General features: G+C 45.0%; 1 long non-coding RNA gene across 4 annotated transcripts; it reads right to left on the reverse strand.

The window, feature by feature from the left end:
- Positions 1-14,094: 14,094 nt before the first annotated feature.
- On the reverse strand, positions 14,095-31,655 carry LOC110342408. 4 transcript variants are annotated; one of them, XR_002384467.2, is made up of 3 exons: positions 31,525-31,655; positions 24,947-25,145; positions 14,095-14,337 (listed from the first exon to the last, which is right to left on the reverse strand). It is a non-coding gene; the product is annotated as an uncharacterized LOC110342408 (long non-coding RNA). The 4 variants fall into 4 exon arrangements; XR_002384468.2 differs by lacking the exon at positions 31,525-31,655 and adding an exon at positions 31,410-31,519; XR_002384469.2 differs by lacking the exon at positions 31,525-31,655 and adding an exon at positions 26,313-26,425.
- Positions 31,656-72,089: the final 40,434 nt, after the last annotated feature.

Genomic DNA, 72,089 nt, shown 5'->3' on the forward strand with positions numbered 1-72,089 from the left:
CCATGGCCTAACCTTCAGAAACTGTGAGCAAGCCCCCAAGTAAACCCTTTCTTTAATATGTTGCCCTGCTTATGGTGTGTCTTCATAGCATTAGAAAAGTAACTAAGACAGAAGTTGGTTCCAGTGAGTAGGGCATTGCTGTGACAGGCATGACTAGTAGGGCTGAGAAGAATACAGACTGTAGAGGCCCCGCTCAAGAGATTGCCGAGGGGAACAGTATTAGCAACTGGGTTACAGATCATTCTTGAGATACTTTGGCAAAGAATGCAGCTGCCTTTTTGCCCTTGTCCTAAGAAATCTTCCTGAGTCTAAACTGAAGAGCTTTGCACTAATTTCACTGAAAGATGAGATTTCAAGACATCCTAGTATTGACTGTTTCGTGTGGCCATGCATGATCACTCTTACACAGATCTACAATGAAAAAGAGCAAGGAGGAAAAAAGCAATTACGAAAGCTACAGCTTGAGGTGAAAAAGGAGCACAAGGAAATTTAATGTTGGAGCTAATGCTTATGCTGAAAGAGATGAGGAGAGGCCTGAAGGGAGATGGAATGAAGAGGATGGTGTCCTCAAGGCAAGGCCCTAACGAGCTAACCCTGAAACTTGTGGGAAGGAAAGATCTGAAGGATTTCCTTTGCCTAAAAAGCAACTGCAAATATATGCAAACCATGCAAATGTACAGGAAGGGGGCGGGCTCCATACCGAGCAAGCATCCTAACTCAGCAGCGTTGGCCGCATGGTTCTGGCTTCAGAGTCCTGAAAGATAAAAAAGCAAAAGGGCTTGTGGAATCTTCCTCTGCAGTTAAGGGAAGCTGCTGAGGCCAGGCATGTGGCAGGGGAGCCCCTGCGTGGAGGCCCGGAGGAGCTGTGTGAAGCTGCGAAGGTGAAGCCTGGGCTGTATTGGAGACACGGAGATGGTGGAGATGCCAGAACCAAGGGATGCCTGCTGAGGAGAGCTGCTGACAGGTGTGAAGCCAGACCAAGAGAGACAAGTGTGCTGTCGTCTGAAAAGCTGGAAGGGTGAAACCAAATAAGCTCCTTGACATCAGACATAGAGTTTGGAGTTTGCCCTACTGGATTTTCCGAATTTCTGACTTGCTTTGACCCAGTCTTCCCTCACTATACTGAGATTCTTCCCTTTTGTAATGGTGATGTATGTTCTGTGCCACTGTATGTTGGGGATGTGTAATTTGCTATCTGATCTGATTTTACAGGGGGTCACAATTCAGAAGAGACTTTGGACTTTAAAACTGTCTGGAGACCGAAAGTCTACGAGGTTGGGTTGTGTTTTGCATTACGACAGGACCACAAGTCTGTGGGGGCCAGGAAGTGGAATGTGGAGGTTTGAATGAGCATGCCCCATAGGCTCATATGTTTGAAAGCTTGGCCCTTAGTTGGTGGAACTGCTTGGGAAGGATTGGGAAGTGTGGCCTTGTTAAAGGAGGCATGGACTTGTTGGAGGAGATACGCCACTGAGGGTGGGCTGTGGGTTTTCAAAAGCCCACACCATTTTGTTTGTCTCCCCTCTCTCTCTCTGTCTTAAGATTGTTGGCTCAACATGTAAACTCTCAGCTACTACTCCTCAAGTTCCATGCCCACCTGCCTGCTGCCATGATGGTCCCGGACTAACCCTCAGGAACTGTAAGCCGGCCCCTAATAAACTCTTTCTTTTATAAGCTGCCTTGGTCATATATCTTTTCGCAGAAATAGAAAAGGTAATTAAAAGAAAAACACAAAAGAAAGCAACCTTGAAGTCAAGGGCAGTGAGCGCATCGGTTTTACCTGGAATCTGGGTTGAAGTACTTTTAGGGCATTGGAGCCACGAGATAGACGCCACTGCTTCATCAACAGTCCCTAGATCTTGGATCAACCAATAGTTGCTATTGGGCCTTAAAACAGAACTGTATGTTACATGAGAACTGTCAAAGTCCAAAAGGCCATGTCTAAGAAGTTTTAAAATATGAAGTCCCTGTATGCCTTAGGCTAATAGGAAATTGTTGGTGGTGGGGATAACAATGAGGTTCTTTTAAATATATATGATGGTTGGAGCATCAGCTGTCCCCTCTGGAATCTTTACATCCTAAACTTGAGCATCTACTTGCAATCCTAATTTTAGAGAGATATTCTAGTCTCCTTTTGAACTATGATTTACTAATTGATACTATTATTTTAAAAAACGGCTTTGGGAACAATTGGAGGATTACTATGATTCTGAAAAATCTCTTTACCAACAGGACACTCAGGTTGCCTAAGAAGGCCTACAAGAAAACCCTCTTCCGAGTTTACATGTAAAAGACTTGGTGAATCTTTTGGTTTGGGTTCCTTAACCATCAGCTTACCACAGTTTTATTTGGAAAGGGGTCCTGGATTATAAACTAACTCAGACAATGAAGCCACAGCACCTAACAGGAATTATTATTTTTTTCTTTTTACCTGTCCCATCAAGAGTTGCTAGCATTAGCTATAGATACTTTAGCAAGGCTTCAGTAGAAAGTCTCCAAGAGCCACCACTGGAGCTAAGAGTCCCTCCCTTGGAGGTGTGACATGCTTGCTTTCAGGGTCTTGAGAGATCCCAACTCAACATTTTTAGACCCCTAGTGACTAGCCCATCACAGAGTGACTTGCCCTTCTGCCTTCTCCTGAGAAACCAGAGACCTCAAGATAAACTTAAAAGATAACCCTCCTTTATCCAGGAACTAGCTCACCACATTCCTGCTCAATTTTTAACTGTACAATGCCCAAAGGATGCTTGCTTGAGATAACCTTCCTGTTAAGACATAAGCTATCATTTAACTTCTCATCCTTTATGATGTTTGCCTAACTCCCCAATTTGGTTTCTCCCTTTTAAAAACCCCCCGACTGCAGCTACTAGGGGTCGAACTCCTCTGCCCCTGCGAGGGTCATGAGCTCGGCCCCAGTGCACTGGTTTCCCCAATAAACCTTGTGTGCTTGTAGCAAGAACGGTCTCTCTTGAATTATTGGGGCATTGGCTTATCCCGAGACTTGAGTGAGCATCTCCCCACTCTGGGCGTCTTTCAGTCTCATCTCTTTACAAGAGCTCCAAGTCCTGGATTTGTTTGTTTCTCAAGACCCTGCTGTGAACTGCTGGTGCGAGCCATTCTTTCACCACTGCTCTGGTTTTTTTTTTTTTTTGTTTGTTTGTTTTTTGTTTTTTTGTTTGTTTTTTTTCTTGGAGTTTCTCTGGGTAGACAGGAACTTGTTTTCTTGGGGAAATATATTATTCCTTAGCATTTAGGGTACAATTGGGCTTTTCCTATGCCTGTAATCATTTCCACTTTTTAAGCTACCTCTACTTTATCTCTGTGGTTAAAAACCGCAAAGGCCAAATTTAATAGTTGTTTTACAGATGTCTGGAATCCCATTACCTGTTTTTCTAGCTCTTTCCCAATGTTTGGAGCAGATTGAATGACAAACTAAGTAGCCAGCAAGATCTCACTTTCCTTAGAGCTGAGGTCAGTGTTTCTATATTCCCCTAACATCTTAGTAACACAGTCTAAAAATAGGGCCAGAGTCTCATCTTTATTTTAGATTGTTTCTACAATATTATAGTTTACTGTTACACTCATTGGCCTGTGAATTTTCCTGATTAAGTAACTATATTGCCGTGCAAAGTCAGACCATTGATTCCTGCTTGTTTTTAAAAATTCACGGCCAGATTTGGGACAGCAGGGGCCCCAGTAGTCTGCTCCTGTTCTCTAGTGAATCTCTGCCCACAAGGGCCCCAAATTCATCCCTTTTCTTTGAGAATGCAGCAAATAAAGTTATATGCAAATATGCCTGAGTTAGCTCAAAGGATATGCCCAAGGACTGAAATCCTCATCAGTATGCTCTTCAAAGTGTCCTGATTTCTGATGGTATGGAGTAAAGATTGACCCTGGCAAGAGAACAAGTTATATTAAAATCCTTCCCCATTTGCTACTCCCCAAAGTGGAAACATATTTGTTGATTAAGGGTAGTGGGGAGATAAGAAGTTTCACTCATAATTACTCCAAATAAGCTAAGGTTCTGTTTAAGTAGACTATAAAGGTGGAGGGATTTAAGGGATTGAAGGTTAAAGATATTGAGTCGGAGCTGTTGAGAAATTGGATCTGAAGCATCCCTGGATTCTGAATTATTGAATTGTTTTGCCCTGGATTTGACAATTCATTTTGATCCTTTGATGGCATTTAAGAATAGCCTCTCTTGATGGGATCTTAGTAATATTCACTCACACATGTCTAACCTGTGACCCATGGAGCCAAGAAGAGCTATTCATACGGCCATCCTAGTTTGCTTTCTATTGCTGTGATAATTGCCATGACCATAATCAACTTGGGGAAGAGAGGGCTTATTTGGCTAACAGATGAGAGTCCAGCATTGGGGGATATGAGGGTAGGGGTTCAAGGAGGGAGGCCTCAAAGCAGAGATCCTGGAGGAAGTCCGCTCACTGTCCTGCTGGACATGCCTTCTTCATTAGCCATCGGCCCGTGGGTGGCACCACCCACATAGATCATCAAACAAGAAACCGCCCTACAGAGTTGTCTATAGGGAAGCTGATAGAGGCATTTTTTGAGTTGAGACTCCCTCCTCCCAGATGACAAAAAACAAAACAAAGCACCATCTAACTGGTACAGTGGCCCAACACAAAACTCACAGACACAGACCCACCTAAAACACTAGGGTATTTTTCTTTCTTTTTTTGCGCGGGGGGGGGGGGAGTAAACATATTATGTGATTCTCAGCTGTGAACTCTGTAGATGATAAATAACGGTAGGCATCAATGTCAAGACTGAACACATCTAATAAGGGAAGTCATTCATTCCAGAGACATGTAATCTCACATTTTTGTGAATCCCAAGCCATTTGTGGTTCTGATATAATGTTATAGATATCTGAATATGAACCTTAAGATCCCTTACTTTTTTTTTTGCAAACCAAATCAAATTGCAAGATTGAAGTACAGTTAGAATGCCTTCAGTAGTACAGTTACAGTTATAATGCCTTTAGTAATACAGTTATAATGCCTTCAGTAATACAGTTATAATGCCTTCTATAATACAGTTATAATGCCTTCAGTAATACAGTTATAATGCCTTCTGTAATACAGTTATAATGCTTTCAGTAGTGCAGTTACAGTTAGAATGTCTTCAGTAGTGCAGTTAGAATACCTTCAGTAGGCTCAGTCTTTTAATTGTCTAAGCTATTCTGTGGTCAAACAGGATGCATGAATTCCAATTTTCCTTTCTTGGTGTCATTTTTTTAAGTGCCCTATTTATATAAGACACAATCTCAAGGCAAGTTCTTAGTTTAAATTTTTGGTTACCCATAGCATTGTCCCGTTTCACTTGTTATCTAAAAGAGAAGTAAAATATGGGGCACTCTTTGACTTTCCCTTCAAGTACAGTACTGGAAAACACTGGCCTGTCTTATCTTGCCATCTCTCAGGGGATGAGAGACCCCATGGCTCAGGTGGTCAATTATCCTGCAGGAATCCTGAGGGTCCCTCTCTGGGCATGCCACACTACATCTCTGATGGGGGAGGTCCTTCTGTGTATATGTTGTCTTATTGTTGATTAAATAAAGCACTTTTGGCCAATAGGGAAGCCAGATAGGTGGGACTAGGAGTCGAGGAGGATTCTGGGAAACAGAGGCACAGTCAGTCATGATGTAGGACGCAGGAGAAGTAAGAGGTCCCGACTCTTTCCTCAGGTAAGAGAAGACCACGTGGAAATATTCAGATTAGCAGTTATGGGTTAATAATTAAGTCAGAGCTAGCCAATAAGAAACCAAGCAAACAGCCAACAGATTCATAAGTAATACAGTGTCTTGTGTGTTGTTTGGGGGCAGAGATGGCTGCAGGACCCAGGTGAAAAGAGTACAAGTTGCATATCTCCTTACTATAATTTTACAGTTGTCCTAAAGGATGTGAACTCTTAAGCTGGGTATAGTAGCACATGCCTTTAATCTCAATAATAGGGAGGTAGAGGCAGGTAGGTCTCTGTGAGTTCTAGGCCAGCTGTGTCTACATGAGTTCCAAGACAGCCAAAGCTACGTAGAGAGAACCTGTTTCACACACCCACACCTCCTTCTGAAAAGTTAACAAGTTTATCGTGTAAATAAAAGGGATCATGTGCTTCAGATTTATTTGCGGAGGCTTGGAGAAGGGGACATCATCAGATAGGTTCCTTCACAAAGATTGCATGTGATTCTGTGGCCTTTTAAGTTGTGGTGTCCGGGTGCATCGTTAACACAGTGGCCAGTGTCTCTATCAGTCTTATAAGGTGCATGTCTCGAGGGATGCAACTTACAACCACATTTGAAATAAAGCAAGGTTTAAAAATTAGCCAACATCTAAACTTAAATTTAAAAAAATATGGCAGTGGAACCAGTATTTATCCCTAGTGCACAAAGGACTTTGGGAGCCCATTTGCCATGGAGGTATACTCTCTCAGCCTAGATACACAGGGGAGGGCCTAGGCCCAACCCCAAATGACTTGACAGACTTTGATGATCACCATGGAAGGCCTCACCCTCCCTGGGGAGTGGATGAGGGTTTGGTGGGGAACATGAGAGGAAGGGAGGGAGAAGGAACTGGGATTGATATATGTAAAATAAGATTGTCTCTAATTTAAATAAAATTTATTAAAAAGATGGTTTACTTATTTTTCTTCTCTTAAAAAAATCTCTTTGTAAACGAAACTGTAACATGGTTTTTTAGATTCATTATATTTAGATTGAGTAATGAAAGAGAGGAATGAAAATGTTAAGCTCAAAGCTACAAACATTCTGGTCCAAATTGTCGTTCCACTTTGGAGATGCCAGTAGGAGGATGTTCTTTGTATCTCTGTAGGTAATTTCAACTTTTATCAGTTGGGTTGAAGTTTCTGGCTTCCTATCATACTCCTGAGTGAGGGGCTCCTTTCTCCTTTCTCTTCCTGTGTCTCCTTAATTTTCCCTACTTGTCAAACCTGCCTCGCCTGAAAACTAAGCATGCCTTGTCACATAGTCTAGCAATTACACTTCTTTTTATTTATGCAAAGGGATTGACACCTCTATACAGCAATTAGCACATAGCACATAGATATTTCTAGAAGCCTTATTCATCAAGGTCAAAAACTGTAAGTAGCCAGGCAGTGGTGGCACACACCTTTAATCCCAGTACTCAGAGGCAGAGATAGGTGGATCTCTGTGAATTCCAGGACAACCTAGTCTACATAGTGAGTTCTAGGACAGCTGGAACTACATGGAGAAACCCTGTTTTCAAAAAAAACAACGAATCAAACAAACAAACCCGTAATCTACCAATATAGTTCTAGGTTGGTGAACAGATAAAAATTTCTGAATATCCTGACAAAGGGGCAATATTCAATACTTAAAAAAATAAGTTTTCAAACAATGGAAAGACATAGACGAAAGTAAAATTTACTAAGTGCAAGGAGCCAAAATTCCAACTGTATATTGTCTTAGTTAGGGTTTCTGTTGCTGCGAAGAGACACCATGACCACCACAACTCTTATAAAGGAAAACATTTAATTGGGCTTGGCTTACAGTTTCAGAGTTTCAGTCCCTGATCATCACAGCAGGAGACATGGCAGCATGCAGACAGACATGGTGCTGGAGAAGGAGCTGAGAGTCCTTCATCTTGATCCACAGGCAATAAATGCCACACTTGGCCTAGCTTGAGCATCTGAGACCTCAGAGTCCACCCCCACAGTGACACACTTCCTCCAACAAGGCCACACCTACTCCAACAAGGCCACACCTACTCCAACAAGGCCACACCTTCCCTATGACCAAGCATTCAAACACATGAGTCTATGGGGGCCGTTCCTATTCAAACCACCATGCATATCATCATCAGAAAGGTAAAAGAACGTGCGCAGTAAATAGATCAGTGGTTGCCAGGAAGAACAGAAGAGTGGCCAGGCAGAAATACCATCCTGTGAGACATTATGGTAGTTAGCACTACGAATGGCATTAGCCTTTTGTCAGACTGAATAGAATGTGTAATACAAGAGTGATCCCGAATGTAAACTGTGGGACTTGAGGTAACACATGTGCTGGTGTAGGCTCCCTGGCTGTAACAAATGTACCACTGTGTCACAGAACATCAATAGCAGGGCTGTGTCTGTGGGAGCAGAGGGTACACAGAAACTGTTTGTACTTTCAGCCTTGACACGCACCTGAAACACTCTTAGAACTAGATTTCACTAATTGAGATGTCTTTGATTGAAGTGTTAGAAATACAAACCTGTATTTTGCCAAATTAAAAACAATTATTTTTTGAATCGTGGTACAACTAATTAACTTTCAGGTAACATAATTTGACATGAGAACGTATAGTGTCTCCTACATTTATATTTAAACTAAATATAATTCAATAAAGTACTTATTATGGATTCTACTGCCAGTCACTTTGACAAGAACTATTGAGAAATATTAGTCTTAAAATACATAGTTCGGAGATGTTGGCTCATCTTTATTCATGAAATTATGTTCCCAGGAACAGTCGGGGCTCCATTTATGCAACTTATGCTGCCCTGCGTCTCATCCGCACATTTGCATCCCTTGGTCCCCTTCCTCAGCAGATGAAGAGCCCCGCACTATGGCGGGTGATCTGCAGTGCACACAATGTGCTTCAGATGTAAACTCAAAGTGCCTATGGTTTCCAATTATGAGGCTATTCTTAAACTGTCTAGGTAAGGATAATAGTTGTTCTACCAAACAAATATTCACAAAGAGAGATTAGCCAAAAAAGTTTCTGGATGAGGGTTACTAACTCAGAAATACTGTACCTATTTTTTTTCCCTCCCCAATCCCCTTTTATAGTCTGGGGAGTTCTGGGGATACCTTTCTGGAGGTTCCACTCTAGAAGAAAAAAATTTGCTTATTGAAACAGAACATCTATTGGACTACACCTTAAATGGGATTGAGTCCAACCAATGAATGAATAAACAAAATTAGATAGATAATAGATATAGATAATAGATTGAGGCAATGATGGAGATGATAGACAGATGGATAGATTGATAGATATGTATGCATACATACAGATACATTTATTGATAGAAAATAGATGACTGAGAGATAGATTAGATACATGATGGATGAATAAGTAACAGCAAGATGATAGATAGATATATAGATAGATAGATAAATAGATAGATAGATAGAGATATGGAGATATATATGGGGGGAGAGACAGACAGACAGACAGACAGATTAAAAACCTGGAGAGACTTTTCATGGAGTTCATGAGGCGATTCGGTGGAATCCCACTGCTCTGTTACAATAAAAGCCCCTTCAGGACGCCAAGCCTGTCCTTTTCATCCTACGATTATCTCAATCAAGTTGTTTTAAACACTAAACCTCTCCCCTTTCCGTGGGCTAGCTTAATCCACAGACATTAGCAGATGGCATAGCTTGCTGTGAGTCCCTGCCCCTTGGGGCTGAGCAGAGCTCTAGACCAAGGACCATCAAAGACCTGCCAGAGGCTTCTGGCTTAAGTGCTTCGGAATAACCCATCCCTGACATTTGGCAGGGCTCCAGGGCGTTTAGGGTCAAAGGAGGAATGCATAATGAAAAACTCATCTGCGGCCTGATGAGGAGACCCTTTCAATGAGAGCTTTTAATGGTTTCGCAAGAGGCCCGCAGTCATTTTCAACACAGGCTTCGAGGGCCATCAGGCAAATCAGCAAACGGCTCCCCCAACTCCCAGAAAACAGTGTGGAAACCCAGGCACCCGGGCCTGTCCAGAAAGCTTGGGTTCAAACCCAGGCACCCGGGCCTGTCCAGAAAGCTTGGGTTCAAACCCAGGCACCCCGGCCTGTCCAGAAAGCTTGGGTTCAAACGCAGGCACCCCGGCCTGTCCAGAAAGCTTGGGTTACAGAGCCCCGAGGAAAGTCGGATGCACTTAGTTACACACGTGCATCTCTGTTGTTTTCAGCGGGGACGGCTCTTTTGAGAGGCGGGCTAGAAAGAGACAACTGAGATGCGGAAAGGCAGAAGTCCCTTGCTGTGGACCTAGCTGGCCGTTAGAAACACGGCAGACACAGCTGCAGCTGCCACACGGATAGTGCTGTCTCCCTCACAAAGAACCGGGATGGGAAGACAGGCTATGGAGCCCGGGACCGCTCAGCGGCGAGCACTTACGGCTCTTGCAGAGGGCCTGGGTTAAGTTGCTGGCACGCATCTCAAAACCACCTGTAACTCCGGTGCCAGGGAAGCGGATGCCCTCTAGGGACTCAGTGAGCACGCCACACTTGTACACACACATTCACGTGTAAATTACCAAAACGAACCCTTAAATCAGCAAAAGAACAGCTGCAGCAAACTAGAGCCAGGCACAGTGGCACCCGCTTTTAATCCCAGCACTCAGGAGGCAGACACAAGAGGATCTCCGGGAGTTCGAGGCCAGCCCGGTCTACACAGTGAGTTCCGGGACAACTAGAGCAACAGGAGACCTTGCCTCCGGGTGGGAGTCGGGAGAACTATGCTTATTTTTAGCCAGACTATTTGTGGCTTTTGGGTTTGAATGTATTTCTCATCTCAAAATCTAAACAATGTACCTCATGAAAACACGCTATAACTTTATTTATGAAAGGAGCTGTGTGTGTACATGTGCGCCTATGACCTAGACTGTTGTGCAAGAACTCTACTAATAAGACAAATATCTAACCCAAATGGAAAATGTTAAGATAAAAAAAAAACCTAGTGAACCACTTTGTACTTGTTAATTTATAAACTTGAATTATTTCTTGGCCTTTGTTTAATCTTCAATCCTTGTTGTAAATTGCATCCGTTAAGCACTATAACACAGAAAGTCACAGAGTCTGTAAGTGGATGCTATGGAGACACCCAAGGGCAACCCCCTCTCTAAATCCCTGAGCTCAAATCTGAAGTGTGTACTCCCCCTTGCCTCTATTTAATAAACTCAGTATCTTTGCTTCAGACCGACTGGGTCTACAAATTCTTTCCTGAGGCCTAGTCAAGGATCCATCTTTACCTGAGTGGAAAGGAAACCTCCCCTGGCTGCTGGGAGTAGCACTGGGCTATGTCTCCCTGCCACTGCCAAATGTTGCTTGCATTTTTTAAATATTATTTTAAAATATTATGAGTCCTGAGTTGAATCTGAGTCCTGTCATTTATGCAGTGACTTGATGAGGGAGGTCCCAGAAACGTCCGCTGTGAATATACGCTTCTCTTATTGGTTGAGGAGTAAAGCTGTTTGGGCCAATGGACAGGCAGAATTTTGTTTGGCAGGAATCTGAACAAAGAGGAAGTGAAAGACAGACCAGTTGTCATGTACCATCCGTGGAGGCAGGTTCCCAGGGAATCACCTGGGTAATCCACAGCCATGTGCAGATACAGATTAGTAGCAACGGGCTAATAATTGAGAGAGAGCTAGCCAGTAAGAAGCCTGAGCCAATGGCCGGACAAGTATAAATATAGAGCAAGTCTCTGAGTGGTTATTTCATAAGCAGCTGTGGGACACAGTGGGTGGAGGAAAACCTGTCCAGTGGGGCCAAGATAGATGGAGAAAATCTTCTCTAGTGACTAGACAACTTTTGCTCAGTTTCTCTTAGTGTCTATTCTATCATCTCTGTGACAGAGTGATTGTACCTAACTCCTAAGTGTCATTCCAATTCAAATGAAGAGCATGGTCAGTACCTAAGGTGTTGACTATTTTATTCATGGGCACACTATAAGGAACAGTATGTATACATGGTGGATAGGTATATCATCTTCTACATACATATATGTATGAGCTAACACATCGGAACTGAAATTTTTACATATAGATTTCTAGTTTTCCTTGAAAACAAATCAGAGATCTAACAATGGTGGGCTCGTGGTGATGTTTTGTCTGCACTCTAACAAATAAAGCTTGCCTGAAGGTCAGAGGGTGGAGACAGCCACGAGTTAACTATAGAGGCCAGGCAGTGGTGGCACATGCCTTTAATCTCAGCTCTCGGGAGGTGAGAGCAGGAAGACCAGGAGTTCAAGGCCACACTGGGCTACATGAGATTTAACCAGTCTAAAATAGAAACAGAGCTCACACCTATGATTGCAGCGCTTGGGATCTTATGCCTTTAATCCTAGTCCTAGGGAGATGGTGACAGGAAGTGATACAGTTGGGTGGAGAGAAGAGTATAAGGAGGGAGGAGACAGGAGCTCACCCCTTTTTTGGTCTGAGGGTTTTGTAGAGGTAAGAACTTTAGTGGCTGGATGCTTTACTTCTCTGATCTTTCATCATTACCCCCTAATATCTGACTCCAGGTTCTCATTGTTAAGACCAATTAGAATTAATCTGGACTGATTCAGGGTGCGACTACCATCTGGGTTGGCAAGAACCACTGTCCTACCATTTCCTGGGCCACTCTGTCCCTTCAAGTTGTCTGGCTGAGTCATTTTCTCTCTGAGTTCCCCTACTGGTATCTTCCTCTCTGCCACAGAAGGCTTCAGAAGTACAGAAGCAAACTGACATTCAGTCAGACCGAGAGCGTGGAGGTGAGTCACACGGTGAGAAGCCTCCTTTGTCTCTCACCCAGCTGAAGAGTTGCCCTTGGAAGGGAACCATTCAGAGGACATGAATCGGTTCTTGAGATACTGAGTCTGTCTGTCTAGGCCTCAGCATGAAGGCAACCTGCCTTTCTCCACAGTTGCCCTTCCGGCCGAGCTGACTGTGCCGCCAGAGGCCCTCCTCAGGACTCCACAGCCGTGGAGCGCTGTTGCCTATGGCACTATTTCCGGTTGTCACAATGGTTGGGAGAGCACCACTTTCATTTGCTAAATAGAAGCAGGGAGCTGGACCCCTTGCAAAGTGAAGGAAGGAGGGACCACAGCTTTCACACTTCCTACTCCTGTTTTATTTATAACTACAATGTCATAACTACCAGAGGGATACTTATAACGCTCTTCATTCAAGACTGAACGGTTAGGCTTGCATACAACTTGTTTCCAAGTAGTTCAGAAAACACTGAATTTCCCAGGAGCTCAAGGCATGCTGTAAAAGAGGCATACTTTTTATATTCAGAAATTCACCAAGATTTGCTTTCCATTCCCAAACCTCCCGGAAGGCAGCATTGTTTAACGGAATGGGAGCAACAGTTTCTCAGTCTGCTGTGTCCTGTATGTTTCTTCGTATGATCACAAGTGTATGATTATTTCAGGAAATGAAAGCTAGGGGAGAGCTGAGCCGCTACTGAAAACCTACTACAGTTTTTCCATTGCTGCTGACTTTCGGCTGTTTCTGATTCTGTGTGAACTAGTCTTCAACTCTGCTAAGGGCAGACTCTTAATTATCGATGAGAAAATCGTCTGTCCGTACGGGCGTCCACTCTGTCCTGAGTAGAAGAGGCTCTATGGGCTTCTCCTCACCGCTGAAAATGCTAGCTTGTTTCCATCTCTGCACTCACGTAAGTATCCCTGGTCTGCGGAAGCGTGCGCTTCTCCGTTTCTCTCCTAGGTTTCTATAGCTGCCTGGTTGCCCATCATCAGTTAGTTATAACACGTGCATTTTCATGGCGGGGTGGGAGTCAAGCCTTTATCTTTAGAACAGCACCTTCAACACTAGTCTTGTCTAGTGTTCACTACTGTCACTCACAGCTACTGAGAACTGATTTCCTTTTAGTTCTCTTCTTAGAACAGGGTATTATGTATGTATGTATGTATGTATGGACTTAACGTGTATGGATTTTTGCCTTCATGCATGTCTGTGCCTGGTGCCTGTGGAGGCTAGCAGAAGGTCTGGATCTCCTGGAACCAGATTTCAGACAGTTGTGAGCTACCAATGGATGCCATTCTATGTCTCCAGCCCCACGATATTTCTTGCATGATGTGTGACATTTAAGTTTATGTCAGGATAGCAAAAGGGGTGTTTAAATATTTGCTATTAAAGAAGGCATGTGGACTGACAAATTCTATGAATAAACCCACCTAAGTAACAGATTATCAATCTGGGTCATTATTTTTCTCAGCTAGACAAGATAGTTCTGGAACTTCAAGCTACTTAAAGAAATCACACTGTTTTGGAAAACCTTCTCGGCCCTCTGAACTCCAGCATAGTTTATGTATAACAATAACAAAACATCACCTGTGATTCAATTATTTATGTTTAGTGTTGAGACTCTCAGACAGACTACACTGCCCGGCCTCCTTGATTCATACACTGTAGCCCAAGATAAGAAGGCCATCACATCCACGGATTCCTTTCCATACTCGAAACTTGAAGGCATGTCTTAGAAGCAGTTATCACAATCCACTCACATGCTCCACAACTTCTGGTAAGGCAGTTGCATCGCCAGATAGGATGAAGTTTCGGCTGAAATTTCTGGAAGCTTAAGAGAAAACAGTGACTTGGCTCAGCCATCATGACACCGTTTCCCTCTGGCTGCTGGCCCGGAATGTTCTCAGCTGATAATGATGAATGAAGGAAGAAAGACTCACTTCCAGTTGCGTATTACTAAAATATCCTCGTTTCAAGATAGCGTTTTTTCATTATATTTAATAAACACACCCCTCTACCTTAAAGGAAGCTCAGAAAAACTTGGCAAATAAAAATAAACTTTAGAAAAATTTATAAGCCTGGTTTATACATTGCTTTATTTAGAGGTTACTTCTCACACATTTTTTTTCTTACACCCACCAAAAGGAACATGCATAATAAATGAAACTAAGCTTGGCAGGAAATCCATCAATAAGGTTAATTTAAAATGTAGGCAGAAGAGCTAATCTCCATATGGCCATCGGGGTTGTTCTTATTTCAAAACCGATGACTTTCAAACAGCCCAGCCTGCCTCCCTGGGGCCTCTGAGAAGGAATGCCAGCCACCTGGGAAAGCACACCCCCACTCTGAGGAGACATCCTGGGAGAATTCAGTGTTAGGGTCTCTCACAGCCGGTTCAGCCACTCACAGGCTCCTAAACTTCTAGTAAGACAAAAGCTCCATGGCCCTCAGTTTCCTCGCCAGCAGAGTCAAAGGACGGCACGCAGAGTTGCATGGAGTTACACGCTGCGTATGTGGTGGACCTGGTGGCTAGTTCAGAAGAAACATTCGCAAGGAGTCTTCCTCTGTCCCACCCGACAGCTCCCAAATAACGACACACAGGATTCTTATTGATTACGAAAGCTCAGCCTTAGCTTTGGCTGGTCCCACTAGCTCTTATAACTTGAATTATCCCATTCATTTTACTAGACACGCTGTTGCGTGGCTCATGGCCTCATGAGCACGTACTGCCCAGGCTGCCTCCTCTGCATCTGGGTGTTGACTCCGCCTTTCTTCTTCCCAGAGTTCTCTCTGCCCAGAAGTCCCACCTACACATCCTGCCTAGCTATTGAGCTATCACACCAGTCGCAATCACAGCAATACGTTTTCACACGGTGTACAAATATCCCACAGCAACCGTTTAGCATCATACCCAGCATTTAAAGGCCTTTGCTAAATGTTGTAAGTCGGTGGCAGCAGGGGTACAACTCTTGGTGAGGTGCTGGGGGAGACACTACTTGCAGAGGAGAGGGCGAGATAAAGCCTGGGGGAAACTGTAAGCTTTGTTTCTTAATAGGGACAACATTTGGTTCTTCTCAAAGCTTGTGTGTTCTGTGCCTAGGTCCTCCAATCCCAGACTATACTGGGAAAGACTTTGATCCACCTTAGGAAACTGCTCCTTTCTGCTTTACTCCTTTGGCAGTTACAGAAAACGAGAATCTTGGGAAATATAGTTTTTAAAAGCTTTTGAGGTAAGATGCTAACATTTGTTTTCTAGTAGCTGGCAGTGGTCTACGTTACCATGGAGTTTTAGTCATCATATAACAAATTGTATCTGAAAGTGTTAGTTGAGTCCACAGCAATCTTTACATGATATTTGCCTAAAGTTACAGAATGAAGTAAATACAATTATAGATTCCCAGGCATAACATGATACCATTTTTTTACTGATATTTTTGAAGACAAAAATTACATACCAGGGGCCTATAGAGATGAGGACCAATCAAGTTTTAAATGTTATCTAATCATCTGAGGAAATGGAGCAAGACCAAAGAAGAAACCATCCCTCCTTTAAATGAGCTTTATGGACAGCTACTGGGCAGCTTGCATTATGTCTATAATAGGCAGGAAAGGGAAAGGTGAATAAGAGAGGAGGGAGAAGAGATGGGGGGAGGGAGGAAGAGAGGAGGAAATTCTCATCTTGCTTTCTCTCTCCTCTGTTTTCTTCTCTAAGGTCTCGTTAAACTTTAAAAGTCTCAAACTATGTGGGGAGATGAAGAGAGGAAGGGGGGAATAAAAGACAGAAGGGAGAGAGATAACTGTAAGAACACAAATGTCTTCAAGGATAAAATTTCAAAGTCAGTTTTTACATCATGTCCATCATTGGCACAGATTCACTCCAATTAACACTGCTATTCAAACTGATCTGAGAGCAAATATTGTACTCCAAATTATCCTTTAAGATGTAAATATATTCAGGTGAGGTTTCCCTTTAATCATGTCTGTATTTAATGATTTACTGTGTGGTAATCTCCAAAAGATATAGAGGGCCATATTAAACCAATCAGAATTTACATGCTCAGCATCTCCTACTCATTCCATCCAAACTCGCTAAAATCCTACTCAATATTTTGACTCCTTTCTTGACTATAGAGTTAAAAGCCTTGAGTTTTTAATTCAGACTGTACCACTTAGCTATGTTACCTCAAGCAAGCTAGTTACCATCTCTAAGTATTGATTTCCTAATCCTAAAAATGAAAAGATTTAAGTAAGGGCAGCTAGATAAGAAAAACAAATAAACCCACCTTCTGGTGCCCTGCACTGAGCCTCCTGAGGTCTGGGGACTGTGCAAGGGGAACCTGTGCCAGTGGACCAGCAGAATTTATCAATGTCCTGGCACTAGTCCTGCCTCCACCCATGGGAAGAGGAGAGCCATCGGAGTATGGAACCTGCTTGCACCCACCAGAAGAGAACCTTGGACCCATACCCACCAGAGAGGGAGAGATCCCACGGGCACCCACTGGAAGAAGGGATGGGTATGTAACAATATAAGAACATATTCAACAACAGAAAGATCAATATGACTCCACCAGAGTCTAGGAACTCCACACCAGCAAGACCTGAGCATCCCAACACAGATGAAGCAGAAGAGAATGACATTTAAAACAACTTATGAAGATAAAAGAGACCCTCAAAGAGGAAATGAGAAAATCTCTTTAAAAATGGAAAAAAAACCAAAATTCAAGAAATGCAGGAAAAGAAAAAAATTGCAAGAGATAAATCTCTTAAAGAAAGCAAGGAAAGCCAAGAAAAAAACAACCAAACAAGTTAAGGAAACAATTTAAAAATGCAAGGCTTAAAACCTGAAATAAAGACAATAAAAAAACAAAACAACAACTCCAAAAAAAACCCCACAGTCTGAGGGAATGCTGGAAATAGGAAAGCTGGGTAAAGATCAGGAGCTACAGATGCAAGCATAGCCAACAGAATACAAGAGAAAGAAGGAGAGACTTTCAGGTGTTGAAGATACACTAGGAGAAATAGATTCATCAACCAAAGAAAATCTTAAGTCCAACAAATCCCTAACACAAAGTATCCAGGAAATATGGGACACCATGAAAAAACCAAACCTAAGAATAACAGATATAGAAGAAGGTGAAGAAACCCACCTCAAAGGTGCAGAAAACATATTCAACAAAATCATAGAGGAACACTTTCCCAACCTAAAGAAAGACATGCCAATAAAATTACAAGACGCTTACACGACACCAAATAGAGTAGACCACAAAACAAGTCCCTCGCCACATAATAATCAAAACACCAAACTTACAGAATAAAGAAAGATTATTAAGAGCAGCAAAAGAAAATGGCCAAGTAACATATAAAGGCAAACCTATCAAAATTACACCTGAGTTCTCCATGGAAATTTTGAAAGCCAGAAGGTCCTAAATGAATATTCTACCAATAAAAAGAGACAACAGATGCCAGCCCAGACTACTATACCCAGCATAGTTTTCAATCACTATAGATGGAGAAAACATGACATTCCACGACAAAACTAGATTTAAACAATACATAACCACTGATCCATCCCTACAGAAATTTCTGGAAGGAAAGCTCCGACCTAAGGAAGTTAATTACACTCACAAAAACATAGGCAATAGATAATCCCACTTTATCAACAGTCAAAAGAAAAAAAAAAGACTGGAGTGAGGGAGTGGGAGGGGGGATTCACACACAGTACCACCACCACCACTACCACCAAATCCAAAACAAACAAGAATTAACAATCAAGGATCATTAACATCCTCAATATCAATGGTCTTAACTCACCTAAAAAAAGACACAGACCAGCAGAATGGATACGAAGACAAAATCCATCTTTCTACTGCATACAAGAAACACACCTCAACTTCAAAGACAGGCATTACCTCAGGGTTAAAGGTTGGGAAAAGATTTTCCAATCAAATGGACCTACCAAACAGGCTGGTGTAGCAATCTTAATGTCTAACAAATTAGATTTCAAACTAAAATCAAAAGAGATGAAGACGTTCATTTCTGAACATCTATGCCCCAAATATGAATGCACCCACATTTGTAAAAGACACGGGACTAAAGTACAAATCACACATAAAGCCTCACATACTTATAGTGGGAGACTTCAAAACCCCACTCTTACCACTAGACAGGACCATCAGACAGAAACTTAACAATGAAACAAAGGAACTAACAGAAGTTATAAGCCATTTGGGATTAACAGACATCTATAGAACATTCCATCCAAACACAAAAGAATATACCTTCTCATCGTCACATGCAACCCTCTCTAAAATAGATCACATACTGGGCAACTTAGTAAACCGCAACAAATACAAAAAAAAATGGAATAACCCCTGTATCCTATTGGCTTACCATGGTTTAAAGTTAGAGTTCAACAACAACACAAATTGCAGAAATCCTACAAGCTCATGGAAATTGAATAATGTACAACTGCACCATCCCTGGGTAAAGGAAGAAATAAAAAAAGAAGTTAAAGACTTCCTAGAATTCAATGAGAATGATGACACAACATACCAAACTTATGGGACACTTTGAAAGCAGTGCTAAGAGAAAAGTTCATGGTACTAAGTGCCCACATGAAGAATTGGAGATTAGTAACATTAGAGAATTAACAGCACAACTGAAAGCTCTAGAACAAAAACAACCAAACTCTCCCTGGAGGAGTAGATGCCAGGATATAATCAAATTAAGGGCTGAAATGAAAGTAGAAACAAAGAAAATAATACAAAGAATCAATGAAACAAAGAGTTGGTTCTTTGAGAAAATCAGAGACAAACCTTTATCTAAACAAACCAAAGGCAGAGAGAGAACATGCTAATTAACAAAATCAGAAATGAAAAAAGGGGACATAACAATTGAAACTAAGGAAATCCAGAGAATCTTCATGTCATACTTTGAAAATCTGTACTTCATAAAATTAAAAAATTTAAAAGAAATTGACAATTTTCTGGATAGATGCCAATTACCAAAATCAAATCAAGAATAGATAAGCATTTTAAATAGACCTATAACCTCTAATGAAATAGAAGCAGCCATCAAAAGTCTTCTATCCCCCCCCCCAAAAAAAGCCCAGGCCCAGATGGTTTCAGTGCAAAATTCCACCAGAAATGCAAAGAAGAGCTAATACCAGTACTCCCCAAACTATTCCACACAATAGAAGCAGAAGGGTAATTGTCAAACTCTTTTTACAAGGCTAAAATTACCTTGGTGCCCAAGCCACACAAAGACACAACTAAGAAAGAGAACTACAGACCAATATCCCTCATGAACATTGACGCAAAAATAATCAACAAAATACTGGCAAATCAATTCCAAGAATGCATCAGAAAAATCATTCACCATGATCAGGTAGGCTTCATATCCCAGGGATGCAGGTATGGTTCAACATATGAAGATCCATCAATGTAATCCACCATGTAAACAAGATGAAAAATAAAAACCTCATGATCATCTCACTAGATACTAAAATACCCTTTGACAAAATCCAAAACCCCTTCATGATAAAGATTCTGGAGAGATCAGAGATAACAGGAACGTACCTAAGTATAATAAAGGCAATATACAGCAAACCAACAGCCAAAATCAAACTAAATGGGGGAGAAACTCAATGCGATTCCTCTAAAATCAGGAACAAGACAAGACTGTCCACTCTCTATGCATATCTCTTCAATATTGTACTTGAAGTTCTAACTAGAACAATAAGACAACAAAAGGAGATCAAGGGGATACAAATTGGAAAAGAAGAAATCAAACTTTCACTATTTGCAGATGATATAATAGTTTACATAACTGATCCAAAAAACTCTACCAGGGAATTCCTACAGCTGATAAACACCTTCAGCAAAGTGGTAGGGTACAAGATTAACTTAAAAAAATCAGTAATATACAGATGATAAATGGACTGAGAACGAAATCAGAGAAACATTGCCCTTTACAATAGCCACAAAAAACATATAATATCTTGGGGTAAGGCCAACCAAATAAGTGAAAGACCTGTATAACAAGAGCTTTGAGTCTTTTAAAGAAAAATGGAAAGATCTTCTATGTTCTTGGATAGGTAGAATCAACATAGTAAAAATGGCAATCTTGTCAAAAGCAATCTACAGATTCAGTACAGTCCCCATCAAATCCTAGCACAATTCTTCACAGACCTTGAAAGAACAATACTCAACTTTATATGGAATTTCTGGAGGCATCACCATCCCTGACTTCAAGCTCTATTATAGAGGTATAGTCCTGAAAACGACTCAGTATTGGCACAAAAATAGACAGGTAGACCAATGGAATTGAATTGAAAACCCTGATATTAACCCACACACCTGCGAACACCTGCTTTTTGACAAAGAAGATAAAATTACACAATGGAAAAAGGAAAGTATCTTCAACCAATGGTGCTGGCATAATGGGATGCTGGCATGTAGAAGATTACAGATAGATCCATATCTATTGCCATGCAGAAAACTTAAGTACAAATGTATCAAAGACCTCAACATAAATCTAGTTACACTGACCATCTTAGAAGAGAAAGTGGGAGGTATCCTTGAACAAACTGGTATAGGAGATCACTTCATGAATATAACTTCACTAGCACAGACACTGAAATAGACAATTAATAAATGGGACCTCCTGAAACTGAGAAGCTTCTGTAAGGCAAAGGACACAGTCAACAAGACAAAATGGCAGCCCACAAGTGGGAAAAGATCTTCAACAACCCCACATCTGACAGAAGGATGATCTCCAAAATATACAAAGATCTCAAGAGTCTAGTCACCAAAACATCAATTAATTCAATTAAACGTGGGGTACAGAACTAAATAGAGAATTCTCAATAGAGGAGTCTAAAATGGCTGAGAGACACTTAAAGTGCTCAACATCTTTAGCCATCAGGGAAATGCAAATCAAAACAATTCTGAAATACCATCTTTCACCTCTCAGAATGGCTAAAATAAAAAACACCAATGACAGTTTATGCTGGAGAGGATGTGGAGAGAGGGGAACACTCCTCCACTGCTGGTGGGAGTGCCAACTTGTACAGCCACTTTGAAAATCAGTATGTCGGTTCCTCAGGAAAATGGGAATCAGTCTACCTCAAGATCCAGCAATTCCACTCTTGGGCACATACCCAAAGGATGCACATTCATATAACAAGGACATCTGTTCAACTATGTTCATAGCAGCATACTTCGTAATAGTCAGAACCTGAAAGCAACCAAGATGCCCCTCAACTGAAGAATGGATAAAGAAAATGTGGTACATTTACACAATGGAGTATTACTCAGCAGAAAAAAAACAACAATGGAATCTTGAAATTCACAGGCAAATGAATGGAACTAGAAGAAACCATGCTGAGTGAAGTAACCCAATCACAAAAAGACAAGCATTGTATGTACTCACTTATAAGTGAATATTAGACATAGAGGAAAGGATTACCAGTCTACAATTCATACCTCCAGAGAAGCTAGGAAACAAGGAGGACCCTAAGAGAGACATACATGTTCCCCTGGAGAAGGGGAAAGAGACAAGATCTCCTGAGCAAATTGGGAGTGTGGGGGGAGGGGAGAGGGAGTTAAGAGAAAGTAGGGGAGAAGAGGAGGGGGGAGGAAGACATGAGGGAGCAGGAAGATTGAGTTGGTGGAAGAATAGAGGAGAGCAAGAAAACAGATGCCATAATAGAGGAGCCATTATAGGTTTAAAGAGAAATCTGGCACTAGAGAAATGTCCAGAGATCCACATAGATGACCCCTATTTAAGATTCTAGGAAATAGTGGAGAGGCTATCTTAAATTCCCTTCCCGTATAATGAGATTGATGGTTACTTATATGCCATCCTAGAGCCTTCATCTAGTAGGTAATAGAAACAGAAGCAGACACCCACAGCTAAGCACTGAGCCAAATTCATGAAATCCAATTGCAGAGAGGGAGGAGTGATGAGCAAAGGGGTCAAGACTGGGCTGGTGAAACCCACAGAGACAGCTGACCTGAACAAGGGGGAGCTCATGGACCCCAGACTGATAGCTGGGAAACCAGCATAGGACCAACCCAGACCCCCTAAACGTGGGTGTCAGTTAGGAGGCCTGGGCAGTATATGGGGCCCCTGGTAATGTAACAGCATTTATACCTAGTGTACGAATGGACATTGGGAGTCCTTTCCCCACAGAGGAATACTCTCTCAGCCTAGACACATGGGGGAGGGTTAGGCCCTGCCCCAAATGATGTGACAGACTTTGATGATTCTCCATAGAAGGTCTCATTCTTTCTGTGGAGCAGAAGAGGGATGAGATGGGGGTCACTGGGTGGCATGGGAGAATGGGAGGGAGAGGGAACTGGGAATAAAAAACAAAGGAAAAAAGAAAAACAAAAGCAATCCAAACTATAAAGGAAGAATTGAAATTATCCCTGTTCCTAAGCAGTGATTTTATCTGTACAAATGCTAATGAGTCTACAAAGAGGATGTTAGAACTAGCTAGCTAATTCATCAAAGCTGCAGTATATAAAAATCACACAAAACTCAGCTATATTTCTTTCTGTAAAATGACTATGAATAACCTTGAAGCCCAATTAACAAATCATAAAATACTAGGCCAGCAAAATGGCCCAGCTGTTAAAGTGCTTGCCACACAACCTGATGACCTGAGTTTAAGTCCTGGAATCTACATAAAAAAATGATAGAGGCAATAGTGCAGATTGTCTTAGCCTTCATACTGCGAGATGAGATGTGAAGGTGAGAATTGCCCAAATGCTCATGGGACACCTAGCTTGAAGCACACAGCCAGAATGGCAGAAACGAGAGAGAGAGAGAGAGAGAGAGAGAGAGAGAGAGAGAGAGGGGGGGGGAGGGAGGGAGGGAGGGAGGGGGAGGGAGAAAGAGAGAAGGAGGGAGGGAGGGAGGGGGAGGGAGAGGGAGGGAGGGAGACCTTGCCTCAAGGTGGAAGAAGAGACCCTCAATTCATACATGGAGGCACACATATACCTACATTCTCACCCTCTCATCATACACACACACACACACACACACACACAGATAACCTACAGAATGGAAGGACATATATCATTTATCTTATGAGGAATTGACCATAAGTATTTTAAAACTAATATAATTCAGCAACAATAAAAATTCAGGTAACTGTATTAGATAATGACAAAGAATTTTTTTTTTTTTGGTTTTAAAAGACAGGGTTTCTCTGTATTGTTTTGGAACCTGTCCTGGAACTCACTCTGTAGACCAGGTTGGCCTTGAACTCACAGAGATCTGCCTGCCTCTACCTCCCGAGTGCTGGGATTAAAGGCGTGCACCACCAATGCCTGGCCAGATAATGACAAGGAATTTGAGTGAACATTTTTACAAACATAGCATACATATGCCCTACATATTGGAAATGTTCAACATTGTAAATCGTAAGACAAATGCAAATCAAACCTCCAATGAGCTTTTTTTTTCACACCTATTTCGATAAAGAGTGTAAAGAAAATGGGGATTTTCTCTGAGGCTGACTTACCCTTCGTCTCTTTATTGTTAGCGTTGTATTACACACATGCTTTGTGACGTAAGCTAGTGTAGAGGTACATATCAAGCTAATTGTTAATCCAGGGATTTGCCCAAGAAAAACCAGTTCCACCATTTGAGCCAAATTTGGAGCAAGCTTTAATTAAATACTGATCAAAATGGACTTTGGTCAGGACCACTCCCTAGAATTCCTAGCTGAGTGGCCCCGAGACAGAACAAACCCATACAGTAACCATTTTTTCCCCATGAGGCTTGGTTATTTTCCAAGATCTCTAGTTCCTAGCATTCCAGGAAGTTACCTGGTCCTTGGGTAGGTTGGGCTTACAGGTCAAAGGGGTCTTACATCCCCCCCCCACTTGAGTTGTATCCTGGGTCACATCCTTGACTCTATGAAGGATACTTGCTTATGTTGGGATCTATGACCATCAGATTGATGATAGGAATTGTCATTTTGTTATTGTATCAATGATGTAAGAGCCAACAGTAGTTAGCAGAAGCAGAGGGCTAAGGCCCTGTGATGGCTGACGTCAGAGTTTCTACCTAGGAGCCTGGAAATGGATAGGGCACAGTCACTTATTTTATCTCAGGTCCCCCTTGACATTATTTTTCAGTACAGCCAGATTATAATCCTGAATGGCTCATGCAAAAATCATTATTTTCTCTTAAAGTCACATGGTGCCTTTTTGTTCTGCATAAAGCAGGCCAAGTGCCCTATCATACTGCTGAACTATTTCAGCTAACGAATCTACCAGATGACAGACCTGTGCCCACTTTTCTGGTGTGACAGTTGGCATTGTAAGTAGTCATTTTGTTCCCTATAGCAGAGAGTTTCCCTTTGACTTAGCATTTCTGCCTGTTATGGGGCGAGGGATGATGTACTCTCTTTTGTAATTACTTACAGTTGAAACAATGTCAGGGCCCAGGAAGACCGAAGGGCTTGTCAAAAGGCGGGGTAATGGAGCCTTTATCAGAAGCATCTGATTAGCTGACCCAGCTGAAGAAACAGGCACAATTGCATCAGCTTTCAACAAGTCCAGAGCTCAACAGTTTGCAGTCGGCAGGTGATCCCTGGGTGATGCCTGGCAGCCAGGTGGAAACCTGCAGAGACACACAGAGTAGGGATAGAAGTTAAAATTTGGGAACTCCAAAGGAAACCTGACATTTGAAACTTTTAGTCCCATAGTCCTGGGAGTCCTAAGATCGGGATCCCTCCTCTGGAATAGACAGGTAGGGAAACTTAGACTGTACTTATCCAGAGTCCATTTGACCTGTCAAAGATGGATCTAAATTTTGTGATTTCCTTTACTCCCTGAAGCCTACATGAATTTTTAGTTTGCAAAGGGAGATGAAATTTCTAAATGTATTAGCATTGCCACTGTACTGAAATCTACATGGTAAAAAGCATGATATTTTCCCTCTGTCCAGAGAGCTAGACATGTAGATTGGACAGAGATATTTTAGCTTGCTGAAAAGTCCTGTTAAGTCTATACCTAGAAGACAACCAAAAGAAACTTAAAATCTCGAGCTGTGACTGAATGGTAGTCATTGCTCTATTAGCTTATTAGAATTCTACTGGTCAATATTAGAACTTTTGAAATCTTACTGTCAACAATAGCATAGAAGAGGAAAGAGGAATGTAATTATCTCCCATTATTTATTTACCCTAAATAATTTTTATTACTCTTTATAATTTGTACTTACATAATTTTAAATCATTTTCTGAGACCCTCAGAACTTATTTAAGTTTTTACATCCTCAGACCTTCAGATATCTTGGGACATATTCTTAAACCCTCAGTATGGACTTTGAACCCTTTTCTTTCCATCATTTACCAGAGACACAAGCAGTTGCTACTGAGAACAGTTATTGAAAAGCATGTTCCTTTAGTGGAGAGTTACATCTGAAACGTGTTTGTCCTTTAATATAAAGCCTGCTAGCAAGGCAAACCTGTCTGCCTTTTCTCAACAAGGACCTAGTGGCAGGCCGTGGAGGAAGGAACTAGTTGCCTGTTGTTACGCTGACAAAGCTATAGTTAGCCTAGCTGTCAACATCGTCAGAGATCTGAGAAGGATAAATTACAGCAGAAAGTATAACCAAAATGGCCTCTGTATCAATTAAAATGACGTTCATTACCTAGATAGTCACCCCAGGACCCTGTGGTCCCCATGGCATGGGGCAGAGGCGTGAGAACAGCATCAGTCTTTGGCCACCAGGCCCAGAAGATGATGGAACTTTCTGTGGAGAAGGAACATGGGAGTGACTGACCTTAGTTTGTCTAGGCAAAGACAATCCACTCTCCGGTGTCTTCCTTGTCCACAGTTTAAATCAAGTGTTGGCAGCAGGCAGGCATTGGGGCAGTCTTATGGGGTTAGTGTTAACACAGTCCAGGTGTAGCTGTCATCACACCCATGATCTTTTTGGAGACCTTGGTTTTGGGGGCGGGGAGGTCACTACTAGGATCTAGGAGTTTCTGTCTGCCATAGTAACTTTAAACATTTTATAAGCCTTATTCATCAACTCTGACAAGTTTGAGGACCATCATCTATTAAATATATCTGAGCTAAAATCAACCCTTGTTTGTTTTTAGTTACTTGTGTTAGGCTATACCTTGAAAACATATACAGGAAGCTAAATAAATCTTCCCCCTGTAATTAATTATGTTAGTACTTAACATGGCTACAAACATAGTTCTAAACATATTAAAGCTTAATTATCACTTTCAGTTTATACTAAAAATAATAACTTTTGAATTAAGCTCTTTCAGTATCAAGAAGAGACTTATTTTTTTTTTTTTTTTGGTTTTTTGAGACAGGGTTTCTCTGTGGCTTTGGAGGCTGTCCTGGAACTCGCTTGGTAGTCCAAGCTGGTCTCAAACTCACAGAGATCCGCCTGCCTCTGCCTCCTGAGTGCTGGGATTAAAGGTGTGTTCCACCAATGTCCAGCCTAAGAAGAGACTTTTAACTCATAAGCATAATCTATAATGAGACTAGGAACCTACTTGATCCTTTTATAGTGTGCCAATATGGAATATAAGTTTTTTTTATATTACTCAGTTTACCAAAATAGCTACAGCTTAACAGCGGTAGGAAAAACAAGGATGTTATGCATCCATTGTTAAAGCCGTCCCTGCTAGCCTGAACAGACCTTAGGTACGGAGAAACCCTTTTCCAGACTGTTTAGGCCATTGTCTGGCTGCATCATGAGCTAGGAATACCTCAGCCTGTAGAATTTGATGTTTACAGCTGTGGCCCTAATTTTTAGTCTTTCAGTTATCTATCAAGATCATATATTAATAAAGACATTACAATGAAACATTTTATGAGTTTTAAAATGCCCCATAGCCTTATAAGCTCAAACATTTTTAAAAGCTGTTCCTTAAAAGATAGTTTTTTATTTAAATTTTCCATAAAACTCAAAAATTTCCTTTCAATGAGGTTTAAGATCTCTCAACTGTGCCCTTGTAATTTCAAGAGTGAAGACACAGCACAAACATCCAGACTATAGCACACGGGCACGCAGACTATAGCACACGGGCACGCAGACTATAGCACACGGGCACGCAGACTATAGCACACGGGCACGCAGACTATAGCACACGGGCACGCAGACTATAGCACACGGGCACGCAGACTATAGCACACGGGCACGCAGACTATAGCACACGGGCACGCAGACTATAGCACACGGGCACGCAGACTATAGCACACGGGTACCCAGACTATAGCACATGGATACCCAGACTATAGCACATGGGTACCCAGACTATAGCACACGGGTACGCAAACTATAGCACACGGATACCCAGACTATAGCACACGGGTACGCAGACTATAGCACACGGGTACGCAGACTATAGCACACGGGTACGCAGACTATAGCACACGGGTATCCAGACTATAGCACACAGTACGCAGACTAGCACACAGGTACAGGTATGCAAACTCCGCACAGCAACCCGGGAGCGCTGAGACCTCGGCTGAAGAGCGGTTCAGGTGGGCCCGTGTTTGCTCATGGTTTCCAGTGTGCTGCTTGGCGTTTTCCTCTGCACTTTGCTAACCACGCGGCTTTTCTCCAAACAGTTAGCATTTCGGAATGCTGCCTGTGGATTGAGAGCCACATAACAATGTGGGGGGGGGGGCGGGTGGAGCATTTCTGTTTCTGAAGAGATCAGGAGAAGCTGGGAGCTAGCCTTGCTTTCTTCCTGGACCCTGGCTGGGGCACATGAGGAAGGCTGATCTGCCTTCTCTCTTCTTTCTGTGCTGTTCTTGGGTTTGTGGGGGGAAAGCCGAGCGCGGGAAGAGCTTGCCTGAGTGTGGTTGCTGTAACACAGTCCTCAGGTGGAAATCACACTGGTGATAGGATAAAGTGAGCTGAAAATAAACCAAGCCTCTTGTCTTGGAAAACCAAGACAATAAAGGCTGGACAGTCAGTAGGAAATAAGGAGATCGTGTCAAGCAACAACACTGGTCTCCAAAGCCCAGATGAAATCTCAGGGCTTGTTCAGTAGAGCTGGTATGGTGTCGGGTTGGTGGGAATGATTGGAAATTACTGTTTACACCCAGTTGAATAAATGTTCCTCGATGTAATTAAGAATGGCTCATATATTAACTTCATGAACGAACTAAGACAAATACTCATTATCTTGTCTCTCTCAGAGATACTACAAAGCAGAATGTGCACGCTGAGAGACTTTGTATTCTTGTAAGGGACAAAAAAGGAGGGGAGACCAGAGCTCCCTAGCTTGGCTGGTGTGTTCCTCAGCCCCTCGTCCTTCATTCAAAGACTTTCTGGCCTCCTCCTTCCTTTAACCTGTAAATATCTGTTGAGAAAGCTGTGTGGAAAATTATAGAAGTATAACTTCCTATTAACTTTTAAGAACTTTTTTTGTTTGTTTGTTTTTCGAGACAAGGTTTCTCTGTGGCTTTGGAGGCTGTCCTGGAACTAGCTCTTGTAGACCAGGCTGGCTTTGAACTCACAGAGATCCGCCTGCCTCTGCCTCCTGAGTGCTGGGATTAAAGGCGTGAGCCACCACCACCCAGCAAGTTTTAAGAACATTTTAAAAATTGGAAGAAAAAAATGAGTTTCTTTTATGGCCTGTGGTCTCAAATGGGCCTCCCCACATGTGACTAATGGCAGAGGAGGCAAGAGTCAGTCAACTAAGAACCGCCCACATTCCAGAATCAGGTTCCCCCACTCCCCACTCTCCCTTCAGTGACTCAGCCCCAATGCCCTGTCATCAGTAATGGCCAATAGGACACATTCCCACTGTCACTGCAATCACAGTATTTTCCCCATGCGCATGCTCCGTACCCCCTATAAAGCCTGCCATCAAACTGGGGAGAGGGGGTTTACTTAGCTTACTCTTCCATATTGCTGCTCATCAAAGGAAGTCAGGACAGGATCTCACAGAGGGCAGGAGCCTGGAGGCAGGAGCTGATGCAGAGGCCATGGAGGGATGCTGCTTTACTGGCTTGCTCCCTCATGGCTTGCTTGGCCTGTTTTCTTACAGAATCCAGGACCACCAGCCCGGGGTGGTACCACCCTCAAGTAGCTGGGCCCTCTCCCACTGACCACTAATTAAGAAAATGCCTTACAGCTGGATCTTATGGAGGCGTTTTCTCAATTAAGGCTCCCTTCTGCCAGACACCTCTAACTTGTGTCAAGTTGACATAAGACTAGACAGCACGGGGACATGCCCGCCTTCTGCATTTCCACTCCACCGCACTGAGGCACCCGAGAAGGACCAGCTTAGCCGCCTCCATTCCTGAGCGAGCAATGGTACCTAAGCACCCAGGAGAACGTACTGCATGTGTTCCCCTCTGCTCTGTGCAGGCCTCCTAGTCTCAGAGGTGCTGAATCTGCAGCCTACACATGAATTCATGGCATCAGGTCTCTGCTTGGGGGTCCACAGTGAGCCAGCTCTTCCATGGAAACCGGAGAGACTCAACCCAGGTGGCTTGAGCCAAGCCAGATTGTATCAGTAGCAAAATGTTCACTTTGATCGGGAGATCTTTGTCCTATTGTAATGACTGCTTAACTGATTCCAAATTCAGAAGAGCTTTGCTTATTAGCTCCCTACGCCTCAACAAGTAGCATAACTTCGACATAGGTACAGCTTTGTCTACATTAATTTTCCACAACTGATTGTCTTTAACATTTGCTCACTTACCAATTTCCCCATGTTATGTTATGAGAAACTTCTGCCACATTCTAACGCTAGCCTGTTTTCCTCAACACAATAATCTCCAAAATGTGTTACATAGGTCATTGGTGTTAACAATACTATTGGTATATTGCATTATTTTATCCTCAGAGCAATCCAAATGATGTAATCACCATTTGTTCCTTTTGTATTGAAGAGGACTCTGAGGATCAAGGACGCACTACATTATTCCACAGCACTAAGAAGGAAGTCACTGAACTCTTGACTGTTCTTATTCTGATGTATATGCACAGCAAACACCACTGTCGCATGCCTGAACTGTCTGGAGCAAGGATGGATAGTAGTCACACATGAGAAGGGAGTTAGACCTGAAGCATGGAGATTTGGAGGACACAGAACTCTAAGTAACGATTTTGAAAGTTTAGTATCTGTTTAGCAAGAGTAATGATTTAAAGTGAGAAGCTGCCAGATGGTATCCACTGTTAATAATGACCATCTGTGAGCCATATCATGAATTATTTCCCACCGTTTGTCTCAGGTGCCAAAATTCCTCCCTGCAGATTCCGGGTCATACAAAGGGCAAAGGGGTCTCGAGATTCATAACGCTTGACTTTAGATAAGACTTACGCAATAATGGAAAAGGCCGTGAATGTTATTCAAAGTTGAAATATCTGTGTCCTCCAGAGAACCATGTTGACACGTTAGAAGTCCCTGCCTTACACACAATCATGCCCCAGGAACCTGGAAGAATCTCGCTGTAAGCGCAGCTTTCAACCTCCTGGCCCAGGTCTGAAGGATTTTGAGCCTGCCACCCTCACCTGGGTTCTCGAAAAGACTTCAGCCGCCCTCACAGTACAGGCCAGTTTGGTGTCCCCACAACTCTCCCCTTCCCGCAATCACAGCCGTAGTGAGTATTGCCTTCTTTCTCTCTGGTCACTCAGGACCAGGCCTCCTGGATGACCCACCCAGTTCTCCGGCACTGGACAAGCTCCCTGAATCTGTGCCGGCCACTTTCCCTCTCTGTGAGGACGCTACAAAATCATTCCAGCAACAGCGAGTGCAAAGCGCTTGGTGAAGAGTAGAGATCAGCCCTAACCCCAGGTCAGCCCACTTAGTGTCCCCCACGCCCACTCCACTGCCTGGCCCTGACCCTTTGCCCAAGTGTCCGCTCCCTGCTCCCTGGAGGCGCTAATCAGTACCTTTAGAACCTCCCTTTTCCCTCCAACAACAAGACTTCCTTGCCAGTGTCCTCGTGCCACCCCGGGCACACAGGGCCTGGGTAGCTTTCCGTTCCCTCACCGGAGCTTCTCCTACCTCTCAGGCAGCACAGGGAAACCTGTGTCTCCTCCCATAATGTCCCTGACCCAAAGCTGGGCACGTCATTGCTCCTGCGCGGTACGGAACCACCTGGCCCAGCATCGATTGTTTTCAATCCTTGCCACGCATCAGAAACACCTGGTAACCTTCACGTGGGCAGTTCTCAGGCCACATCCCGGAGATCCAGCTCCGGTGGGTCTGGAATGGAGCCCACCTCTAGGTATTTGCTGCAAAGCCCGCCCGCCCCGCCCCCAAAAGCGGATTTCATAAGCAGCCAAGAGCAGAAAGGGCTACCCTGTGTTAACAGGGTGGCTTTGTCCTCGTGTGTCCCAGCCATGCTTTCTGTTTTAACATTACCAGTGATACGAGGTGAGCGCAAGCTCTTTTCTGATAAAATATCAAGGGATCGTCTTCAGGCGGATAACAACCCTCCTTGGGCAGAAAATCAAGCCGCAAAAATAAATAAATAAATATAAATAAATAAATAAATAAGGCAGCTGAGTAATTCCCTTTAAGATGAGCGGCTCATCAATCAATGATCTGGTCTCCAAGCACCTGCACCATGGCAGGCTGCTCAGCACCGCTGTGACATTCCAGTCCCTCCCCCTCCGCCACACAACCAGACAGCAATCCGGCAAAGAACAAAGACCAAAGCTGCCTTTAAGAATCGGGGTCACCAATAAATAATGATGAGGAACAGGAAAGGGAGGGAAAAAAACAAAACAAAAACATCTGAAACTGAGGCTGATGACTTAATGAGGCCACCGTGACAGGGTTTGATGGCAAACACGGTGCGTGAGAGAGTCAGCAGGCTTTGATGGTATCCACAAGTGTCATTTCCCCAAGTGCCGGATGAATCCAACACCTCCTGAAGCACTTTCCCGAAGGTGCTATACTTTGAAGACTTTCTGCTAGCGAGACAGGAAAAGCAACCTTGAGGATGGTGTTCCCATTTTCATGGTACAGACTTACTGCAGCTTCAGTTACCCAGTAGAAGAAAATCAAGAGGTGAGGGGTGGGGGAAATCCCAACAACCCACGGAACTCCGGAGCAGTCAAGTGATTTCCACTGTGTGTCTCCGTGCAATAGTTAAGAAAAAGAAGGAGAGGAACCCATCAGGATGCCTGACTACTACATAACAAACTCATCTCCAAATTATGTTTCTTAAAGCAGCCCTGGAGACAACAGTGCGTTTTAAATAATCTGTCAGAATAGTTTTCTTTTCTTTAATGTCTTATTCATTTTACATACCAACCCCAGGTCCCCCCTTGTAAGGAATCAGGCATTACTCTGGCCTGCCCCTTGTCACCTGGCAGAATGCACTCAGGCAGTGCCCTGGGGATCAGCCCAGGGTTCCATGGATGTGCAAAGGACCCCTTTAAGAGAAAGACTTCGCCCATTTAGCGGTTTTTCTGGCCTCTCACCTCTTTTCCTGCTCTCCTCGCTTTCCTGCTGTCCCCCTAGGGCAGGCTGAGCTTTCCCTGTCTCCCTCTTCTCTCCTGTCCTCTCTGTGTGTCCTTTACCTCTTTTCTCTGACCTTCCCCCTTCCATCTCCGCTCCTGTTTGGCCAACACCTACCGCTCCTCCTTAATGCCCTTTCCCAGTAAACTCCATGTGTTCGGTGTTTCAATGCCTGCAGTAGCTGCAGCAAAGCAACAACATCCCTTCCCCTTCCCCTCCCACTACCCCCATTCAGACCTCCAAAAGGGTAAGGCCTCCCACGGGGGGGGGTCAACAAAGCATGGCAGGACCAAGCCCCTCCTCCCTGTACCAAGGCTGAGCATGGCATCTCCCCATAGGGACTGAGATCCTGAGAAAATGGGTTGATTGAGTTGGGGATGGATGGTAGAGGGAGAGCAATGAAAGAGACACCTTGATAGAGGGAGCCATTAGGGGGTCAGGGAGAAACCTAATGCTAGGGGAACTCCCAGTTATCCACAAGGAGGACCCCAGCTAAGACTCCTAACAATAGTGGAGAGGGTGCCTGAACTGGCCTTCCTTAACTGTCATCTCAGAACCTCCATCCGATAACTCAAGGAAGCAGATGCAGAGAACCTCAGCCGGGCACCAGGCAGAGCTCCAGGAATCCAGTCAAAGAGAGGAGGGAGGGATTATATGAGGGAGGAGGGATTATATGAACGAGTAGGGTCAAGATCATGATGGGTAAATCTACAGAGGCAGAATAATTTTCTTAACAATGGCTTGGAAAGCTGACTGTTGACCACTCAGAACCAACTGTGGTCTTACATAAAGTTTCATGACTAAGGTCTGTCTCCTCAACTTCTTCTCTGTAGGACACAAATTAGGCTCTAGAACTTAACCATTTCCTTCTACATCTACCCACTTGTTCTCTCCATGAGCAAAATTATTCGTGACTCTTTGGGGTTAAACGGACTACTCTTCCCTTAGAAATCATCTTATGAATATTTTTAAAACTGATATTTGCCATTTTTCTTCTAGGAAGAAGCACACCAGACAACATTCTTACAGGGTTATACACTTTAATTCTCCTCATTAAAATATGAACATGGGTTCAAGGATCATTAACATTAAAAATAAAACTCTTCCAATGTGAAAGCAAGTGACCCCCAAATAAATATGCAAAAGGAATGTAGATAAATGAACGAGAAAAAAAATGAAGCTGCCAGAATTCATAGCCTCTGGGGGGAAAAAAGAAGAGCTATTGCATTTGTTAAATAAATTAAACAGGAAAAATCAAACAACAGGAAATATGCTCATGAAAATTAAAATTATAATAGTCAAAACTAAAATTCCAGACATTTTTATTGCTGCAAATAAAAAGAAAAAGTCAAGGGTAGAATAATAAAGTTAAAAGAAATCCTCTACAAGTAGAGTGCAAAGAAATAAATAAAATTAAAAGAGAAAAAAATGACAAATAACCCAAAGTCCAACAGGAATCCAGAAAGGAAAAACAGAGGATGAGGGATGAAGAGATGAAGGAAATTGCAAAGAAAATGTCCAGAGCTACTGGGTCTAAGAAGTTCATTGTAGTGAAGTATTGTGTGTGGAGAGAGAGAGAGAACAGAGAGAGAGTGTGTGCAAAGAGAGAGAGCATACACGCACAGAGAGAGAGAGTGTGCAAAGAGAGAGAGCATACACGCACACACACAGAGAGAGAGAGAGAGAGAGAGTGCAAAGAGAGAGAGCATACACACACACACACACGCACACACACACACACACACAGAGAGAGAGAGAGAGAGAGAGAGAGAGAGAGAGAGAGAGAGAGAGCACCGAGAGAAACACAGAAAGTCAGGGAGAGACACAAAGTCCCAATAGTCTCTTGTTTGCTTCAAAATGATATTCTTAATTTAAAACTAAAATGCCTCAGGCCTGGGAAGATGTATCAGTCGGTGAAACGCTTGCTTGCAAACACAAGAACCTAAGCCCATGCCCAGAACCCACGTAGGAGAAGGCGTGGAGTCCCAGTGCTGGAGACGCAGAAGCAGGTGGATCTCTAGGGTTTGCTGGCCAGTGAGTCTAGCCTGATTGCTGAACTCCAGACTGTGAGAATCCCTGTGTCAAAGTGAGGTCAACAACACCAGGTTGTTGTTATCTGCTCTCCTAACGTGTTCACATGCATGTGCACACATGGATGCACACATAGAATGAAATGTGACAATAAAACACACAAGGTTTTCACAATAATTATTTGTAGGCTTCAACGGATGCTGTAACGATACGTGACACACAATTACTGACAGTAAAGCTAAGTATTTAATGTAGAAAATTACTCACAAGATACCAAACCCAGAGGAGCCAAGCAGTTCTCAGCTAGCTGCCGGACCGGAAGCCGAACTCCAGGAAAAGAGAGCGAGACTTCCTGTTTGCTGTCTTTTATGCCTTCCCCTGTAACACCCCCTAGCCATGCCCAAAAGTGGGCCTGGCTAGTGACATAGTTCCGCCTACGTACGTATACGTCTTTACGTCCAGCCGTATACGTCTTTAGTCCTGCCTAAAGTGGGTGTGGTTAGCGGTGTGGTAAACCGCCCTTTTATTACCTCATCTGTATGCGCCTCTAATAAGTCACATGTTTAATGGCGGCATCAGACTTCCTCCTACATTATTGAAGCCACTAACAAAAGTTATCATTCCATCGGGTGACAGATAGCGTTTATTGAACAATGCTTTCATGGCTCTTTACATGGAAAAAATTAGAAAATATAGATCTAGAATCAAACTACGTTATGCTGTGTTAGGAAAGCTAACGGTTCTAAATCAGGTTTCCTCACCTATGACGTGGGAATAATGGTATTTAGACAAAGTTAACTATTGTTCTCCTCGTCTGTGAGGAAGATGGCAGTATAAAGATATGTTGATTAAAACATTGCCTGCATAGAACAAGTTTACATTAGAAAGAACATTGTCATCTATCGTGACATATGTAAGTGACAAGAAAGAGGGGAAGATTTAACAAAAATAAAATTTTAATGTTTTTATTTAAAACTAGTAAAATAAAAGACTTTAATTTTTCTTGTTTTTTTTGTTTTGTTTTGCTTTGGTTTTTTTTTTTACGAGACAGGGTTTTTCTGTATTGTTTTGGAGGCTGTCGGTCCAGCCTGGCCTCGAACTCACAGAGATCTGCCTGCCTCTGCCTCCCGAGTGCTGGGATTAAAGGCGTGCACCACCACCGCCCGGCTAAAATAAAAAGACTTTAAAAAACTAAGAATATCCTTATCTCTATGAATAGTAACAAGTGCTTTATTTCTCTAGCACCTAAGACTTGGAATGAGCCAAATGACAAATACATGTGTATGTCATTTAATGGAGGGAGGCCCGTCGTTATCATTCGGTGACAGGCGTGGTGTTCCACTCAGTGGGATGAAATGCATGTTTCACACTGGTTTCTCTGGAGGGACTGTTATTCACCACAGCTCGGTGTTCCTTCAGAGGGCTCCCACTGGAAGGGAAAAGGCATGCTGGCACTTTATATACAAAACCAACCCACGTTTGGCTTTGAGAAAACTGTATGCTGTCTGTTAGTTATTCATGGACACGCTCTGGCTTCTGATGGAAAACGCTGTGGTTTCCTTTTGTTGCCCTCACAGTAAAATCAGAAAGCAGCAAAGAAACCTTAGCAAACTGGTGTGTTCTAGCTGGAAAATTGCAATATAGGTAAGTTTTCTTGGTTCCGTTGCCATGCAAAAATAGTCATAATCACACAGACCTGTGTTTAGAATTAGCAAGGTGGCCTTTGTCCTTTACCCTGTCCCCACCCTCCTTTGAGATAACTATGAAGTCACCCTCTTTCCTAGAAACGCTGAACAGGCCCTGGTGGAATGCCCTGGGCCTGGAGTCCGCAGACATTGCTCTCTTAAGGCAGGGCGTGTGCAGAGTCTACACAGAGCACATCTCTCTACATTGATGATACGGTGCGATTGAAGAGTGCAAGTGTACAGACGTTTGAAAGTAATAGCATTTCCTGCAGCCATTATAGCTTCTCACTCTCTGTTTCACCCCAAACACTACAATCTGCATTTGCAAAGGGTTGGGTAAGAGGCTGTGCAGAAGCACATACTCCTGCATCATCAGGCACGGTTATAACAGGAAATGTGAGGGAGACATGAGGCCAGTACCATAACGTCCATTTCCAGATGGGAATTCAGAATCTCCAGAAGACATACCCATTTGCCCTAAATCTCACAACTTGTACAGAAGTGAGGCTCAAAACCAGTAATTCAAATGGCCCAATGCTGAACACTGTGTACCTGAAATGTTTGTTAGAAAAATAAACAGGACCTCATCTTCTGTTGTGATGAGCCCAACCTGCACTTATTTAAGTGAATCCTAAACATCAGTAATTTTGTCCAGTTTTGGCTTGGTAAGTATGACACCATGAGATCCATGAAGCTGTGGGGGCTGCTGTTTCGTTGGTGGCTCTCACTCTCCATAATGTCAGCGCTGCACTCCATACCCATGGAACTGAACAACCCTATACAGCAAGAAGACAAGCACCTCTAGATTTACAAGGTTTAGTTTGGTCCTTGTCTTACAGTCCATTATGGAGACAGGTAAGAAAACAGATACCACCTCCCAACATTCTGAGTGCTGTGGGGAGGCTCGTGCCTGTCACCCCAGCACTTGAAGAGCTGAGTTAGGATTGCTACACGTTTGAGGCCAGCCTGGGCTACAAGACAAGAGCCTGTCTCGACAAAACGAAAAAAAGCATCAAAAGGTTGCCATGAGTGCATGGGTGGGGGGGAGTTAAAGTGAGTCAGCTAAGAAAGAGTTTCCTGGGGCTAGAGAGATGACTAGGCAGTTTTAAGTTCTTCTTGCAGAGACCCAGGCTTGGTTTCCAGCACCCACATGGCAGCTCTCCAGTCGCAAGAAATCAGGTGCCCTCCCTTGACCTCTTGGAGCACCGGGTACACATGTGCCGCACGCACGCACACACGAGGAGGCAAAACACTCACACCCACCCAATCAAAACAAATTTCTAAGAAAAGCTTTCTGTGGGAGAAACTGCCTAAGGTTTGTTGTAAAGGATGAGGAGGCATCCCACAAGAAAGAGCAGAGAGAATCATTGTATACCCTAAATCGAAGTTCCCAGGTGTCTGGGGCAGGGGAACCCAAGTTCCAAGCCAGCCGGGGCAGGTTCATAGTGAGACCCTGGTCTGAAAACAAGGCTGGACAAGGCAAAATCCAGAAGAGCAGGAAGGAATTCCAGGCACACTCGGAGACAGAGACAGGAGACAACAGGAAAAGATAAACCTATGGGGGGGGCATTTTAAAGGGGAATGGTATTTAATTATAACAGTATCTAATGCTCACATAGTGCTTGCCCTGTGTCAAGCTCTCCAAATGCATTTAATGCCTATTACCGCTCTAGGAGAGCACAACAAGTACCTGAGGCACACCACATTTAAGCAACTTAGCATGACAGCCAAGCATTTCTGCAGTTACACACTGCCTTCAGTGTGTGCACCTGAGCATGTGTGTGAGCTAGAAAGAGGGAGGAAGAGAGAGGATGCTGAAAGGACAGCATTGGAAAGCACGTGCACAGGGGAGGGTTAGCCTGCTGAGTGACTTCATAGAAGAGGGCTAAGAAAGGAGCATAAAAAGGCAAACCTCCCATCCAAGTACTAACCAGGCCCCATCCTGCTTAGCTTCCAGGATCAGACCAGACCAGGCATACTCAGAGTGGTATGACTATAGACAAAACACCAACGACAGTTTATGCTGGAGAGGATGTGGAGAAAGGGGAACACTTCTCCATTGCTGGTAGGAGTGTCAACTCATACAGCCACTATGGAAATCGATATGGCAGTTTCTCAGGAAAATGGGAATCAGTCTACCACAAGTTCCAGCAATTCCACTCTTAGGCATATACCCAAAAGATGCACATTCATACAACAAGGACATCTGTTCAACTATGCTCATAGCAGCACTATTTGTAATAGCCAGAACCTGCAAGCAACCTAGATGCCCCTCAACCGAAAAATGGATAAGGAAAATGTGGTACATTTACACAATGGAGTATTACTCAGTGGGAAAAAAAACAATGAAATTTTCAAACTCGAAGGCAAATGGATGGAACTAGAAGAAACCATCCTGAGTGAGGTAACCCAGACACAGAAAGACAAACGTGGTATATACTCACTATCATAAGGGAATATTAGACATAGAGCAAAGGATAACCAGCCTACAATTCACAACCCCAGAAAAGCTGGGGAACAAGGAGGACCCTAAGGGAGACAGACATGGACCCCCAGAGAAGGAGAAAGGGACAAGATCTCCTGAGTAAATTTGGAACAGGGGGTGGGGGGTAATGGGGATGGAGGTAGGAAAAAGAGGAGGGGAGAAGAGGAGAAGGAGAACACGAGGGAGCAGGAAGATTGAGTTGAGGAAAGAATAGAGAAGGAGAGCAAGAATAGAGATACCTTAATAGAGGAGCCATTATAGGTTTAAAGAGGAATGTGGCACTAGGGAAATGTCCAGAGATCTACAAGGATGACCCCAACTAACAATCTAAGCAATAATGGAGAGGCTGCCTTAAATGCCCTTCCCTAATAATGAGATTGATGACTAGCTTATATGCCATCCTAGAGTCTTCATCCCTAGCTGATGGAAGCAGAAGCAGAGACACACAGCTAAGCACTGAGCCGAACTCCTAGAATCCAGTTATAGAGAGGGAGGAGTGATGAGCAAAGGAGTCAAGGCCAGGCTTAGGAAACCCACAGAAACAGCTGACCTGAGCAACTGGAAGTTCAAGGACCCCAGTCTGACACCTAGGTAATCAGCATAGGACCAAACCAGGCCCCTGAATGTGGGTGTCAGTTGGGAGGCCTGGGAAGTCTATGGGGCCTCTGGTAATGGAACCAGTATTTGTCCCTAGTGCAGGAATGGACTTTGGGGGCCCATTCCCTATGGAGGGATACTCTCTCAGCCTAGATACACAGGAGAGGGCCTAGGTCCTGCCCCAAATGATGTGACAGACTTTGATGATCCCCCATGGAAGGCCTCACCCTCCCAGAGGAGTGGATGGGGTGGGTGGGGAGCATGGGAGGATGGGAGAGAGAGGAAACTGGGATTGATATGTAAAATAAGATTGTCTTCAATTTAAATAAAACAATTTTTAAAAAGCAAATTTTTGAATCATTAAGAGTGCCTGAAAATTTAATCCAGGCATGAATTTCCAAGTGAGATTAGAAGCTGAGTCATCCAGGGGCCCTGACTGTCCCTCCTTCAAGTTGGTCCAGGTTGTGTGCGTGGCGCATGTTTGTGTAATCCCATTGAGTATGTGTGATCAGAAAAAGTCAATGTGCTGTAAATAGTACACATAATTATGTTTCACGGGCAGCAGGTAAAAATGCAGTAAGCACAGGTTTTATTCTTCCTTCCTGTGGAACCTCCAATTGTGGCGCCAGCGCCACAAGCAACTCCAAGGTATCAGGAAAAGAGAGACAAGACGTCCAGCTGTTTGTCCTAAGAGAATGGATGTGTTGTCTTTATTGCCAGGAGTGTGTGTGTGTGTGTGTGTGTGTGTGTGTGTGTGTGTGTGTCTTCATTGTAAGTGCTAAGAGGTCTCCCTCTTGTAAGAGGGAGGAGCTTTATATACAGGTTTACAGCACAGTGGAAAAACCCCAGGTAGAAGAGATCATTGTTTTCCTCCTGCTAGATGTTGATGTCAGAGGGTCAAGGCCAGGGCAGTAAGCCAGGACTAGAAAACAGAAAGCACTTGGACTGGAAAACAAGTTGCCCTTGTAGGGGGACCAGCAACTCACAGAGACCCCATGGGGCTGGGGCCCAACATCTTCCTTCCCTCTTTTTTAAGGATTTTAGTAGCTATTACTGGCCCTTCAGAAGTTCAAAGTTAAATTTGCTGTCTAGTTACAGAAAGGCAAAATTTTGTGACAGTAATAATTAATCTTGCCTGCATTTCACCTGAAGTTTTCAACACTTATTTCCTCCCTACTATTTTCTTTAAAACTTTTGTTGTAATATTTACATATTTCTTCATAGAGATACAGACACATCTTTGAAAACGACATGGATTCTTTTGCAATGAGGTACAGTATAATTAAACACATACACAAAGCAGATGTTTCTTGGAGACTCGTAGATGAGGTGAAAATTAGTTTACTTCCAACCCTTGGACTGCAAAGAATCTCCATGAGTTTACCCTCCCGTGGGTCATGTCTTGCTCATTATTTTACCTATTATTTCAACAACTAGCTACTGACCATCAACCAAACCCCAGGCATTGTTACAAACAACCGCAATGCTGTTTAAACCACAGGTACATTCCTATTCTGGTAGAATTGGCAGGCTGGTGGGTAGGAGTCAGGCAAAACAGAGAGAGACAGAGACAGAGAGAGACAGAGACAGAGAGAGACAGAGAGAGAGACAGACACAGAGACAGACACAGAGACACAGAGAGAGGGAGAGGGGTGAAAAAAACCCATAACTTGAAAAGACATTTTCAGAAGGAAAAAGGTTGAATGGAGAAAACGAAGCCGGGCAGATGAGGTTCCTAGGTGTTGCAACTTCCTCTGCTCTCGTGGGAGGAATTCTCTCTGAAAGATGGCCCTGCCTGACCAGGAGCTGTGGATCCTGGAGAGGAATTCCCTGCTGAGGGAAACACCCAGGGCAATGCTCTGGTGTCTGGCTGACCTCAACATGTTCATGGAAATAAAGGCAGGTGTGAGCGCCCGAGTTAGTTGCACCCAGGAGAGAATCCTGGAGACTGGCAGTGAATGGTGTGGAGGCGGACTGTAAGGATTGCTAACGCAGAGGAGGTGCGGAGTTAGCCGAACACGGCACCGTGCTGCAGACTTTTCATTTCATTTGCTTGTTTTTGTTTTTCCGTGGCGGGGTTTCTCTGTGGCTTTGGAGGCCACTGCTTGAGTTGGAGAGAAGGTTCTTCAGAGACGGAAGACCCGCCAGGAAGCTGCTGTTGCCCAGAGGACAGGGTAGTCCCTTCCGCTGCGAGATGCTGGACTTGTAACTGGAGGCGAATGGATCTGGGTTCAGTTCTAGAGATGCCGGCAGAGAGACAAGCCTCAAAGCTAACCGCCCACCCACTTCCCTGGCTGACCTCTGCAAGGCGTTCGCTTGAACCAAGACTGCAATTTGCACAATTTTATTTCATAGGGAAGGGGGAGAGGGGTGGTTATCTTTGGTGCCGCCCTGTTTGCCTCACTGTGACCTTTTAAAGATGTGTGCTGTCCACTGATGACCCTCCCCCAAGCAAATTCTCCCACACAGGCCAGCACTGGAAATAATCCCACACTAAATCACATTTACATGAGCTGACTTGTGGCTAACTAGATGACATGCTGTTACAGTTTGCAGGCATTTCGCTGACATTTATTTTTATTTTACAGTTTAATTTTCTGTGGTTGAAACCTTTTTTTTTTCCAGGCAGGCCCAATACATTTTAGGAAGCTCACAAGCTCTGTGTGTCCCTGGAGCTTGATTGCAAATAGCTGTGACCAGACCTGTCTGTGTGGCCCAGTCTGGCTGGCGGTGTGGCGGATAAAATTGTCTCCACGTCACTGCACACGAGCTGAGCTACAGTGTCAGCAGGTTCCCATGACACCGCGGGTTGTGAGAGACACATCTCTCCCACTCTCTGCTTGTTCAGGGAGCAAATGGCACTGTCTGTGCCACCTCCTCTCCCTGGGTCCTCTCACTCATGGGTCCTCTGCAGCTCCCGCGCTCCCAGAAGCCCAAACCTCAGACTGCAGGCACTGACCCACCGCACCCACGAGCAGTGTAAGCGTTTCGTCGGGATGGGTCAGGACAGGATGGAACAGGAGTGAGTGGGTCAGGTATTCTGGCACTCGGGAGTCACAGAATACCCAGTGTTACACAGCTCAGGTGGAAAGGTATCCTGGAGCTCGGGAGCCAAGGATACTGAGTGTTACACAGCTCAGGTAGAAAGGTATCCTGGAGCTCGGGAGCCAAGGACCACCACGGGTTGCAGTAAGCTTGGCAGCTTACAGCCTTGCCTCAGAGAAAGGCTTCTCCGGTGTGTCAGCTCCGCTCCGGCAGGACAGGGTCTTCCAGCTGGGGATGTTCGCCTAGTGTAGCAGTTTTGCTCCGCAGGAGGTTTCTCGGGCGAAGTTGCTACAGTTCAGCTCTGCTCCTGGAGAGCCGAGAGCGGAGAGCAGGGAGCCGGGCGGGAGCAGAGTGTAACAACTCCGCTCTGCCAAGGAAGGTTTCCCGGGCAAGTGTTACAGCGCTGCTCGCTCTGCTCTGCTCTGCTCTGCCCAGGGTCGCCTCTGCTCGCTCTGCTCTGCTCTGCCCAGGGTCGCCTTTGCTCTGTCGCAGCCGCAAAAGAAGATCTTCACCCGAAGCTCATCCAAAGGTGTTTATTGGAAGACAGCTGGACCAGCCAAGCTGAACATACACAGGGTTTATATAGGGGTTCCTGGGGTTGGGGAAGTTTTTCCAGGGTAGGGATTGGTCCGATTTCAGTGCTGAGCTCAGATTGGCTAGAGCTCTGCTCCGGGATTGGTTACTTTTTTACACAGGATTAGGGTCAGATTTGGCTCTGGTTTCAGGGCCAAAGTGTGCTTCTTTCTCTGGTCCTTTTTAGCCTTTTGGCTCCAATTTTAGGGCCAGGGTACATTTCTTTCACTGACTCTGATTCCAGGGACAAAGTGTGTTCCTTTGGCACTGGTTTTAGGGTCAGGGTACATTTCTTTGGTTCTGGTTGCAGGGCCAAAGTGTGTTTCTTTGGCTCTGCTCAGGGTGTGTTTCTTTGACTGGTCCCTTTTCCCTACAAGCAGAAATCCGGGGCCTTGGGTTTCCCGTGGCTAGCCCGGGCGCTGCCATGGAGACCCTGCGGGGAGAGAGGGCTGAAGTGGGAGCAGCAGAAGCAGGCTGCAGCACGGATGCAGGAAAACGGCTGGGAAGTCAAGGCCAGGCCAAGAAGATTCCAGAGCGGGCAGCCTCGCTCTCCTCTTCCTTAGCATAGCTCCAAGGTGTCCCTCCCTTCCTAACAGTTTCCATCCCAGCCCTCCACAGTTACCCAGCACTTCTGAGACAACACACACGCGCGATCTGAGGTTGAACGCACCGATGTTGGAGTCAGACCCCTCGGACCCAGCCCCCGGCCCCAATGGCTTTGAGCCCGTTTGTTTCCATAGGCCTGGATCATGATTTACTCAGTTGTAAAACAGAGTGACTTTAACATCTACTTAAACTGTTCTGGAATTTTCTCAGACCCTAACATAAGCTCCCCATAAACGCTTAGTTATTAATATTATAAAGAACTGTCAAAACAGGGTCACAAAATTGTACTGTTTTCTAACATTTTTATTCAACAAGTGATAAGCTTTAATTATAAAATGAAATGGTATGTAGCTATGGGATTCATGGGTAATTGCGGAGCTTGGTTTGGTTTAGTTTTTTTTTTTAATTAATTGGCAGTGTTCTAGCGGTAGAGTGGGACAGTCATGGGACATGAGTTTAGAGTTAACGAGAAGCATCTGCCTTTATGACTGCGTTTATGGCCATGTTTGCAAGCAATGCATGTTTCAGATTCTTTGTGAATATTTGTCTTCAAGCCAAATCCTTTTCCTGGTCTCCTCCAGGACTCCCCCTGCCCCCAGTCAAAGGTTAGAATGGCTAAAACAGATAAATTATGCAGCTAGAGGGGCTCTGCTTTCCCATCCTCAAATTGGGTTAACAACAGGGCCTAGGGCCATTATTTCTATAACTGGGTGATTGGTAGGCTTTTGTATGTTAACACACACACACACACACACACACACACACACACACACACACACACGGGAGTATTTCACTAAGAGGGAGGTGATGGGGGAAGTCTTTCTGTGTATATGTAAATAAAGCACTGTTGGCCAATAGGGAAGCAAGATAGGTGGGACTAGGAGTCAAGGAGGATTCTGGGAAAAAGAGAGACAGTCAGTCACGATGTAGGACACCAGAGGAGTAAGAGGTCCAGACCCTTTTCTCCAGTAACAGAAGACCCCATGGAAATACTCAGTTATGGGTTAATAATGAAGTCAGAGCTAGCCAATAAAGAAACCAAGCAAACGGCCAACAGCTTCATAATTAATATAGAGTCTCGTGTGTTATTTGGGGGCTAAAACGGCAATGGGACCCAAGCAGCTGGCGGGAAGAATGCACTTACAGGGAGGAAAAGCTAGGGGGGTAAATATGCAAGACTAAGACTCATTTGACCTTGAAACGAAGCAGATGGGTCCCTCACACGCTGGTCAAGACCAGGGGTGGTAGACAAACGCCCTTCTTTTCACAGCTGGGTTTAACTCACCACAGCCTGCAGGGGGGTTAGAAGCAAGACAAGGGAGTCTTCTTCCTGGCCACAAGCAGAGCCGTGAGACTCAGCAGGCCGTAGACTAGTAGCTTCAAGTGGGACACAAGGGGACCTTCCTCTGGAAACAGCCTGGTGTCTGCTACAGAGCCTGAAGGACTTTAATGCGGGAGCCATCCCTGCTCTCAGGGATGCTGAGAGGAAGTCTCATCTAGAAGAGAGCACACTAGGTAACTCAAAAAGACCTTTGCATCTTTGGCTGTTTATGGTTTTGATGTAACACTGAGGTTTGCAACCTCCTCCTAAAAAGTATGTGAGATACTGGACCTGGCATGGTGCTAATTCGTGATGCGGTTTTCTAGGGGGCTCAAGAAAATGAATAAATATTGCAGTCACTCACTAAGCATGATGTAAAATTTAAATTTTTACTGCCTTTTAGATCTGAGGGTTTAGAATTACTTTTTTAGGGTAGGAGATATCTTTTTTTATAAAAAAAATCACAGGAAATAATCTATCTTTGCTCTGCACATTATGGTAACTTAGTGCATTTTTTGGGGGGGTGGACAAATTTTTAGGAAACAGTTTCCCATGTCTTTTATTCGTTTATTTTAACTTGTTTTTGTTGTTGAAGTTGAAAATAAGAATTTAAGATAGTGGATAATGACAACCTGAAACACAGCTGCTGGTTTTTGAGAGCTCACTGTAACAAGCCACCAGAAAATGTGCTTGCAGAAGGACAGCATTTTCTTATCTCTCAGGGTCTTATAGGTTGGTTGGGTTCAGCTGAGTGGTCCATCTGTTGTTCTGGTGGAGGACAATAGGGTTGAAACGTCTAAGATGGTATCTGCTGCCTCAGCAAGATGGCTGGGAAGATTGGAGTTGGTCTGTGTATCTTCTCCGGATGTCCTTTTGCCATAGGACACCCCAGCCACTTCCCATGGTGACTCAGGACTCCAGGAACAAAGTTCCAAAAGAGGACAAACCCTTATTGACAAGACCTGACTAAAACCATGTAGCATCCTAACAGTCAGAGGGCTGCAAAGGGCTTGGGTCCTGGGATCCAGGGCTCACAGGCGAACGCCAGTACGGCAGCCAACCATATGCCTTGTACCATGTCTTGCATTAAACATTTTACATCTATTAATACTTTTTATAGATTGATGCTGTCAATGGACATTTCTGTCCTACCAGCAGCTCCCAATAAACACACCAAGCCTTAATTCTGATTATGAATGCTCGGCTAATAGCTCAGGCTTGCTACTAGTTGACTCTTGTACTTAAATTAACCCGCAGTTCTTATCTGTGTTCATCCACGTGGCTTGGTACCTTTTCTCAGCACAACATCTTCATTTTGCTTCTCCACATTTGCCAGCAACTTCCTGCTTCCACCCTCCCCTTCCCAGAAGTCTTCTAATACGGCTCTTGGGCTCAATGTCTTCCCGCCCAGCTATAGGTCAATCAGCTTTTTATTAGCACTTGGAATTCTAGAAAGATCAATGCTGTGACTCTTGAAGAACTAGCCACTAGCCATGAGCACAGGACTTGTCTAACTGATCCATTCCAACTTGTGCAGGCTGTGGTTTATGCTTTGTCTAGCTCTAAGGCTCTTCCGGTGCCTTTCCCGGACTTGGCGTTGGAAGGACAAGTTAGTTGGGGCGTCCTGATATTTTCCGGCATCTGAAACTATAAGGATGGATGTAAAGACGAGGAAATGGGAAGAATGGAGTGGGTAGCTTTCAGCCCTTAGTTCTCATTGTCTGATTGTGAGGGTTGAAGCCACCTACAACTGCAAGAAATGGGCTGTGTGCTTCTTCCTTTGGGATCTGAAAAATCGCCTTTTCCGTGATATTACAGCCACTCTTCTATACATGAGCAATGATCTCTCTAAACTACAGGATAAATTCCTGACTCACTGCACCCTTTCACCTCTGAAGCCCTGAGGAAGGGGTGGTGGGTGGTGAGGCCGCTCACCCAGAAATAACAGAATGAGGGTGGGGTTGTGCCTGAGCCGGGAATGGCAGCTGGCAGCAGACTGCCCTGAAATGCTCATAACGCTGGCAAGCCCCTCCCCCACAGAGACGCGAGGAAGGACACAGTGGTGGAGGGTGGAGAAAGAGACTTCTAAGACCTGATATCCAAGTCCGTCCCTGGAGTGCATCGCCCAATCTTCTCCAAGGGTCAGGATGCTCTTTCCAGGGAACAATTTGGTGTGTTTTTTTAAATAGTTGTCTGTAACTCGTTCAAATGTACTTCTCAAGGTCTCATGTGCCTGAGCTGTTCCTAGGTGTTTCCTCAAGGCTCTGGTGTGATTTCTTTTTGATAAGCTATGTAGAGCTGTTTTGTCGCCTGTAAAAAGGTCAGCGTGACACCTGCACTGTGATGTTCAGGAAGCAGCAAAGTAAAGATGGTTGTACCCACCTTCATCCTTCTTCTCCATGTCAGCCTGGCATCCTGCACGCCCCTGGAGTGGACTCCCCTGAAGTGGACGCCCCTGGAGTGGACCCCCTGGAGTGGACGCCCCTGGAGTGGACCCCCTGGAGTGGATGCCCCTGGAGTGGACCCCCTGGAGTGGACCCCCTGGAGTGGACCCCCTGGAGTGAACCCCTGGAGTGGACGCCCCTGGAGTGGACGCCCCTGGAGTGGACCCCCTGCGGTGGACCCCCTGGAGTGGACTCCCCTGGAGTGGACCCCCTGGAGTGGACCCCCTGGAGTGGACCCCCCTGGAGTGGACCCCCCTGGAGTGGACCCCCTGCGGTGGACCCCCTGGAGTGGACTCCCCTGGAGTGGACTCCCCTGGAGTGGACGCCCCTGGAGTGGACGCCCCTGGAGTGGACCCCCTGGAGTGGACTCCCCTGGAGTGGACCCCCTGGAGTAGACTCACTCCCCTGGAGTGGACCCCCTGGAGTAGACTCACTCCCCTGGAGTGGACCCCCTGGAGTGGACGCCCCTGGAGTGGACTCCCCTGGAGTAGACTCACTCCCATGGAGTGGACCCCCTGGAGTGGACCCCCCTGGAGTGGACCCCCTGGAGTGGACCCCCTGGAGTGGACCCCTGCGGTGGACCCCCTGGAGTGGACTCCCCTGGAGTGGACTCCCCTGGAGTGGACGCCCCTGGAGTGGACGCCCCTGGAGTGGACCCCCTGGAGTGGACTCCCCTGGAGTGGACCCCCTGGAGTAGACTCACTCCCCTGGAGTGGACCCCTGGAGTAGACTCACTCCCCTGGAGTGGACCCCCTGGAGTGGACGCCCCTGGAGTGGACTCCCCTGGAGTAGACTCACTCCCATGGAGTGGACCCCCTGGAGTGCACCCCCCTGGAGTGGACGCCCCTGGAGTGGACTCCCCTGGAGTGGACCCCCTGGAGTAGACTCACTCCCCTGGAGTGGACGCCCCTTTCCATCCTTTCTGTAGCGCTTCATGCTGGCGCAGCGTCTTTCACACGGACTGTCTCAAGTCTTCACCAGGTTTATCCCATTTCAAATGCCAGACTGCACAGCAGTCATTCTCCTCCTGAAGCGCACGGGGGGGGGGGTAGTGGTGCTAGTCCAACCCCAGCAGAGCGTTGGTGGCTGTAAGACCCCATGGGCCCGCCATCTCCAGCTCTGCCTCCAGCTCCGCCTCAGTGTCCGTCCACAGCACACTGCAGGGTCAACCTGGCTCCCAGAATCTGGATGTCACACATCTCTCTCTCTGCACGAGAATCTCGACTTTCTTCCACCCAGAGCGTTTCCATAAACTTTTCAAGACTCGTTTCTTCTCTCTCACCTGGGGAGATCCCCGCTCTCTCTTTTGCACAGCGCCCTGTGTCACCGGGAGGCCCCCTCCCTTTCTATATGAAACAGATGGTCGCACTGTGTTGTCTGTCACCTGCTGCAGCAGTGTGGATCCACGGCGCCGCGTGGGTCTGCCGAGAAGAGGGACTCAAGATGAACGGGCCACTCTGAAGTGCCCCTGCAGCATTCCCTGTCTCTCTCCCTTTTACGCAGCAGGCTTCCCTTGTATAGATGGCTCAACATTTAGGATGGTTGACTACCCCCCGCTATGGTACAAAAGCATTAGGTGTTTGATAGAAACCATATTTCAGAATACTTTTCACCTAAGCTTGGTCTTTCCCAGACTAGCTATATGTGGTACTATAGTCTCTTGTCATGCTAGGTAGAGGTAACATGTCCCAGCACCAAGTGTCACAAAGCAAAGAGCCGTGTGTTCCGTGTTCTGCATCACAGCTAAGGTGTGGTATCCGAATAATGTAGGCACGCTGAGTGCACTTTCCACCCGTGTTCAGCTTCTGGTGGGTTTATTGGGATATCGGGACACTCTTAGGAAAGCAACATCTGCATTCTTTGCCCAGTTTGAAAAATCAACTTCTTCTTTGGGTTTAAAAAAATAACAATGAAAAAGCAAGCAGGACTCTCTCCCCCTGATAGGAAACCCCATGGGTTTGGGGTGATGGGGTGAGCACAGGACATGGAGTCTGGGAGCCAGCTCTGACACAGCCAGATGAAGACGATGGTGCTTCTCAGATCCTACACCCCGCCCCTATTGCTTCAGCAGTGACTTTTTACCACGAATCATTCTCAGCGTTTCCAGGAGGAAATGAAATAAGCAAATGGAGAACTTCAAAGTTTATGCAGAAAAGAAGCTGAGAGCAGAGGGCAACTTTGAAGAACAGTGAAGAATTTCTACCCAGCAAAGAGGAACGTGTTTGTGATATATGCAGAAATATATATGACTCTAAAAGCACCTGAAAAATGACAGTAGGCTGCGCAATCCTATTTATATGACATTCGGGCAGATGGTGCATAGTGGACAGGACATCAGGACATTGGGGTTTGTAGGGTTGGGAGTGTCAACAAAAGATGACTGACTGTGAAAAGGGCATAAGGAATTTAGGGGTAACAGAGCCCTCCTGGATTTTGATTCTGGTATTACGGTAAGATTGTCCAAACTCATTGAACCATGCACCTAAAATGGATGCTTTTTTAAAAAGATTTATTTATTACATATTCAGTGTTCTGTCTGCATGTATGTCTGCATGACAGAAGAGGGCACAAGATCTCATTATAGATGGTTGTGAGCCACCGTGTGGTTGCTGAGAATTGAACTCAGGACCTCCAGAAGAACAGACATGCTCTTAACCGCTGAGCCATCTCTCCAGCACCCAAAATGGATGAGTTTTAATGTGTGCAAATTATACTCACTTAAACCTCACAGGCAGGATGTTCCTGCTGTATGATCTTTTTGTGCACTATGAGGACGTGTCTCTGCTTAAGGTGCCTTCTGATCGGTTTAATAAAGAGCTGAATGGCCAACAGCTTGGAGAGAATAGGCAGGACTTTGGGGGAAGCGAGAGGAACTCAGAAAGAATCTGAGCTGCAGGGGATTTCACCAGCAAGACTCAGAGGGAGCCAGTCTTACAGTATGGAGGAGGGGCAATGACCACGTAGCAGAACATAGATTAGTACAAGTGGGTTAATTAAAGTTGTAAGAGCTAGTTGGTAACAGGCCTAAGCTAGGGAAAAACTTTCATAAATAATAAGAAGTCTCTGTGTCATTATTTGGGACAAAGAAAGTCTGACTACACGATCCTGGAGAGACAGGTAGGAACAAGGGTCTGTGGCAGCATTTAGGAAATGGCTACTTGCATATTGCCTGAATTGCACACTAAGACTCTGTGCCAATGCTTTGGTTGCAGAGCACAGTGTCCACCAATCTCAAGTGGGTTGGGGGGCTCCCTCTCCTCTGGCCAGCTTTCATGGTGTCAGAGAGCGCTACGCAGGCCACTGAGGAGGAAAGGAAACCAGAGATCTTGCCCATCACGGGGCCATGCGTGATTCATACTGATCTTCCAGGAAAGATGTGCCCACTGCTGCAGTGGTGGTGTGACTATTGTGGGGTTAGCAACTGTTGTCTCGCTGAGGGAATTTGTTGAGGCCTGCTCCATTGGAGGGAATGCCATGACTGGCATTGTAAACCTGATCAAAAGCCCACGGCTCGGGGAAGTCTTAAGCCCTAGGGTAGAGCCTGATATTGTTACTTTTGCTGCATTCTCATGCCAGTTGCATTTCCTGATTTTGATGCTTATGCCCATAGACTTGGGCTGCTCTCAACTTTAGCCAGAGAAGATTCTTTATGCAGGAGGCAGCAGTTCATGCAGAGACTCATAACTTTGTCAGAGTGCTGAGAATACCTGACTGTAAGGACTCAGTCCTAAACGGGCTAATGGAGAGGCATCTTCATCACTCCCCACCCCCTGCCAAGGCTTAGAGAAGTAAAACAACATAAGAGCCGGAGGATAAGGAGGAATGTTACAATGTCACGTCTGCAGCGTGGCCTGTGTCCGAGAACGTGCGGAGGGTGTCGGGGATTGACAACACAGAGACTCGTTCAACGATATAAAGAGAACTTTAAACAGGCTCCAAAAAGGTTCAAGAAAAACTTCCTAAGAAAAGCTCCCACCAGAGAAGCTTCTGCTCTCTCCTCTACCCTGGATGGTTCTGCTCTGACACCAGAGGTGGATGTGTGTGGGTTTTTGAAGGTGCGGTTAGTCTCTGGACAAGGTCGAGGTCAGGGCGGTTTCTGTGGGAAGGCCTTTCCCAGGAACTTATTGTATCATTTTTAGTAAACATGTTTTTACTAAACATTGTCTTACAGCTGCCTACTCCCAGGCAGAAGGGGAAGTGGGTCTCTGCTCAAGGTCTGGTGTTCCCACAATTCACCCCTTTTTATTTTAAAATGAGGCACTCCTGGCTTAGGTCAAGTAGGGTCACCCTCCCTTTCCCGTCTTTGGGGGACCTTGAACCCCTGTTTTAGGTGGGAGGGGTCTTCCCCACAGGTTGCCCGTCATCGGAGATACCCCAACCTTAAATCATCTGTAACCAACCTTCATGGCTATCGGGATTGCCATGGGCTAAGCTAAGCAATACTTGGTTACGGATCTCTTGTCTCTGGAACAAGGCACGTTTGAGCTTGGCATAAAGCCAGAATGCCTACTGCCACTGCCACCATTTCCAGGACCCCCATTGACATAGCGCCTCTCCATTACCATACCCATCACCAGATCTGGGCCATAACATTCTACCAGCCTTCATCTGTTACAAGGGTAACCAGCATGTGATTTACATTTACAATTTGATAAAGTTTCCAATCGTTTTAAGATCTGCTCAGGAAAGCATTTAGAAAGTGCACTTGCACAGATACATTGGGCACAATCATTGATGTTACACATGTAGCATTATGAAAAATATGAACAATAGTTGTCACATTAGGACAAGTTGCATTTCTCCAGAAAAATACACTGGCCTAGTCGTGATTCGAGAAATAGGAACCATCAAGTCTGATATTTCAAGTGACCATGTCCTGTTCAAATACGAAAAGAGGCTTTTGCCACTCATCATAGTCCATACCAATGTCCAAATGCTTTAAATGGGTCCTTTTTTTCTCTGTTGGCTTCACGATGAAAACTCATGGGTCCGGAAGGTTGATGCAGCAGGTCTGTTGAGAAACTGGAAATCTCGAACCGACTGTTTTCTTTCTTTCTTGGGCTCTAGATTCGATGACATCAAGAATCAGGAACACTGATTTAGGAGATCTCACTCAAACTGGCTTAGGTAGGCTCCCATGGTCTCAGGTCCAGTTTTTCTCTGCTCCATGCATCTCACTAAATGGTCTGACAGTTGCTGAAGCTTTATTCTTTTCCTGCAAGAAAACACAAACATGCCCTCGACCCCAAATTAGGGTCTTCTCCACTGTCTAGTGTATGGATGTCTCCATTTGACCTGAGCAATGGTTGCTCAAGTTCCATCATGCCAGAATCTGTTTGAAGCTCACTGGCATTCACATTATAACATTTTTAAATGAGGAGTGTATTATTTGATGAGTCATGTGGGGACTGGGAACATTATTCCCCCTTTTTTATTTTCTAAAAAAAAAGGTTTTTTTTGAACTGTTGAAGCTGGACCATAACAATAGAAGGATTTGTTTACCCTCTTTGGTTGACTATCTAGGTAAATTGGGATTACTACTTAGATTATTTGTAGATGCCCATTAAAAAGGACATATCCATTAAATATTTCCCAAAAACTTCTGAAAATCACTCAAAGATTGTAAACTATACTGTGTCCAAATAACTTTTGAAAATTATTTGAAGTCTGTAAGCAGTCTTTCCCAATCTAACCTGTAGAGCTCTCACTAGCTGACAAGGCCTCATTTGCATCTTAAATTTTTCTGTTAAAACATTAACAGACTGGCTGGATGTTCCTTTTGGCTATATTTAAAGCAATCTAGGTAGCTTCTTAACTATTTTTGAAGGGATTTAAGTATCCTTTTAATCATATTAGCAGTTCACACTCACACATTCACAATCACATTTCATACATACCGGTGTGGCCACACCATACATTCAGAACATACATGCATCTTTCAGTCATCCTTTTTCCCTAGGTCATGATTAGTCTGTTGCAATGAAGCTTCCTTGATTGAAATCTATGTAAAAGAACAACTCCAGCCAATCCTTGAACTAAAAAGGTTAAAAAGTCCTATATGTTTTTTATCATTCCTCCATTTGAGCTACAGTCATGGGGTACAGCCGTACCTACTCCTTGTAACTCTGTAGATGCAAGGTAGAGAGGCCAGGCTTTTGGCCAAAAGTTTTTAGAGATGACTCACAAAATAGAACTTAAATGTAAACAAAATTTTCCATTCCATATACCTTTGTCTTTGTCTTTTTCTTTAATTAATACCAGTACCAATTTTTTTTTTGAGTCAGGGTTTCTCTGTATTGTTTGGAGGCTGTCCTGGGACTTGCATAAAGGTGTGTTGGGATTAAAAGCATATGCCGCTGGGAATCTCTTGGATTCCCCTACTTCCTGACCCTGGTATCAGGCTTAGGAGGGGGAAACTCAGAATGTCTAGTTTCTGACTTTTTAATCTCATTGGCAGCAGCCGCTTCCAATGTATTATTGGTGTTATAAAATGGATGAACAGGGAGCTGGAATGACTAACTGGCATCAACATGGGGGGGAATCCTCACCAACGCCCATATTTCCCTTACCTGAGTGTTCAGCAATGGTTGGATCATCTTTAGCATGGTGAGCATTACTAGTATCCGGAGTAGTATTGGGGTCGACATGCCTGATGCACCGTTCGGGGACCCAAATGGGCTTCTCACTTCCTGGAGGGAAAACACAAACAGCCCCTCGGACCCTAGCTAGTAGGGGAGTGGGTGGCTGCCATTTTCCTGTAATCAAATCCTTCCATCTGACCCATCCCAAGGACTGGGAGGGTTTGTTCCAATGTCTCTCCATAGCAGACAAATTATTATGATCTATGGTCAAAAAATTTAAAATGTAAAGTATGGTGGATAACTGAATATTGGGGGAGGTAACATACTCCCCCTTTTTTATTTTCTTAAAATACTGTTTGAGAGTGGCATGGGTGCGCTCCACAATAGCCTGTCCCGTGGGGTTGTGAGGAATACCAAATGAATGGACAATGTGATGTTCCCTGCAAAAGGCAGCAAAGCGATTGCTGGCATAGGCAGGGCCATTGTCCGTTTTTAGGGCATCGGGTACGCCCATGTAGGCAAAGGCCTGCAGGCAATGAGAAATAACATCTTTAATCTTCTCTCCTGAGTGGAGAGAGGCAAAAATCAGTTTAGAATACGTATCCACAGAGACATGCATATATTTTAATTTCCCTGCCTGTGGCAGGTGAGTGACATCCATTTGCCAGAGATGGTTGGCCCTGAGGCCCCGGGGATTTACCCCCTCATTGGGAGAATTATGATAAGGGGCACAATCAGGGCACTGAGAGGTAATCTGTGTAGCTATGGATAAGGGGCACCCAGTGTGAAATTTAATGGAGCGGGCATTTAGATGATACCTCTCATGGAGCTGGTGGGCCAGCTGCTCCTGAGTAAATAAGACCCTAGGGCGGGTCAAGGAGTCAGCAATTTCATTGCCCAGGGCAAGGGGTCTTGGAAGGTTAGTATGTGCACGAATAAATCCCACATAAGCAGGGTGGATGCGCTGCCAAATAAGATGTTGGAGCTGAACTAATAAGGAACGAACCTGGGAGGTTGGAAGAACATATGGAGAAGTTTCTAAAGGTCTAACAATGTTGGCAACATAAACACTATCCGTATATAAATTAAAGGGCTCTCCTTCAAACATTTGGAAAGCCATCAAGCATGCAAACAACTTGGCGGCTTGTGCTGACATCTGCCCTATGGGTACCCTCTTCTGCACCTGAGAAGAAACCACCACCGCGAAACCCTTGGAGGAGCCGTCTGTAAAGACTGGGCGAGCTCCAACTAGAGGGTTCTCCTTTAAAATCTTGGGAAAGATCACAGGGTGTTGTTTGAAAAAAGACATCAAGGGGCTGTTGGGATATTGGTTATCAAACTGTGCGCCTGTAGATGTAATAAACAGGGTCCACCCATCATGGAAGATCTGTAGATGTTCCACCTCCTCCTTACCATAAGGAAGGATAATTTTATCAGGACTCTTTCCAAAGGTTTGAATGCTAAACTTGTGTGCCTTCCACAACAATTGTAAAATGAGATCATAGTAAGGGGTCACTACCTTCTTAGGGGAGGCTGACAAATGTACCCAATAAATAGGACCAGTCTGCCAAAACACGGCAGTGGGCGAAAAGCTAGATGAAAGTACAACCAGAACAAGGGGCTGCCCATAATCTATACGCCGAAGGTGGGCTTGCTCTATACTTCTTAACAACAATTGTAGGGCTTCCCTGGCCTCTGGGGTAATCTGTCTAGGGGAAGTTGGAGCAGGGTCCCCAGGAAGAATATCATAAAGCGCTTTAAGAGCCCCTGTTTTAATAGAAAGAGAAGGGCGAAACCATTGCACCTCTCCCAAGAATCTCTGCCAATCATGAAGTGTTTTTAAATTTGAACAATCGATTTGGAGTCTTTGTGGCCGGAGGCCAGTTTGTTGAATTTGATGACCCAAATAAGTATAAGGGGGTCTCTTTTGGATCTTTTCAGGAGCCAAAATAAATCCTCGGGCCTCCAGAAGCTCCTGTAGCTCTGCAAAGGCTATGTAACATTGTCTTTCTTCGGCCGCGGCCAAAAGAATATCATCCATGTAGTGGATAATGTAAAGATCAGGGAACTTACGTCTGAGGGGATCTAAACAGGCAGCTACATAAATCTGGCATATAGTTGGACTATTAGCCATCCCTTGGGGGAGCACCACCCATTGGAAGCGAAGGGCAGGCTCCCTAAAGTTAATCGCAGGAAGGCTAAATGCAAACCGAGGACTATCTTGAGAATGCAAGGGAATAGAAAAGAAGCAATCCTTCAAGTCAATGACAATCAAATGCCAGTCTTTAGGAATGGCCACAGGCACGGGCAAGCCAGGCTGCAGAGCCCCCATAGGCTGCATGGTCGCATTCACGGCCCTCAAGTCTTGTAGTAACCTCCATTTCCCTGAAGATTTTTTTATTACAAATATAGGGGTATTCCAAGGGGACGTGGAAGGAACCAAATGACCTGCCTCCAATTGTTCTTGAACTAGCTGGTGAGCCGCCCTTAGTTTCTCCGCTGGTAAGGGCCACTGTTCCACCCATACCGGATCATCTGATAGCCATGTGATGGGTATGGGGGCTGGCGGCGCAACAGTGACCCTCATCAAAAATGGCCAAAACCCTTCCTATCCCCTGGGGCCCTGGTCTCCAAAGGGAGGGATGCCACAGGGCAAACCTCTCCCTGTTCTAGTTTACCTAGTTCCCTCCCCGGGCTCCAGCCCCTCCCTTGCATCATCTGGGGGCCCCTGCTTTTGGACTTGGGTGCCTGGGTGGTGAGGACCACTCCCATTTCTTGCATGAGGTCCCGTCCCCAGAGGTTAATAGGGAGGCCAGGCAAAACATATGGCTGGAAAAGCCCTGTGTGGCCTTCAGAGTCTTGCCACTTTAAGATTCTGAGGCTTTTTGGGGGCACAGCCTGTCCTATTCCCTGGAGGGTCACTGTCCCTTCCTCTTTCGGCCAGGCGGGGGGCCAGAATTTATCTGAGAGGACAGAGAAATCTGCCCCAGAATCTAAGACGCCCCTAAAGGACTTGCCTTCTATCTTTAATGTAAGCTGGGGGCGGTTCTCCATAGTGGCTACCCAAAATGCTGCCGGGCCGGTACTTCCAAAACCTTGGTTGCCCCTTTTCTCTTTAATTTTTCTAGCCTCACAAGGAGCTGTAGGGAGAAGGAGTAACTGAGCAATCCGTTCTCCTGCAGGGATGGCAACAACCCCACTGCCCACTGATGTCATTATTTTAATCTCCCCCTCACTATCCTGGTCTATAACACCGGGGTGTACCTGGATGCCTCGAAGAATAGTACTGGACCGTCCCAAAAGTAGTCCGACCGTGCCTGGGGGCAATGGCCCATGCACCCCAGTAGGGAGGGCCTGGATCCCCATTTCCGGTGTTAGGATTGCCCGGGCAGAGGGAGCGAGGTCCAATCCTGCACTCCCGAGGTGGCTCTAAGGAGGTCTGAGATATGAAGGGGTTGCTCTGGGGGAGAAAATGAGTCCTGCCACTGCCCAGAGCAGGGGTCATTGCCCCGTACACATTGGTTTTGGGGCCCTGGGGCGGGGCCCTCCTCCCGTTTCCCTGATTATTATTAGCAGGAAGGAAATTTCCCTCCCGGTCAGTTTTAGAGTAGCAGTTATTGGCCCAATGATATCCCCTTCGACAACGGGGCATAAACCAGGTCTCTTGAGACCCGTAGTACTATTTTGAGGGCACTCTCTACGGAAGTGTCCCTCCCTACCGCAGCTAAAACATGTTTTTCTCCCTCCCAGAGTAGGTCTTTCTTTCCCCACTTGGGGCCGAATAGCAGCAGCTAACACTTGGCCCTGGATGAAGTTCCCATCAATGTCCCTACAGATCCGGATATAGTCATTTAGACTTTTATTGCGATAAGGGTGAAGGGCTTCCTTACAATACTTATTTGCGTTTTCAAATGCCATCTGCTTGATGACTGGCATCGCAGGCCCAATGCCCCCAAATATTCTTTCTGCTACCTGACTGAGACGGTCTACGAAGTCTTGAAAAGGTTCGGAAGGTCCTTGAAGGATTTTGGACAGATGATCCCCTCCTTCCTTGGAAGGCAATGCTTTCCAAGCCCCTTGGGCCGCTGCTGCCACTTGGGCATAGACTGCGATGTCATATTGCATTTGTTGCTGAATGGTGGCGTATTGACCACTCCCGGTAAGCATCTCCACATTTCTCTGGGGTTGTCCGGCCTGTGCATTCCTTTGGGCTGTCTGGCTGCATCTTTCCTGAAACTCACCTCTCCAAATCAAATAATCTCCCCCCCGACAGAGCTGCTCTGCAAAGCTGCTGCCAATCGCCAGGTGTCAAATTAAGAGACGCAAAAGATTCCATTAAGGAAAGTGTAAAGGGAGCCTGTGCTCCATAATTTAAAGTTGCCTCTTTAAGTTGTTTTATATCCTTAAAATTTAAAGGGTTATGATGCCGAATGACCTGTCCAGAATTGTTCGGATCTGGAACTTCCATTACTGGGGCCACCACCGGGCAGCATTGGACCCCTCCCCTGGGTCTTCCCTCCAGGTCTGAGAAGGATTGGGTTATCTCATAGGAGGAGTCCCTTTTTTCAGAGTATGGGGAAGGGTTTCTCTCCCTGTCCTGTCTTTCCTTAATTAGAATCTTTTTTAGTTCTTTTTTAAGGGCCGCGATCTCAGCAAGTAACCGTTCCTTTTCAGACTGTGACGAGTCTGAGTCTGAGCTACTTCCATTTTCTAGGTCTGATAGAGAAGGATATAACCGATTCTGACCGGAGTCCTTCTTTTTGGGTCGTGCCCGGAGATCTCTACCCATTTTTATGTTGTTACTAAGAGACTCCCCCTCCTCCTCACTAACAATGGAGCCTCTAGTTTCAGTCACGGTCTCTTCCTCACTCTCTTCCCCTGAACTCAAGGAGGCTTGAGTCTCAGTCTCTTGTAACTCTAAAAAAGCCTCTTTTGTGTCCTGAACTACCTGGTGGTGACGAACCTTATCTGTCAAAAGTGCTCCCCTCACTAATCTCCATAAGGAGAATGTCGTAGGGGGCAAGGACTCAGATCCCTCTTTTCGTAAAAGTCTATGAAGATCACGGCGAACCTCCTCCCAATCTGGAATATTTAAGCTTCCCCCCAGTAATGAACCATGGACTGGCTCGTTCGATGGATTTTAGAAAGCCTTCTAGGGTTTTAGACTTGACTGCAGTCCCATGTTCTTTAAGTAACTTTTTTAGTTGATACTGTAATGATTCTAGCTTCCCAGAACTATTCCCCATAGTTTCTTAACCCCGTCCACTTACCTCGCTTTCACGATCTCGGTGGGACCTCCAATTGTCACGTCTGCAGCGTGGCCTGTGTCCGAGAACGTGCGGAGGGTGTCGGGGATTGACAACACAGAGACTCGTTCAACGATATAAAGAGAACTTTAAACAGGCTCCAAAAAGGTTCAAGAAAAACTTCCTAAGAAAAGCTCCCACCAGAGAAGCTTCTGCTCTCTCCTCTACCCTGGATGGTTCTGCTCTGACACCAGAGGTGGATGTGTGTGGGTTTTTGAAGGTGCGGTTAGTCTCTGGACAAGGTCGAGGTCAGGGCGGTTTCTGTGGGAAGGCCTTTCCCAGGAACTTATTGTATCATTTTTAGTAAACATGTTTTTACTAAACATTGTCTTACAGCTGCCTACTCCCAGGCAGAAGGGGAAGTGGGTCTCTGCTCAAGGTCTGGTGTTCCCACATTACAAAATACACTTCTAGACATGACGTGGCCGCTGCTTTCATGAACTCACAGCAGCCGTGGTTACCTGCACAAGACCTGCACAAGATCAAGCCAGTTGGAATCCCAGCTGAGATGGGGAAGAGACTCTTGAGGCCCCTCCTTCCCGAGGAGCTATTTGCAGTTGACAGCTGCTGCGGGAGATGCAATCCTTCTCTTTAGGGGGTGTGGCTACTGGTACGTTTCTCATGGATGGCTCAATTTCCATGCACATACAGGCATCGTAAATAAGACTTACTGGGTTATTAACAGCAACAACAACAAAAAGACATGAAGTTAGCATTGGCCATAGTGGTAGTCCCTGTTAAGGCAGGAGAGTGGGAATGAGGGTAGATTTGACTGTATTTTACTGTATGTGTGCATGAGTTTCCTAAAGAATTTTTAAAAATACCTAAAATTATTTTCTGTGGAAGATTTTCTTTGAAAAGAGTTCTGCTACTAAAAGCCAATGGCAACCAACCAGAAACCAACAGCATAAGATGAGTTAGTACTCAAGAGTAGCTGAGGTCTGTTTGGAGGGCAATGCCTCTCTTTGTTGTTGATGCACACACACACACACACACACACACACACACACACACACCAAGGTCTGTTTTACTGAGGGACAGAAACCAGAGAGAAAAGCAGCAAGGGAGTCTAAGCATATTTACTTCCCCAGAGTTACTCCCAGTGTTTCCTTCCTGGGGAGTCTGTCCCAATAAGAACTCTGCAGCCTCCCAGTTGAGGACCACCGGTGTGGAAGCTGTCTGCAGCCTGGATGGGCCAGCTACATGGGAGCAGGCACAACTGAGACATACCTTGGTTAGCCGCTAGGGTTTCCTGGCCTCTGAACAACTGTGAGAACACAGCCATGAACAGCTCTGGAAACGTCTGCTAGCCTGAAGAGCTAGCTGAGCAGGTCACTGCTGACGTCATGGCTTGCCTCCAGGAGCCGGCACTCGGGGTTGGGAAACGCTTTGCGCTGGGAGCCCTTTGAGGGGCCCATCCGCACTCTTCCACTTCATTCCCATAACTTGTTATTGCCACCCGCCCAAATTTCCCATTCCCGGCTGAGCTCTGGGCATTTTAAGGTTTATGAAAACTGCTAGAGCTGTGTGGGCAAACGTTAGGAGTGGCTGAGGATAGTAGTTGGAAGATATGAAATTCTTTTGTCCCCACACCTCTATTTCACATCAAATGTACAGATCACTGTGTGCTCTGAAGTCTAGGCCTCCTCACAGGACTCTGGACACAACCTTACTAAAACAAACGGTGTTGTTGTTGGGGTGACAGTGGAAGAGATGTGTCCACACGGACTGATGATAACAAGTCCCTCTTGAGTACTTGCTTACTGGAAGTGGGGCGTGGTAGGAATCCACCACAACCTTGTGAAGACAGAAGCCTTGTCTTCAACGATAGATGAGAGCAGCTACAGTTGTGTGACGACGGGGCCGATGTATTTTATATCATAAAGGGGAAGCGGGAACCACTTGCTTGTTAAACACTTTGAATAATAAGCTAGATAATGATGAGATATAAAAAAAATTTCTGGGAGAACAGGTTTCCCCACTTCCTCAGGACAGGACGGACTGTGGGAGGAGGAGAGATAAGGTGAGTGGGGAGATGGAGAGGCCAGGGCAGACAGGACAGACTGTGGGAGTGTGACGTTCAGTCAGCTTCCTTACCAACCCTGAGTCTCAGGACTCTGATGTTGCATGTACCTGGTAAATTCAATTTCCCAACATATCTTTATATTTGATCCATCTTTACTAGTTGGATAAAATATTATCACTTCCTTCAGTTGCTTTCATTTCCTTTGTGGCAGAATTAAAAACGAGATCCTAGTGCATATTAACTTTTGGTAGGAATCCTAGCTTCTCGTAGAGGAAGCTTCTGCAGGTTTCTCGACTGATAGCATGCAGATTCATCCAAACAAGAATGAAAAACCAGCAAGTGTGTACCTTGGAGTGGGAGGTGCCAACCCTTGTCTCCAGTGCCTCGACTCATTTCCTTCCATTAATTCTAAGGTGCCAGTTGATGCTAGACTGCTAAGCTTCTAAATGAAGTCAAATTTTTATCCACCGTTCTTGGAGCCTTTCGTACACATCCTATAGAAAGAATGACAGAAAGAGTAAAACAAGATGAAATTCGTCCTAGGAGGTAGGGAGGGCAGTAAGTGATTCTGGGCTGGTGGAAACTGCAGGGTGTTGTGAGCCCTAACAGAAGAAATGGGTTACTTAGGCAGGGACTAGGGATGGTCCCCAGCACTGTTAGAAGGCCGCCCACTTCCTTCTCCTAGTGGACCCTGCATCTTGTCCCCATCCCTGGGACTGGTTCTCAGGGATTGCACCAAAGGGCTTCTGAGCCTGCTTCCTCTAATTGGATTTGGCCACTCAGGATCCCTGATCAAAGGGTGGGGGTGGGGTACATCTCAGGAAGGAGATTGTATCTGGGATGAAATTGTCTGGGAACATTCCTTTGAGGAACACTGCCCACTCTTGAAGGATGCAGCTCTGGTCAGAGTTGACCAGGGGGTGACAGGGGGTGATGAGGGTGTGGCGGGGGCGGGGGGGCAAGGTCTGCACGGAAAGCCTTGAGTCCAAGATAATGAATAGCAGTGGTGTGTGGAAATCACAATATAGTGTTGAACGTGATGTATAGAAGTGTGTGTGTGTGTGTGTGTGTGTGTGTGTGTGTGTGTGAGAGAGAGAGAGAGAGAGAGAGAGAGAGAGAGAGAGAGAGAGAGAGAGAGAGAGAGTATAATGGACAGACATCCCCAGTTACCTATAGGGATGGATTATTCCAGGACGTACATCCCACCCCCATGAATATCAGAATCTGATGAAGCTTAAGCCTTATGTAAACACACCCTGCACATGGAACCTGTGCACATCTCATTCTGTCGCTGTCGCTGGAGCTACTTTCCCGCCAGCTCCCACAATCACTTGCCCCAAATAAACACACAAAGACTTACATTGATTATAAGACTGTTGACCTACGGCTAGGACTTCTTATTGCTAGCTCTGATTTAATTATTAACCCATTTCTATTATTCTGTGTATTCCCACATGATCTTGGCTTACTGGAGAATGCCCAGATCTGTTTCTCCTTTGGCTGGCTACTTGGCAACTCTCCCTGGTGCTTCTCTGCCTACCTTTCCCAGAATTCTCCTCATCTGGTAGTCCCACCTAGCTTCCTGCCTCTATTGGCTATTGGCTGAACAGTGTTTTATTCACCAACCAGTAAGAGAAACATGTATACAGAAGGGCGTCCCCCACCATGTTGCCTCTGAATCTTCTCTAGCTTACTCAGAATGCCTAACACAATGGACTTATCCTGCACTGTTTAAGGGTAAATAAGGGGAAAGTCTGTATATATTCAGTGCAAATGTGTTTTCTCCTTTTATGTTTTCACTAGCATTTATCAATTGTACAAACTAAGAGGCTTCTTTATTTTCCACAGATATTTGGATGAACCCACAGAGGCAGAATGCATGGATATAAAGAGCTGGATACAGTTTTCTCTCTCAAGAGCAAAACAAAAATATCTTCATTTTTAAGCCAGGAAGAATATACATTAAATTCCATCAGGAATTTAGGGGCTCGAAATATAATGACGTTTCCCCTCCTCTGTAGGTTTCTGTTTCTACTCATCTTGTTTTTGTTTAAAAACAAAAACCATTCCCATGAATGGTTTACCAACAACGGGCAATTTTCTTACATGGGGAAGAGAGATTCTGGCTAGCAATAACTTGTAAGTGTAACTTCCAATCTGTAAGCTACAGAACTCATCTGTGCCCCTAGAACCTCAGGCCACAGACTGCGAGGAGCCTGAGAACTTGGCCTGTCACATGAGAGTTAAGAGCAAGGGTGTCGGTGTGACACGTTGAAGCCGTGCAGGTGGTTCTGCATCTGTGGCTGCCAGGTCACGACAGAGACAGTGTGGGTAGCAAACGCAGCACCCGTCCCACAGTCCCGACAGACGTAGTTAGTCCTCGTCAGAAAGCTAATGCTTGCTCTTCAGTGGCAGTATGCCCTGACAGGTCACCCATGTTTCTGTAAATAACCCCCCGCCCATGCTCCTGTAAGCAATACCAACTAAATTCACTTGGTCACAAAAAAAGAGAGAAGAGGGAAAGGGGGAAAGAGGAGAGGGAAGGAGAGGAGGAGGGGAAAAGGAGGAGAAGAGGGATGAAGGGGGAGGGACGTGGAAGGGAGATTAGCTAGGAAGAGGGAGAAGATCTGAGGCAGCAATGGGGGACAAGAAAATGTTTAAATATGATCAAAAAGCCTTATATACATGCATGACAATATCATAGAGAAACCCATTATGATGTATGATTAATATCTGCTTTAAAAACTTTAACTTCCTAATTAATAAATGGGACCTCCTGAAACTGAGAAGCTTCTGTAAGGCAAAGGACAGTCAGCAAAACAAAAAGGCAGACCACAGAATGGGAAAAGATATTCACTAATCCCACATCTGATAGAGGGTTGATCTCCAAAATTTACATTTACAAAGAACTCAAGAAGCTAGTCTCCAAGACACCAAAGGATCCAATTAAAAAGTGGGCTGCAGAACTAAATAGAGAATTTTCAATAGAGGAGTCTAAAATGGCTGACAAGCACATGAGAAAGTGTTCAACATCCTTAGCCATCCGGGAAATGCAAATCAAAACAACTCTGAGATACTATCTCACTCCTGTCAGAATGGCTAAAATCAAAAACACCAACGACAATTTATGCTGGAGAGGATGTGGTGAAAGGGGAACACTCCTCCACTGCTGGTGGGAGTGCCGACTTGTTCAGCCACTTTGGAAATCAGTATGGAGATTCCTCAGAAAAATGGGAATAAACTTACCAGCAACTCCACTCTTAGGCATATATCCAAAAGATGCCTATTCATACAACAAGGATGTCTGTTCCACTATGTTCATAGCAGCATCATTTGTAAACGCCAGAACTTGGAAGCAACCTAGATGCCCCTCAACCGAAGAGTGGATAGAGAAAATATGGTATATTTACACAACGGAGTACTATTCAGCAGAAAAAAAAATGGAATCCTGAGATTTGCAGGCAAATGGATGACACTAGAAGAAACCATCCTGAGTGAGGTAACCCAGTCACAAAAAGGGAAACATGGCATGTATTCTCTCATATATGAATTTTAGACATAGATCTGGGGAGTGCCAGCCTACAATCCCATGGCCAGAGAGTCTGGGAAACAGAACCTTCATTCAGTGGCTGATGGAAGAAGAGACAGACTCCCACAGCTAAGCACTGAGCTGAACTCAAGAAATCCAGTGACAGAGAGGGAGGACTGATGATCAAAGGGATTAAGACTGGGCTGGTCTAACCCCCAGAAACAGCTGACCTGACAAAAGCTAACTTTTGAATCCCAGGCATCAGCCTGGGAATCCAGCATGGGACTGATCAAGACCCCCTGAATGGGGGTGTCAGTGAAGAGTCCTAGGTAATCTATTGAGCCTTGGGCAGTAGATCAGTACTCATCCCAAATATACACATGGACTTTGGACTCCCATCCAACAATGTGAGGTGCACTCTCACCCTGAACTCTTGGGGGAGGGTCTAGGCCCTGCCCTGGAAGAAATGACAGACTATGGACACCCCCATGGAGGGCCTCACCCTCCCTGGGGGGAATGAGGGGATAACGGGGGGGGGGGGGTTGGGGGGAGGGCACAGGAGGAGGGGATGGAAAGGGAGAGGGACCTGGAACTGACTTGTGAAGCAACCTTGTTTCTAATCTAAATTTAAACTTAAAAATAAATAATAATAAAAAAAAGAGAGAAAAAAAAACTTTAACTTCCTAAAGCAATGACGTATTTTGTTTAGTTGAGTTTGAAAGAATTTAACAGAGAACTGTCAACAACCAAAAACTAAAAAGAATATCTCATTTCACGAATGGTTTCACCATTTACTCCTAAGTGATTTTGAGTGCCTTTGTTCCTCTCACACCTTAATAACCCTTTTTCCTAAATGAGACCAATAATCATAATGAGCACAGAAATTTGTTCAGTGGTTCTGAGACAATATGCAGAAAATTCACAGCATGCTGAGACTAGAGTCTCACTATTTGTCGGTCCTCCCTCCCTCCCTTCTCAGCCCTTCCCTCCCTCTCTCCCCCTTCCCTCCCTCCTTCCCTCCCTTCCCCCTTCCTTCATCCAGAGCATGTGCGATGCATGCATTCATGTGTTTGTGTGTCTGCAGTGGGGTGTAAATTCATGTGTGTTGCAGCATGCACATGAAAGTCAGAGAGCATTTGGGGGGTCAGTTCTCACTGTCCACCTTGCTGAGATAGCACCCCCCTTTGTTTGCACTGCTGTGTGGAATACTCCAGGTGAGTTAGCCCACAAGCCTCCCATTTCGCCATAGGGATGTTGGACAACAGAAGCTTAGCTGCTCATCCAGCTTTCCTATGTGAGCTCTGAGCATCAAAATCAGGTCACAGGCTTCCACAGTAAGCAATTTACCTGCCGAGCCATCTCCCTGGCCCTAGAGTCAGTTCTTGATGTATAGTGCCAGAGTCAAAGATCCCAGCCAGTTTTCAACGATGAGTTTCTCTCTAGACCGTGTCTCTTTACCCTCACCTTTCAAAACGCAGATGGATACCTCATCCGTCTAGCGCAGCACCTCGGAGCCCTTGGAAATGTTTTCTTTCTTCTAAGATCAGAGGAAAAGTAACAATAGTGAGTGCATAACAACAAATATGTATTTCAATCATCCTTATGTTGATGCAACTGAAATAAACAGTTTACATTTGTTAAATGGAGGAAAGGCCTCCCACGAAAGCAAAGTGACCTACAACCCACGTGCCCATGGCTTCCTCTTCACCTTACTATGATTCTGGCGGGTAATTTGACCCAAAGCTCCCTGCATTTAGCTGCTATTCTAAGTCAGACATTGTGTTGCCCAGAAGAAAACCTGAGAGAGCGGCCAGCAAGCAGGGTTTGGAGAGCAATGAAAGGAGCAGATAGCGAGATGGGTCTATCCAGGGGGAGCGCTTCATGGCGATGCAGAAAACAGGAACTTGTGCTGATGTGGAGATGCCGATGTGCTTTCCCACAGGAGCATCCAGACAGAAGCTCGAGCTTTTGGAAACATGAAAAAGTGGAAGAAAATGTAGTAAGTGTTCCATCGACTCAAGGTCCGAGTGTATCAAGTCTGGGCTACCGTCCCTCTGGCAAATGGAATTGTGTGGTATTTTATCTTTATGTGTAACCTTGTTTCTTTTGCTTTTGTTTTTTCCAAGAACACCTCAGATGATATCTGTCAACACAGTTTTCCAAACCTGAGCATAAAAGTTAGGATGTCACTACTGAGAAATTTCCTCCAAGAAGACTAAGGTGTTTTTGGAGGCCTAAGCATGACAACCCTGGCTCTGGGGGGCCTTGCTCTCCCTCTTCCCTCCTCCTAGGCAAACCACAGATGACATTCCTAAAGCTGCCACCGAGGTCTATTCCCTTAGCTGGCCGCTTGCTCCTCCTGAGGCTGACCATCAAGGTCCAGCCATCAAAGTATTCAAGTCCAGCAATCAGAAGCCCCCTTGGGATCTCCTGATTAACTTGACCAATCAAAGCGAACCAACTCATCCTAGCACGGGGTTCCATAGACTGCCATCGCTTATGTGCCTTGTCCTCTCCTCTCTATCCAGAGGTGGCCCTTTGTCATCATGCACCCCCCAGAGGGAATGTCTCTCTCCCCTTCTCACTGGTCCTCTGCCTCCAGACCTTGACTCTCTCTTATGAGTAATTTATTTATTTTTATCACTTTATGTGCATCAGAGTTTTGCCTGCGTGTATGTCCATGTGAGGGTGTCAGACCTTGAAGTTATAGACAGCTGTGAGCTGCCATGTGGATGCTGGGATTTGAACCCAGGTTCTCTGGAAGAGCAGTCACTGCTCTTAAACCACTGAGCCATTTCTCCAGCCCCAGACCTTGTCTCTTATTCCCTCCCTTTGGGGCAATTAAATCTCCTTTGTGCTAAGAGCGTGGTCTTGGTGTGTCCTGTGCCAACTGCAGGCCTCTCAAAGACAATTTGAGGCTCATTATAGTTGTTTACAAAATATGGGAAAATTTCAAAATAAACTAAATATCCAACAACACAAGATTAAGTAAACATATTTTGTTTAATCCTTAGGCAGTCGTTACACTTATTTAGGTTAGTATTTATTGACATGACAGACATTGACAATATGCCACTGGATATCAAACATAGAAATGTATGCAAGAGATTGATGTAACTTTCCTTTTCCTAAAATTAGAAATATTTCGTTTGGGGGGTAGAGAGATGGTTCAGAGGTTAAGAACACGTGCTGCTCTTACAGAGGACCTGAATTGATCCCAGCACCCAGGTCAGGTAGTTTACAACCGCCTGGAACTCTAGCTCCAACAAGATCCAATGTCTCCTTTCTCCCTGGGCATCTGTACGTCTGTATACACACACACACTGGAAATTAATAAAAAAAAATAAAATGAATACCTCATCCCATTAAAACTGCAGTAATTGGGGGTACCATACATGCTGCCACAAATCAAGCATCTTTTAGACTTACACATTCATTCCCAGGTCAACTGGCCTGTCTTCCTTGTTTTACCTGCTGTGGTCTTTGAGTTCGTGATTTCAGGCCATTGTTTCCTAAACCAAGGCACAACGAGCTTCGTCGGTTAGGATGGCTTCCTGGCAGAGGCCCACTTAGGATGGACTAAGGGCAAAAGTGTTCCAGGGAGCCGAACAGCAGAGGCAGAGGTAGATATGTGCCTTGCTTTGGAAAACTGAGAAGACATACTGGCTGGATAGAAGATGTAGGAGACACAGGGGGAGACCAAAAGTGAGCCAGGAAGGAGGTTCTTCAGTGTCAGAGTGAAGGGTCCTCAGGAGTTCAGAAAGTGATGGGGCCGTGGAATCTGTCAGAAAAAAAAAAAGAATCGCCATTGGAATTTTAGGAAGTCTCACTTGAGGGCTACCAACGGAAAGATCTAGCTTGCTATTACTGTTCCTAGCTGGGAGGAAAAGACGCAGAGACAGTAGCAGTGGGGGGGGGTGGGGTGGTGACAAAGGAAACAAAATATTCACCTCTAAGGTTCAGGAAGCGCCCTGCCGGGATGTCTCAGCTCTGAAGAGACCGGCTCCCTGGCTGCTGTTCCACACAGCAGGGGAGAGCTGTGGCTTCCACCAGACACAACATGTGCCCATCACTCACAGCTACAGGCGACCCACAGATTCAGACACGTCTCTGAAAACAGGTCGCTGAACATCTTCCTCAGCAGACGCTGTGTTCTCCTCCCTGTAGGAGGAAGTCTGATGCCGCCATTAAACACGTGACTTACTAAGTCTATGCTGCCATTAAACATGTGACTTACTAGAGGCGCATACAGATGAGGTAATAAAAGGGCGGTTTACCACACCGCTAACCACACCCACTTTAGGCAGGACTAAAGACGTATACGGCTGGACGTAAAGACGTATACGTACGTAGGCGGAACTACGTCACTAGCCAAGCCCACTTTTGGGCATGGCTAGGGGCGTTACGGGGGAAGGCATAAAAGACAGCGCACAGGAAGTCTCGCTCTCTTTTCCTGGAGTTCGGCTTCCGGTCCAGTCGCTAGCTGAGATCTGCTGGGCTTCTCGGGGTTTGGTATCTTGTGAGTAATTTTCTATATAAAATACTTAGCCTTATTTTCAGTAATTGTGTGTCGCGTATCATTACAGCGTCCGTAAAGCCAACAGTTTGGTGTCGGAGCGGGATTGGAATCGGGACCCAGGCGCTTCTCTCGGCCTGACCAGGCACACGTGGACTCTCCTTTCGCTAAGTTCCTCACCACTTCGCTCGGCAAGGCACGATTCCTGCCGCCAGGAACCAGCACCTTCTACCTGCCGGTAAGGTTAGGCGGAATTCCAAGGTTTCTCTCACGGCCACGTGCTGTTTTACTGGCGGCCAGGTGACTCCGGCCACGTGCTCTTTCGCTGGCAGCCTGTTGATTTTGGCCTGAATTACTCCATTGGTAACAAACATAACTGCTTTATACAATGTCAACAGCTAACACTATGATGCAGGATGTTAAGAATTTTCTTGTTTTTTGTATGGATGGGATTTTAGAAAGGGTTGAGGACCTACCTGAAAGGTGCTTCCTACCCATGATGGTGATTATTAGCTTCATAATCAATATAATTTTGTTAATGAAATGGCTCAAAAATAGGAATAAACTTATACAGGTCATGCAGTCATCGCAGGATAGTTTTGAAATCTTAATACAAAGGATTCAGGAAATGCAAAATTCATTGCAGGAGAGTAAGAAAGGGTTGGTAGAAAATATTCAGGATATTAAAAATGATAATGTAGGTCTGACGAACAGGTTTAAAGAGACGGAACACAAAATTGAATTATTTTCAGGAAAAATGTGTTCCATAGATAGAATTGAAAAACTGGAACATAATGTGGAAACATTTAACGACAAACACGGTTCCATGTTTGATGATTTCACTAGCAAATTACAAAGACTGGAACATAAAATTGAAATGCTAGCAGAAAAGAATTGTTCCATGTCTGAGAGCAATGGTAAACTAACTGATAGAATATCATTTGTTGAAGGCAGTTTACATGCTATTGAGGTACTTGCTAAGGATGAGAATATTAGAAATTTGGAATCACATGTAAATGATGAATGTAAAAAAATGAAAGATTCCATGACATCCTTAGAAAATCATTTGTCCCAAGAACTTCAAGAGCTCAGAGAAACAATGATGAATAGACTGCAGGATTTAGAAGACGCTCAATCTGATACTTCAGAATCAGAAATACAGGCAACAGGTCAGGACAGGAGTTTCCCAAAGCTTCTCAAATGCCGGAATGATTTCCCTAAGGTTGCTATGCGTTCCCCTATGGTTTTTCCAGTATCTGTATCAGAAAAACCAGCAACGAAAAAACAATCAAATGGTCCCATTGCTTATCACTGGGAGCCTATACAGATGAAGGATCTAAAAAATATTAAGGAGGCCATTGTCATGTATGGTCTTCATTCTCCCTTTGTCAGAGAGCTCCTAACCTCATGGGCTACTGTAAATAAAGTAACCCCAAAAGACTGGGCCCAATTAGCCTCTGCAGTACTCGAAAATTCTTGCCAAATTCAATGGAGAGCTTTGTGGAGGCAAGAAGCAAAAGCAATTGAGATTCAGGAATTGCAGAACGGTCATGAAGTACCCCAAGACAAGATTCTTGGGGAGGGTCCTTACGCTGACACGCAGGTTCAATCTGCATATGATGAGCACATGTTGTCTTTGTGCCGTACAGCTGCTTTAAATGCCTTGGATAAGGTTTGTGAAACAGGAGAGATAATGCAACCCTACACCAAGGTATTACAGGGCCCAAGGGAAAGGTTCACTGAATTTTTAGAGAGATTATCCAGAGCAGTAGAGGTACAGGTAGCGAACCCAGAATCCAGGCGTCTTCTTATAGAATCTTTGGCGTATGAGAACGCGAATCCTCAATGCAGGCAGGTAATTTGGCCATTAAAAATAAGATCAGCGCCATTGGAGGAATGGGTTCTGCATACAGCGAACCTGGAATGTAAAAGTCAGGATACAGGAGCTTGGGTAGGTGAAGCTATTTCTACAGGTTTGAGGAGGCACCAGGATGCCAAATACCCTACCTGTGATGATATAGAGGCATGGGTAGGGAAGGCAATCTCAAAGAATTTAAATAGGCGTAAAGATGCAAAATGCTTTAACTGTGGTAGAATAGGACATCTTAGTAGGAACTGTAGACAACGCATTCCTAGAAATAATGCTTTTACCAGGAATGTATCAAACAGAAGGCCTAAGCCTCCTGGTCTATGCAGGAGGTGTGGGAAGGGGCGCCATTGGACTGATGAATGCTTTTCCACAATAGACAGACAAGGTAGATCTTTACAGCAGGGAAACGGGCTTCCGGGGCTCCATGGAGCCCCGAAGAGGAAGATTATCCGGTCATTCCCAGTGACAGTGGAGGACAGCCTCTCC

This window comes from Mesocricetus auratus, unplaced genomic scaffold (assembly GCF_017639785.1).
Source record: "Mesocricetus auratus isolate SY011 unplaced genomic scaffold, BCM_Maur_2.0 Super-Scaffold_100011, whole genome shotgun sequence".
Lineage (NCBI taxonomy): Eukaryota > Metazoa > Chordata > Mammalia > Rodentia > Cricetidae > Mesocricetus > Mesocricetus auratus.